At 37.4% G+C, this 57,747-nt stretch overlaps 2 protein-coding genes and 1 pseudogene across 2 annotated transcripts; all 3 read left to right on the forward strand.

The window, feature by feature from the left end:
- Positions 1–5,585: 5,585 nt before the first annotated feature.
- LOC103940543 lies at positions 5,586–12,756 on the forward strand. The gene is made up of 3 exons (XM_048576744.1): positions 5,586–5,862; positions 11,607–11,926; positions 12,007–12,756. Exons 2-3 carry the CDS (start codon positions 11,612–11,614, stop codon positions 12,517–12,519), a joined length of 828 nt encoding a protein of 275 aa, XP_048432701.1. The 5' UTR covers positions 5,586–5,862; positions 11,607–11,611; the 3' UTR covers positions 12,520–12,756.
- LOC125473644 (putative nuclease HARBI1) lies at positions 9,033–10,089 on the forward strand. Its single transcript, XM_048576756.1, has 2 exons — positions 9,033–9,122; positions 9,397–10,089. The coding sequence occupies exons 1-2, from the start codon at positions 9,033–9,035 to the stop codon at positions 10,087–10,089; spliced, it is 783 nt and encodes a 260-aa protein (XP_048432713.1).
- Positions 12,757–17,677: 4,921 nt separating the features above from the next.
- On the forward strand, positions 17,678–52,879 carry LOC125473645 (annotated as a pseudogene).
- Positions 52,880–57,747: the final 4,868 nt, after the last annotated feature.

Genomic DNA, 57,747 nt, shown 5'->3' on the forward strand with positions numbered 1-57,747 from the left:
TTAGGATTACAAATGCAATACGATCTTTCTCTAATACAATACTCTCGACCACATTGTTTGGTTTGATAGTTTATTCATGTCTACTATCCAATGTGAGTCTTGTGCTTATATGATTACCTTGAACGTGATTTGGAACACATTCCTAAATCTCATTCATACTTTGGCCAAAGATTCAAAATCATATCATAGAGTATTCTCCCTCAAACAGTTTGAAGGTTAGAGATCCCTTGTTGCGCATTCACTTGCCTCCATGGCTAAGTGGCTTAACCCCAACGATGCCATGGACACCCTCATGATGGAGTGACTTTGACATAATCAAAGATTAAGGACCTAACCACAAGACAACTGTGATGCCTCAGGTCAAAAGACTAATTTGCATTATCCCAACCATGAGTTCTCATGTGACATGAATATGAGAACTCTTCGTTGATCGTGTTCAGTGAACTCATTCTCTATTGAGCACCTACGTACTTGTCTTGATGTCACACACACCAATGACTCGAGACTAGTCACTCTCCCTGAGAGAAGACATAGCACGTACTGATCTTAACGGATTGTCAATGCCCAATTGACAATCCTATGATTAGGAACGTTTAGGATGTGTCAACGAAAGAATGGTCTCATGAATCTAACTTCTTTAAATCGCATTCTTCCAATCACATATTCCTTGGACTTATCGTTTAAGCATATAACATTTATATGAGACGGCTCAAACAATAATCTTTGCCCTTTACATTTACACTACATTAGTTTGAAATGTCCGTAAAGTATCATCATATGATTGGTTTTAGGGCACATTTCCAACAATCTCCCACTTGCACTTGAGCCAATCAGCTTAGTCATCATTGATGATACCTCTTCTGTAATTCATTTCATAAATGGTTGAGTAGTAGGCCTAAACAATGGATATCTATATGTTATCCATAGAAGCAACCTTGAGAATAATGACGTCACCATTATACATGATTCTCAATCATGTGGTTCAGTCTCTCATTTGAGTTCGGACCTTGATGAGACCTTGATTCCCTGGCTTGAGCTATCGCCCCATTAGTGTTATACACTTTCTGGTTGGAACCGAATGGAGAGTTCATGAATGAACTTTCCCATCCAAACAACAATGTTGTAAGCTTCTATATGGCAATATATTTTGCATACATGATGGAATACATTAAAGTCATTTACTTTTAACGTTTCCACCCAAATATCTCTTTAGTCATAATAAAGAGATATCTCATTATCACTTCATTCATAATGAAGAGATATTCTATGATGGATTAGATTCATAATCTAATACATTTATGCTTCCATTGCGTTACTCTAATTCTTCCTCATTCTTGAGGAATCCATCCTTAGTATTTCTTAAATACCTAAGGATTCACTTGACAGTTGCCATGGTTCTGATCCTAGGCTTGCACTGATATCATCTTGTACCGTTCTAGGTACAACTTATATCAATGTTTTCATACAATATGAAATACATAAATCACCTTTCTGTGTATGCATAAAGGATTCTATTTACGCATTATTTCTTTGGGAGTCAAAGGGTACATTCCCTTTGAGAAGAACAACTTCCTAGTCTCACTAGAATTGTCATTCTAATTGAAGTTTATCATCATATGAGAAACTTCCTAGCATCTCTTGTCTATTTTAGGGATTGATATAATCCAATTATATCTTGAAATCTATCATTATAGATTTCCATCCCATGTATATAGACTATGTCTCCCATATACATTCTATCATTATAGAATGTTTAAAGTCATAACTTTAACGATGAAGAATTTCTTTCATTTTCAAAATTAATATATATCATGTATATATATTCAAATTTAGGAATATGATCAACTCCCACTAATCTTTTGTAAACCTAGTAAACAAAAGATTCATTTACATCTTTATGAGAAATCAAACAATTGATCTTTTCTCATAAGACGCTTATAGCTCCCACTAGCTTGCTAAGATCCATGATGGATGGATCTCTACAACTAACCTGTCTTGTGATTTATAGTTTTAGACATATATTATCAAGACTATCTTAATAATGGTTTCGGAAACCCATATTATGTCCAAACCATTCAACTGAGACGGTTTATAAATCCTTCTGGACTACCTTGGAGCTTGTGGTATAGGAACTAGGTTATCTTAGAAATATATATCATATATATATTGGTAATTGATAATGTCCAACGAACTAAATCTTATTCATGTTCATTCTTCTCCTAATGGAGAAATTCATTATCTTACGATGCTACTTTCCTTGATATTTTTCAAGGAAACTAATCTAAAGTGTTACTTTTTCCTTGGATCAAATCTAAGGAGGTAAATACTTTAGATGTCTTACTCATCTACTTACATTTCTTGAATTCTTTGAAACCTTTTGCAAAGTATTCGGACTTGTGTTTATTCAAAATAAACTATAGTCCAACCAAGAGTGATCTTCGGTGAATGTCATACAACATGAGTGGTATTATGTTGTGGACAAGTGCCACTAACATCTAAGTGAATTAACCTCAACAACTTTGTGATTCTTTCTTCTTTCCAAAAGAATAAAGATTCGAACATTTCGCCTCTATACAATTTTAACAAGAAGGTATTGGATCCGGATCTAACGATCCAAAGCATCCATCTATGACCAACTCGTAACTTATGTTTTAGAGGTATCACAACTCAGTTGGGATTAGTCACTACCTTGCAACCTTTTGGGTTTTAAGCATCGTTATATTCTTAAACAGTTAACACTACCACATCATCTCTACTATAGAGACAATTAATTAGATTACCATAATCTAATCATTCATTAATAAAGAACAATGTTTTGTCAAACAAAACATTCATCCATCTCTACAACTGTGACGGAATTATGTTCCTTTAAAATTGGGACGTAAAGACAATCTTTGGTTTTTCCAATTTCTTTGGTAGTTCATATGAGGAAGTAAGTACAATCCGCTTTCGCAGAGATCTATATTCGATTCACGTTTGGAATGTGAAGTACTTTCTCTTCTCTCATTAATCTTCTACTTCTTATTAGCACACTTTTACAACAATTGTAAAACATAGTTACTAATACAGAATCATGCATTCAAGTAGAAGAACCAACTGTTATGAACTTTTCAAGAACATTTTACAACACCTTCAAAAGGTGTGTTCTTGACACTTGCAAGACATTTCTTGCAAATACCCCTTCCAATGTCCATCCTTTCATAAAGAAAGTTTGTTCCCTTGGAGTTATTTTTGCTTTCTTCATTTGACTTCCCTTTTGACTACAATAGTCATGGTCCCTAAACTCCCACTATCTCTCTTGAAACTTATTTCAAATGTGTTATACACATCAAACGATTTGAAGAGCGTGCGGTTATTGTTCACTATATAGTTTACAATAAACTTAGTGAACCATTAGGATAGGGACACAAATGTGAAGTCCTTGCCTAGTTTCCGTCTCGTTAAGTGTTTTAACACTTCAACACTCAATGATTCAAAATCATCATAAGTCCATATAAATGGACTATTTTTGTCAACCAACCATTATGTTCTAAACATAATAAAAAACTTTCAAGAGTTGTTCAAGGCAACTCTCATTTCTTCATACAACAATTTGTAAGTGAAGAATCATGGCACATAAAGTGTCCATGCCCTTGTGCTTACTTCTCAAGTTCCTTGTTTATGTAACAAAGAAACAAGCACTAAAGTTAGTGTTGATTAAGGGTTGTTCAAAGCAACTCTTATTTCTTCATACAACAATTTGTATTTGAAGAATTATGACATTAAAAGTGTTGTCCTTCTCATGTTAGACTTATCTAACATATTCTTCCAATGATACATTATCAATAGGAAGATTGTGAGGATGAGACTACTTAGTTACATCTACAAGCCATTAAAGACAATCTATGGGATTGTAGAACTAAGTCCGAAAATTAAAGCATTCGGTTTTTCTTTGTCAAGTTTTGGATAGCGTTTGCAAATATATTGGTAAACAGATACATAACGAATATAAATTGATTGATTTTAAGCCATTTGATTCGGGTTTTTAAATCAAATAGCACCACCCACTATTTTTGTCAAATTCCATATCCCTCATCGGAATTCGAGAGTTTTGTTGAACTCTTAGCAGGGTATGGGAGACTCACCATTACCAAGCCCACCTCAGAATTATATCATTTTGGTTAGCAAAAATAATGATGAGAGAATAACACTTTAGTCATTTACAACTCTTGTAATTACCCATCTAGTTTGGCCTCTAGAGAATGAATGCCTCAAAATTATATCATGTTGGTATCATGTTGGTCATACTCGTTGTCTACACTCACCTCATCATATGTTTATGGACTCCTCTGGATGTAAGCACATACTTTGTACTTCCCCATTATAGGGTGAAGCCGGTGCATAAGTCACAAACGATTGGAGCCCACCACGGTGGAAGGCCTACGAAGAGATATTCAAAGCATCTCTTGCTTATCAACTTAATAATGGTTTGTTGAGGGTTTTAGGTCTCATCACATATAAACATACATTTTAATCCAATTAAAACATTTTGGTCCTATTACAACTATTGGTCCATATGATTGATTTAGTAGTATATAATACTCCCACTATGCTTTTAAAACGGTTTTTAAAGCAAGACTATATGGTACTACTAACATAAGATTTGCATTCATTGATGGACTTTATAGTTGCCTTAGGGCCTTAGGATGACTATGAACCTTTGATTCGATTCAACACGAGCCTAGTGTTGAATCTCGGTCTAGGGATGAAGATTGATTTTAGTTACGCGTTTAATCACATTAAGGCGTGTTGTCTTATTGGGCGTTGGACCCAACTACTCCAATTTCATGCATATCGAATAAAACAAGAAAGAAGTACTTCAAAGTAAATAAGAGCTTATGCTCTTTTACAACAATTGATCAAATCAAATTACTTTAAAGTAAAGAAGAGCTTATGCTCTTTTACAACAATTGATCAAATCAAATTACTTTAAAGTAAAGAAGAGCTTATGCTCTTTTACAACAATTGATCATATCAAATTACAACCAAAATTTAATCTACACATTCCCATGGTTCAAACAAATTTGAAACGGCCTTTCACATAGCTCAATTATCGTAGGCTAAGGTTCATAATCACCCTTTCTTTAATTAATTAACGCTTTAACTAATTAAACTTGAATGCAACATTTTCATTTGGTTTTTGTATCCATAGAAATGATTTAAATGGAGCTAAATGAAATGAAAATCCAATTCTCATTTAAAGAGATAAAACAATTTTGTTCTCTACCTAATTTGGGCCATAGTGCAATTAACCTCAACTTTTGGGCTATTTTGCAAAAACTTAAACTTTTGGGGTCACTTTGTAAAAACACAAAAGTCCACTACTTCATGTAATTACAACTAGAACCCAAAAATTTCCACAAAAGCTAAAACTTCATTAAAGGAGCAAAACAATTTGTCCTTTTGGTTGCGTTTGGTACGCGGGACAGGACGGAACAGAGTGAGACGAGGCGTTCCGTCCCGCGTTTGGTGCGCCTAAAATGAGTGGAACGGGGTGTTCCATGGAACAGATTTTGGATGATTTTCTGTTCCACACCCCCACCCTGGAACGGGTTGTTCCATGCCTGTGGGACAGAAATTTCCAAATTTTTAAGACAAAAATGCCCCTTGTCTTTTTCAAAATTTACATCAAAAATCATATAACAAACCCTAAAAACTATCCCTCTTCTTCTCAGCCGTCGTGTTCCTCCCTCTGCATCTTCCCTTTCCTCCTCATCTTCTTCCCTGTAGCCTCTTCACCTCTGCATCTTCCGTGTAGCAGCTCTGCGAACCTTCCTCCTCATCCTCTTCCGTAGCATCTTCAGCTCTGCATCTCGGTTCCAGGTTCGATCTGTTTTCGTGTAGCTCTCGGTCTCTCTTTCTTCGATTGTTCAAATGTTTTTTATTTGTTCTCTGTTTATGTATTTGTTCTCTGTTTGTGTTTGATATTTTGTATCAACTAGAGTGCAGCAAAATACTATTTTTTTTTGGCGATTCTCATCTGGGTCTGGTACATTTTTTTCTTGGGTTTCTGTTTCCGCTTTCAATCTGTCTTTCTGTTCTCAAATTCAATTTAGGAAATTAGGCATCTTGCAAAATCTCAAACTTTTTGGGGAATGTCATAAAAACAATGATATTGGAAAAATACAGAGGCTGCTTTGTGCTCCTGTGATTCCGAGTCGACCAAATACATTGGGGAGCCTGCACCCCGAAATCTACGCACCTCTGTCAAAGTTTCAAATGTGAGTTTACTGATTCATTTTGTTTTTGTGAATGAATGTTTTCATTCATATCTTCTTTTCTCAGCTTTAGTTATGATACTTAATCAATTAGGAAATATAACACTAAATAAATTGGACTTCCATAATTTTGGTTTTAACTATGCAATTGAGGGTTCTCCTGTTTAGGGTTTGTTGTCAAATAGTCGTCTGGTATGTTAGGTCGTGATACTGTTAGTTTGGACCATTCTTTCCAACAAGAATTAATTGGATCAAAGGTTCAAAATTGATAGCCTAGAAAGATAGCCTGCTGGTGAACACTTTCCTGTAATCCAGGTATGTATTACTCTGCCAAGTAATCCTAGACTATCTTGCGAAGCATGAAAACAATGTGCAAAGAGGCTAGTATCCAAGAAAGGATGGACTTGAATAGGTGATTACTTAAATCGGTCCTTTTATAGTTTCTAGCTGTAATGTCTGCTATAACATTGAGTATTATCAAATTAAGCTGTGCCATGTAATCAAGACAAGGTGGGAAATGGCAACCATATATGTGAATGGTTGGTTGATAAATTTCTCTGTGACTGAAATTTGGGTGAATTTCTTGGATCAGTTACTAGAACTTCAGTCAATGAACGGTCAGTTTGGTCAATTTGGTGTTTCTTGGATGCCTTTGTGTTCTTGATTGTTGAGTTGTATGGTTCTGATTTTGTTTCTTGAGTAAATACATATCAATCTGTAATTTGTATTTTGTGAAATGGGAAAAAATGTGGACTGCATCCACTCTTCTGCCTTAGCCTGCACCAACAACATAAAACATATGGCATTGTATCACATATACAGCATGAGTACGATGATCATCTAATAAATTACGTTCTGCAGCTTAAAGGTGCTCTTGCACCCACGCACTTGAACATATATGTACATAAGTAACGAACATGAATTAATAATAGTAGATTAACATGACAGAGCCAAGATCTCTACCTTGAACTGATCCAGGTCAAATACAAAGAGATCATTGTGATACTGCGCAACAAAGTATTATGTCAACTCCACATTAGCACCCCAACTCCGATTATCATGCAACAATACATTATGGCTTGGGGCAGTTAATATGTCAAGAAAACTTATGAAGGAACAGAGTTACAATAAAACCAACTTCGCAACTAAAAATGTAGTGGTTTGCATCTGACCTGGACATAGAAAATCAATGGACTAATCCATGTGTTGACTGTGTTGAAGGGCACAAATTTTTTTGACATGTTTGGGTTTGATCTCATGTGGATTATTCGAAAAACAAAATGGTATTGCTCTGACAGATTGTTGGTTGCTTACAGGTCTGAAGACTAATATTACGAATCGTGATTCTAAATCAGCCCAAGATCGTTATTTATCTGTGAGTTTTGCATGTTTATCAGCTTATATGGTTTGGATCTTTTTTTTTTGTTGGATCGTTATTGTGCGTGTCTGATGCATTTTGTTTTCCAGATTCGGGAAACCGTCCCTTTCAGATTTTTGGATTTTCGATTCTGATTCTTGGAACTCTCTGTGCTAAAGGTATACAAATGTATTATTTGTTTTCTTTGCAGCTAAATTTTACTTTTTTTTTTTGTTTTGTTTTGGTGATTTGGGACTTTTTTGTGCATGTTTGGGTTGTTAATTGGTAATGCATGTTTTCTTGCTGATTTTTGTGCTAGCAATTTTATTTAAATCCACAGCATTCAGTGAATCTATAAAATAAGTTCTCATTAGTGAAAACCTTGAAAGCCTGCATGTCAGAGAGGAGTTGAGAACATCCAGCACCAACGCTGACCATAAAGATAAGGCAAATTGTCAAAAAATATACCTAGATTAATAAGGATAATAGCATGCAAGTTTATGGCGATTAATATGTATACGTACAGTTCTTCTAAAAATAAAAAAATGTATATGTACAGAGAACTAGGAAAATAAACAAGTCACTTTAAGCAAAATGCCAAAAGGTAATGCATGTTTGGTTTTGTTTTATGTATATGTACAGAGAACTAGGAAAAAACTGTATTATTTGTTTTCTTTGCAGCTAAATTTTACTCTTTTTTTTGTTTTGTTTTGGTGATTTGGGACCTTTTTTGTGCATGTTTGGGTTGTTAATTGGTAATGCATGTTTTATTGCTGATTTTTGTGCTAGCAATTTTATTTAAATCCACAGCTACTTTTTTTCATTTGACTTGCTGTGATGGTTATGCTTGATTCATAAGATTTGAGGTAGTTGTGATAAAATTAGAAGAGTGATATCTATGTTATTTTGGATTTGTGAGAGTGATATCTATGATCATATGGCTCAATGGTTTTAGGCTAAGAAAGCAACGTCCATAAACATTATATATTATTACTTCCTTTTAATTTCAATGACTTACTTCATTAGTCTAAACCAAACCCTCCAAGTGAACTATTTTGCGTTGTATAGTTTGTTGGGCCTTGCTTTTTATTATACATTATATTATCATTATTACCAAGTCCGAGTATCTAAAATGAATTTAGCGTATGTTGATACTCCACTCATTCATGTGTTGTTTTTTTGCATGTGAAGGTATGGATGAATATGAGACTCAATTCTTTGTTCTTTTGAACGTTTGGATTATAATGGCACAAGTCTTTACTATGAATGCACAATTGTTGAGGTATAGACAACAACAAAGGAGACAACGGGAAATAGCTAGTTTAGAGCAGAGGACATTTGTTAGACTTCATGTTAGGAGAGAGGAAATAAATCGTATCACGCGATTGAGTGATACTAACTGTTTGTGGGAGCTACGAATGGATAGGAATGCATTTGCAGTTTTATGTGATTTACTACAAACTCGTGGTGGATTGGTAGATGATGGTCATGTTACAATAGAGGAGCAAGTAGCTACTTTTGTTAACATATTAGCCCACCACAATAAAAATAGGTCAATGCAAGTTAGATTTTTTAGGTCTGGTGAAACTATTAGTCGATATGTCCGTAGAGTATTGCGTGCATTACTCAGTTTGCAAGATGTGTTGTTTGCAAAACCAACCCCTATCCCAGAGGATTGCACGGAATCAAGATGGAAATGCTTTAAGGTAATAATCATAGTAAAATCATTAATAACATAATTATTTGTAATTGCTAATTAATATAAGTTTTTCTTTTGTCTAGGGTTGCTTAGGAGCGCTAGATGGAACTTACATAGGGGTCACTGTGCCTGATGCCGATAGACCAAGATATAGAACAAGGAAGGGTCATATAGCAACTAATGTGTTAGGTGTATGCACACACGACCTCAAATTCGTATATGTGTTATCCGGTTGGGAGGGATCAGCTACTGATTCGAGAGTTCTTGGTGACGCTGTTACTAGAGCTAATGGCCTCAAGGTCCCAACTGGTACATATTATTTGGTTGATTCCGGATATACGAATGGTGAAGGTTTTCTGGCACCGTATAGAGGCACTAGATACCATTTGCAAGAGTGGGAAAACAATTCACGGGCACCTAGGAATCATGAAGAATATTTTAATATGAAACACTCACGTGCCAGGAATGTCATTGAGAGATGTTTTGGCCTCCTCAAACGACGTTGGGCTATCTTACGAAGTCCTTCCCACTATCCAATCAAGATTCAGGGACGAATGATCACCGCATGTAGTTTACTTCATAATTTTATCAGAATGTATATGGCAGTTGATCCTGAAGAAAATGCAAGGCTTGCATTTGATGAATTACCTATAGGGGAAGATTTACCAGAAGTATTAGCCTACATTGAAACCGTTGAGTCAAGCCAAATATGGACTCAATGGAGGGATGATCTTGCAAGAGAAATATATGATGAGTGGAGAGGAAGAAGGGCTTGAAAATTGGTTAACATGGTAGTTGTTGTAATTGTCTTTTAGAAGGGGACTCAATTTAGTTGTTGTAATTGGCTTGAAAATTCGTAACATCAAGACTATTGAGATGTTTGTTATTGTAGTATGGTAATTTGGAGTTATCTAGATGTTATGGCTTATTTGATATGTTTATTTGTGTTACTAAATTTTAATAAATTTTAAAATTAGGGTGTAGTCATTGTCATTTGATTTGGCTTATTTGATTTGGTAATTAAACTATTGATTTGGCTTATTTTAAAATTAGGTTGTCTATTGTTTCAAGTGCATTAGGAAGTAGCGTTTTTTTTAGATTCCTCTGGTGCTTTTGGTATTGGATTTTCTGTTTGTGCTTGTCCATCCATATGCAACTTTTCTATTTATTTAATTGTTTACTCTCGAGTACAACTATCCAACAAGTAAGCAATTACAGATTTGAATATAACAAGTAAATTTCAGATACTATCAAATAGAAAAAGCCAACAGACAAACAGAAAAGAAAACAAAGTGCTTGATACAACAAACTAACCAAAAAAAGCGACAAATGCAATAATCCTAATGGGAGAGAAACAAGGAAATACCTGAACCAGTATAATATTGAGTTTGCTGACATAAAGTCTTTCCATTCGAAAAGAGGCCTCATTACTTGATAGCTTCACAAAAAAGGAACCAAAGGTAAGAAAGGAAATTTACTATATGACTATCTAAACGAGCAAAACTTGCAATCCTCATATATTTACTGCATGATTCATACCTGTACAATGACATAAGAGATAATTTTTCATTCCGTCTCTCTGTTCAACAGGCAATGCATTCCACCTATACTTGATAACCCCTTCTAGGACCTGAATGTAGATGCAAAGAAAACCCTCATAATATCAGCACCTTAAATTACAAAGAGAAAGATTTATACAAGTCGTAATGAAAAGCTGCATAGAATTTTTTCCAAAGCACCAAACCATGAGAAAGCCAATGAATATGCAACAAGATTAGATGGTATAAGCATTCTGTAGACTTTATCTGATGCCTTGTTTAACAAAGAACAAAATCTACACCTAAGCAGTCAACTTGATTATTATTGTTGTTGTTGTACCCACATAAAGGCATTCTATTTTTGGCTTGCTTCAGCCTTGCTGCCCAACTGCAAGGACCATCTGGGCATCTGACAGTGGCCTTGTTAGACAAAAAGTAAATGCACTGGTCATAGATTGGAGCCACATATCAGGATTGTTTTGCAAGTCCCTCAATATCTGGTCTGCAGCTGTCCTCTGTATTGTCAACACATGGAGCAAAATTACTCTTAGAACATAAAATACTTAGAGAACTAAACTAATATAAATTTAGTCATTGTCATTTGATTTGGCTTATTTGATTTGGTAATTGATTAGTACAACTAATATAAATTTAGTCATTGTCATTTGATTTGGCTTATTTGATTTGGTAATTGATTAGTACAACTAATATAAATTTATTTGTGTTACTTGTGTAATATATGGCTTATTTGATAGATTATATGGCCACCTCACGTAATTGGATTGATCATGAGGAGGATGTACTACTTACCATCCTCGAGGAGATGGTTGCTGATGGTGTTAGGTGTGAGACCGGCAATTTTAAGGCTGGTACTTTTGTAACGGTTGCCTCCAAGATGAGGGAACAGATTCTTGGCATTAATATAGAGCCGAAGCATATACAAAACAAATTGAAGCGTCTGAAAGAAAAGTATTCGTCTGCATATGACATGATGAATACATCTGGATTTGGTTGGGATGATGAGAAAAAATGTATTGTTGTGGATAGTGACGAAATACTACAGGAGTGGGTGAAGGTAAATTTTTTTTTTCTTATTCTTTATCAATTAGTTGTTTTGAAAGTCTTAACCTTGATTTCTTTGGGTTCTTATTGTAGAAACATCCCAATGCATCTTGCAAACCAAATAAGCCATTCCCGTTGTATCCACGGCTATGTACGGTGTTTGGGAGAGACCGAGCCACGGGTAGCATTGCTGAATCAGCGGCAGATGCAATTGAAAATATGGGTTTGGAAAGTGAGGATTGTGAGACTTCTGAGATACCTCCGCTTTCACCTACCCCATCTCCTTCTGTTGCTACATCTAGTGCTTCTCAACCTGTTAGGAAGAGGAAGAGGAGCAGGAATGATGGTGATGCAAATATTGTATCTGTTATCAGTGAAGGTTGGAATAAAGCTGTTACTGAAATGAAGAAATTAGGTGAAAGTTTTACTTTTAGAGAAGCAAAAGCTAGACTACCTTCTGAGCTTCAGGCCATGGGTCTCTTATACGATCAGGTGTTAAGAATTTCAATGAAGTTAGTGAAAGATACCGATCTTATGGGTATTTGGAGCACCTTGGATGACTCACAGAAGCCAGATTTCATTAAAGTGTTTATGGAGAGCCTTTGAGGTTTTAGTATTTGTGGTTTTAGTATGGGGAACTTTATCAACTTCTAAGTGTTTTCATTATTACTTTAGCAAGACATTATTTGTTTTTTAAGTCAGGACGAATGTTTGATTTCGAATATTTCATGTTTAAGTTATGCATATTTCATTTTCTTTGTTTAAGTTCTAAATGTTTAAACTCTAAAATGTTTACGATATGCATGATCATTAAACTTATATATTTTTCAACATTTGTCATGTGCTCTTATGTGGTTTGCCTTGTTCCTGCAATGGGGAATATTTAGAGGGGTGTCCTTCTAAACAAGGCCAATTCTAATGTTTGTAGAACCTATTAAGGTGCTTGGGGCTTGTTCCCCCACTCGAGAAATCCTGAACTAGGCCATTGATCTATTCCGAGATAATATCCAAAAAAGAATGGGAAAAATCTCTTTCAAAACCGTCAAGGCCTAGAGCCTTTAAACACCCTATTGGGAACAAATCATCCTTGATCTCGTCATTGCTAATTGGCTTTGTATAATCATTGTTCACCTTCTCTAATATTATTAGGATAACATAGTCAAGGATAGCCCCCCAATCTTGCTAACCCCCAGACATGAACAAGTTGATGAAATGCTCTTCCACTGTCTACCATGTAACATTCGCCTCCTCTATCCATACCCCTTGAATGTTTTGCAATTTTTCAACTGTATTAAATCATCTATTCTATATGGTGGTCTAGTGAAAGAACTTTGAGTTAGAATCCCAACCTGCATCCATTTGATTCGAGACCTAGTTAAAACTTCTTTTCTCTTTCTTTCAATTTGTTAATACACTCTATCAAGGCCTTAATCTGCTCACCATGTTCCTCCCAATTATCATGGAGGCAACCCAAATAATGCATTAGATGATCAATTTCCTCCCTTCCTTTGTTAAATTTTCTTCTACTCCATTTCATCAAATTTTCACTAGAAGAGTTTAATTCTCGTTGCCATTTCTCCAACCATCCACACCTACTTTGAATACTCCAGCTCTCTTCAACAATTTGTTAACTTTTGTGTATATATTCTTGTATTCTTGGGATTCGTAGTTTATTATGATTTTATGTAAATTATTTATTTCCTTAGTGATAGGATTGTAACATCTTATAAATCCATCCTTAACAACAACAACCCACAATTGAAAGGACCAAAATTAGGGACTAAAAATTGAATTGGGGTGTGGGTTTTGCAATTTGCACAATAAAATTTGATGGGTTTGTGGTGAAAATTCGAATGGAGGTGTAGAAAACGGGAAAAATTACAAATTTTAAAGGGGTTTGCATGTGAAACACAACATATATCTATTAAAATTTGGACCAAGAAAAACAAATAATGGATAATAGTGTTCAAATTTGAACAACTTTAAAAAAAAAAAAAAAAAAAAAAAAAAAAAAAGAGTCATGTCCCGTTCCGCCCATAAAATTGTACCAAACAACACTGGAACATGGGTATTTTAGTCATTTTAATCTTTTGGTTCCGTTCCGTCCATGTGCTACCAAACGCAGGACGGAACAACCTTCTTGTTCCGTCCTGCGCATACCAAACATAACACAGAACATCTGTTCCGTCCCGTCCCGTCCCGTCCCGTCTGCGTACCAAACGCTACCTTTAGTGATTTTGGACCTTTACGTAAAAAACGTAAACTTTTGGGTCAAAATGCAAATACACAAAAGTATCAAAACTTTATATAATTGCACAAAAGCCCCACAAGGACCCTAATTGAGTAGGGTGGCTGGTTTTGAAGCAAAGTAATAAAAAAAATTTCAAAGTTTTTGTAAGTGGGGTGTGTGTAATGGAATAAATCATTACACACCTACCCACTAAAATTTCTTTAATTTTTCAAAACAAATATCTAAGATATTTAAACATAAGAAATATTTCAAAACAAAAAACTTTATGAAATAAATCAAAACTTTGAATCAAAACACCAAACCTTTTGTTCTTGGCAAGAACATATCAAGAACAATGAAGAACATTCATGAAAACCCATAAGAGCTCCATGAACATTCTTCACCCAAAACCATCCCAAAACCACTCAAACTTAAGGGAAATAACATACAACCATACTAGGGTACATAGGGGTTCCAAAAGTCACTTTAAAACACTTTTAACAAGTCAAACAAGAACCCAAAAATCCACCCTTTGGATTTGGCCGAATTTCCCCAAAAACATGGCACCAAATTTTAGCTCCAAAATTCATGCTCATATGAACTACATCTACAACATTTGAGATGGCAAATTTTCTAACAAAATTTACATTCAAAGAAGCAAGAATAAAGCTTGTAACAATTACAACATTCAAATCACAAACTATGAACTACAAAACCCAAAAGGATTCACCAACTACTAGACTTAGGCTCTTGATACCACTTGAAGGAAGATTTGTGAAAAACATGTTCATTTAAGCAACATCAATAGCATGCAATTAACAATTAAAGGCGGAATCATGCTTGTATGCACTTAAAAACAAAACATTTACCCATAAAATTCAAAGCCTAGTAGATAGGTGAACCAAGACTCAACTCAAAACAAAGTGAGTTGAGAAATCAATACCTTTGTAGATTCCTCTTTGCATAAGCAAAGGCTAATCACCCAAAGAGAGGGCCTTCATTCCTTGCATCTTAGATCCATGGATTTGGATGGATGAAAAGGTTTCTCCAAGTTCCCAAAATTGAGAACCTCTAAGTCTCCACACCAAGGTAAGATTGAAGAAGAAATGAGTGACCTTGAGGAAGTAAGATTGCTAGATGTTTTCCTCAAGGGTGGCCGAAATTTTAGAGAGAAAGGAGAGCTTGTGTTCTCATCCTTTCCCCAAAAATAACCCTTAATGAATTTTGGCTATTAAGTCACACTTATACCTTAATTCATTTGAGTGGCAAACTTGTAAATAAGTCCAAAACCCACTCCTTCTCTAACATGGCCGGCCTTAGGGATTTATTGGGCTATTTGGGCCTTTGTGAATCATTATTCATTAAGTTGTCATACAACTTAAGTCAATGGACTTGACGTTCGAAGCCCATTGGGCCTTAAGGTCCAAAACTATCCCGAGGTCTTTTAACGAACTTATTCGTTTGATTAATAATCATATTAATTAATCCTTGCCATAAATAATTAAACCATTTAATTATTCTTACTCATCTCCGTTGAATCTTCAATCTCTACCTTACACGGTGTACGATCCATTAGGTTCCTTTTAGCGAGGCAGTGGGCGATTCAAACTCTTTCAAATCGATTGTGAATTGAAACTTACTTTCAATTCTCCCGTTAGTGATAATACACTTTTAGGGCTTCCACAAACTATGGTTGACACCTAGCAGCATGTCATGGTTACCCAAGCTAATCAGAAGAGGTGGAGAATCTATTCAGTTTTAGGATTACAAATGCAATACAGTCTTTCTCTAATACAATACTCTCGACCACATTGTTTGGTTTGATAGTTTATTCATGTCTACTATCCAATGTGAGTCTTGTGCTTATATGATTACCTTGAACGTGATTTGGAACACATTCCTAAATCTCATTCATACTTTGGCCAAAGATTCAAAATCATATCATAGAGTATTCTCCCTCAAACAGTTTGAAGGTTAGAGATCCCTTGTTGCGCATTCACTTGCCTCCATGGCTAAGTGGCTTAACCCTAATGATGCCATGGACACCCTCATGATGGAGTGACTTTGACATAATCAAAGATTAAGGACCTAACCACAAGACAACTGTGATGCCTCAGGTCAAAAGACTAATTTGCATTATCCCAACCATGAGTTCTCATGTGACATGAATATGAGAACTCTTCGTTGATCGTGTTCAGTGAACTCATTCTCTATTGAGCACCTACGTACTTGTCTTGATGTCACACACACCAATGACTCGAGACTAGTCACTCTCCCTGAGAGAAGACATAACACGTACTGATCTTAACGGACTGTCAATGCCCAATTGACAATCCTATGATCAGGAATGTTTAGGATGTGTCAACGAAAGAATGGTCTCATGAATCTAACTTCTTTAGATCGCATTCTTCCAATCACATATTCCTTGGACTTATCGTTTAAGCATATAACATTTATATGAGACGGCTCAAACAATAATCTTTGCCCTTTACATTTAAACTACATTAGTTTGAAATGTCCGTAAAGTATCATCATATGATTGGTTTTAGGGCACATTTCCAACAATGTTCACCTCCCGCACCACACGCTCAGCTTGGATCCAAGTTAGGTGCACAGTCCTGTCGTACATACCACATTAGGTGGTTCCGACTCGTAGGTGACGCGATTATTCGCACAGCCTTCACGTGATCGTAGCACTAGAGCGTATATATATATATATATATATATATATATATATATGTTACACCCAGGCCTGTCGTACAGACCACTTTAGGTGGTTCCGACTCGTGGGCAGGTTCAGTTATTGAGTTTGAGTTTTGAGCTCTATATTTATGTATGCAGCCGTACAGGTCACGTTAGGTGACTCCGGCCGCCAGATTATATGTTGTTGTTATGATTTATACCTGAGCACTTGCATTTCATTATGAGGTTTTGTCATGGCATATTCTTGAGTATGATTGGTATACCCATACCTACGTATATACGTTTATTTTCTGGGAAGTATACAGGTTTTACGGCGAAGGGTTAGAATGTATTTTACTAAATGGTTTTCAAAGAGCTTTGTTTTTGCCCACTCACGCTTTTGTTTTGCGCCATTCCAGGTTCTAGTTGCTTAGCAGGTTCGGTGGTTTCCCAGAGGGCTTCCCGACATTTCTGACAGACACTCACCAATGTAGGGTCACCTTCGGGTGCACTGTTGTCGCATCATTTTAATTTGGACTGCTGTAGACTTATTGCTCTGAACTTAGCGTCTCATTTACGCTAGCACTTGTTTTTACTACTTTGTATGCTAGTCTTTTTTAATTATTCGTACTTTTATATTACTTTTTATTAGCTTCTGCACGTGCACATGGTTACGTCACCTCTGCGTGGCGGCCAGCATGCCCTGACCTCAGTCGGGGTGTGTCAACAAAAGTGGGCAATGTTAAACCTAATATGTATCCTAATGAACAAGTCATGGAAATCTTAAATGACGCTTTTCCATTTACGTCGACAAATACCAATCAGGAAGTGGAAGATGATGTGCCTACACCAATGGATAATGCAGAATTTGAACAATATCAAAAACTATTTAAAAATGTCAACCAAGAGTTATACCCGGGTATGAGGGCTTTTCGGTTCTCACAGCTATTGTGGAACTAATGCATGGCAAAATAAAGTATCGTATGTCGAACCAATGTTTTGATTACTTTTTGGAAGTTTTCAAGAGAAAGCTACCAAAGGATAATTGTTTGTTGAAAGACCATAGAAACGCTTAAAAGATGTTGAATGGCCTTGGATTGGGTTATGAAAAAATTCACGCTTGCAAAAATAATTGTATATTGTTTTATAAGGAGAATAAAGCGTTGGATAAATGCCCTGTATGCAATGAGTCGAGGTTCAAAATGACATCTTAGAATAGATCGACGAAGATCCCATAAAAAGTCATGCATTATTTGCCTTTGAAGCCTAGGTTGTAGCAGTTGTATATGTCAACGCATATTACCACCGACATGAAATGACATAGGGAAAAACGGGTAGCTGACGATGTGATGAGGCGCTTCAAGAGAAGATAGATGTTTAGAGGTATGGAAAGATGCCTTGAGGCACTTCAAAACCTTTGACAAGGAAGGATCATCAAATAAAGCAAAACTTGCTATAAAGTGGAGTTACAATCGACTGAAGGGTGATGAGCTTAGGCCATTATTCTTGCTATACGGAGTTATTGCCGGGGGTACCTGTCAAATTCTTCTCAGTGACTTGTTCAAGTATAGTATGGGTTTAGGTTTGATAAAAAATGTTGATACGGTGGAAAATGCATGGAATTCGTTGCATGCACTGGCTGCAAAACTAAAACATTATTGCCTATTGCTAGATAGTTATGACGACGAAACTATTAGAATGCACGAGCTTGTTCGAGATGCTGCTATCTGGATTGCATTTGATGATCAAAAGGCCTTTCTAAAAGCAGATGAAGATGAAGTAAAGAATGGCCCTCTGGGGATTTATTTAAAAAGTACACTACGATCTCCTTAAAATCTTGCAAAATCCCCAGACTTCCTAAACTACCTTGGGAATGCCCAGAATTAAATTTGTTGCATTTGAAGAATGAAAATATTGGCGTCTCCCAGGAAATTCCAAGCAATTTTTTTGACGGAATGAAAGAAGTCAAAGTGTTGGATGTAATGAAAATCTATAATCCTTCACTACCTCCATCTCTTCAATCTCTAAAGCATCTACACACTTGTGTTTAGATCATTGCAAGTTGGAAGACATAACTCTTGTTGGACAGCTAACAAACTTGAAAGTCCTTAGCCTGCTACAGTCAATGGTTAAAGAGTTACCTAAAGAAATAGGGCAATTAACTAGCCTACAATTATTGGATTTGACCTGTTGCCTTGAACTTGTTCTGATCTCACATGATGTTATATCAAGCTTGACAAGACTAGAAGACTTGAGGATGAGAATAAAAAGCTTTAAACAGTGGGAGGGTGAAGGTTTGGTCGATGATAGAAGATCTAATGCTGGCATCTCATAGCTGAAGCACTTGTCTCAACTAACTGCATTAGACATACACGTTCCAGATGCTAACCTTCTCCTAACCAACTTGTTATCCAATAAGTTAGAAAGATACACCATACTTATCGGTGATTGTTGGGAATATCCTGACATCCTTGCAACCTCCTCTAACATACTAAAACTCAAGCTCACTAAGGGGAATCAATTCGACCAAGGTATATAGTTACTGGTAAAGAGATGTGAGCATTTGTACAACGACAAAGTTACATATGTCATTAACTCCATCAGTTGGAGTTATTCTAATAATGCCTTCCCTAACCTAGAATCTCTATGTTTTTGCAACCTTGTGAGTTTGGAAAGCGTATGTTGTGGGCAACTTATAGGCGGGCCTTTCCAAAAGTTAAAATCTTTAACACTACAGGATTTACCAAAGCTTATTGGTTTCTCTTCCAAGGGTATTGGAAGAAGATCTAGTCTAGTCATTTGTCATTTACCCTAGCTGGCAGGTAGCATGGGTGTATGCATGGGGTGCTGTCTAACAACTTGAGTATGGCTATCATTCTCACTAATTCAAGGGATTGCTGATCTTGCTTTAGTTGTTAGCCTAGTTGATGTCCTTGCTTTAGTTGTTAGGTGATTAGGCGTAAATCAAGGAAGGAAGATTGTTTTTTGTTCCTTGTTTTTCTCTTCTTCCCACGCTCATATATATGAGCTATCTTTGTACTTTGTTTCTTCATAATAGAAAATACACCTTCAAATCTCAATATGATATCAGAGCAGTGATCCTAATCGACCTGTTTCTGAGTAGTTTCTTAAGAGATATGTGAGCTTTTCCTGATTCTCTGTCATGGCTGAAAAGAGTTCAATGCATGGCGAAGACGTTAGCTTGCATGTTGCTCCATCTTCATTTCATTTAGATGTTGACGTCAACCCAAATCAATGTCTTAGTTCTATCTTACTAAATAAGTTCAATTATCTTCCCTGGGAGAGAGCAGTCACTCTTGCCTTGGGAGGACGATCAAAACTTGGTTATGTTAATGGTGTTATTCTAGCGCTTGATGTGTCCTCATCAAATTACAATGATTAATTGTGCAAGGACCAGTTGATCTTGTCATGGCTACTCAATTCTATAGATCGAAAGATTGTAGAAATTTTCAGCTATGCTGAATCCTCCTGCATCATTTGGAAAAATCTCAAAGAAATGTATGGGAATCAAAATAATGCAGCTCGAGTGTTCCAGTTAAAAAAGGATATTGCTGGCTACAATAGGAAGGAAACTCATTTGTGCAGCACCTTGGGAAGTTAACCACCATGTGGAACGAGTTGAATGTCTATCGGCCACACACCATTGGCGTTGTCGTGCTGACCAGGAGAGCTGAGGAAGACAAAATATTTCAACTTCTTTCGAGTTTAAGTCCTAAATATGAAGATCTCAGGAGTCATGTCCTCATGAATCCTGATCTTCCCTCCTTCTCAAGTGTGTGTGCCACGATTCAAAGGGAAGAAACTAGTAGAAAAATCATGACTGTGGAATTAAAGGCAAATATACCAGAAGCTAGGGTATATCTTTCTAACCACAGAACTAGTGAAGATATGGGCTACAAAGGAAAGAAATCTATTGTAAAATGTAGCTACTATGATACTGGTGGACATACACGAGAACATTGTTGGATTCTACACTTTGAACTAAGGCCCAAGTTTTCTGGGGACAACAACAAAGGTTTCCCTAAAGGTTCACACAACTCATCCTACAAGGCAAATCATACTACCACCACTCATTCCGAAGGAGTATAGAAGTTCACCTCTAATCCAGCCACCCTGATCAATGAATTTGCTACCTTCCTCCACAAGAAACAAGGTCATGGAGACAATGAAGGATTAACTAGTCAAGGTGACAACAAACAATCTGCTCTACTTGGGCAGTTTGCTGGTTTTTTAGCTGAAAAATAAGGTGTGACACAACAAGATATTCCAGGTATCTTACAATCCTTCTCAACTGCTCTCAAAGTAGGTAATGTGCATGATTATTGGATTATAGATTCAGGAGCTACTGATCATATGACTAACAAGTCTACAAATCTACATAATTTTGAAAAACTCTTATGTCCATCTCAAGTGTCAATTACTAATGGCAAGGATGCTATGGTTGTAGGGAAAAGGAAAACACATTTAATTTCTAGTAATGTCGAGTCTAAGGCTTTTTATGTTCCCTCATTCCCTTTTCAACTCTTATCGATTGGAAAAAGCATAAACTTACTGAACTGTCTTGCTATTTTCTCCCCAAAAACTATGGTTTTTCAGGATATCACCACCAAGAAGACGATTGGTGAAGGTTTTTTTCTTAAATGGCCACTACTACCTTTCCAAGCATGTCCAAATTCCCAAGGTTTTCCAAGTCACTTCAAGCCTGGTTCAAGAACAACAATGTTGGCATCAACGACTTGCACATCCTTATGATAAAGTTCTGTCTTTTTTGTTTCCAAACCTGTGCAAAGTTACAAGTTCCTGTGATGTTTGTCACTTCTCTAAGTCAACTAGATTACCTTTCACTTCCTCCTTGTCTAGGGCTAGTAAACCTTTTGAAATCGTGCATTTTGATGTTTGGGGACCAGTCCTAGAGTCCTTTGACGGATACAAATATTTTGCAACTTTTGTGGATGATTTCACAAGGATCACTTTGTTGTATATTTTGAAATTTAAAAGTGAAGTGCTGGAAGTTTTTCAAGATTTTCATAGACTTGTAAACATACAATTTGCTTCAAACATTCATGTCTTACGATCAGATAATGGCTCCGAATATATGTCCCATAACATGTCTCACTATCTAAGCACACATGGTATATTACATCAAACTAGTTGTGTTGGAACACCTCAACAAAAAAGGGTAGCAGAAAAGAAGAATAGAGATCTACTTGAAAAAACTAGAGCTCTTATATTTCACTCGAATGTGCCTAAAATTTTTTGGTCCCAAGGTGTTCCTACTGCTGCTTATCTCATCAATAGATTTCCTAGTAAGATATTGAACTTTAAATCACCTTATGAGGTCTTGAAAAATAGACAAATCAATCTATCCTATTTGAGAGTTTTTGGATGTACATGCTTCATTCACATTCAAGCACCAAATCGTGTCAAACTAGATCCAAGGGCTGCCAAATGTGTTTTCCTAGGCTATTCATCCACTCAAAAGGGTTACAAATGCTACAATCCAACAACTAGGAAAATAGTTGTTTCAAGAGATGTGAAATTTGAAGAAACCATGTCTTACTTCACTCAACCTCTGGACTATTCTAGAGAGGGAGATAATTTGCTTGATATGTTCCCAATACCATATCCAAGTGAAGAGGATACAACAGATACTTCAAGGGACCAGGTATTGAATGTGGTTGATTCACACAACCTGCAGAATTCTCCACATGTGGTCCCTGAAGAACCTATCTCATCAAAACCCTCAAGTAGTCCTTCCAACCAAGAAACTGCTCAATTGCCAGCAACTCAATCTCCCACAGTTCGTCGAAAACCTCCCCATGAGAGGAAACTTTCATCCAAGTTACATGATTATGTAACTTACAATGCCAGGTATCCCTTGACTTCTACTATTAATTGCAACAAACTTTCATCCTCCTTTACTGCATTTCTCAGTGCAATTACTGAAACCTATGAACCACAAAGCTTTCAAGAAGCTAATCTACATAGTGAGTGGAGAGCTGCTATGGCAAAAGAGCTTCAAGCTCTTCATGAAAACAACACCTAAACTATAGTGAAACTTCCCAAAGGAAAGAAGGTTATGGGAAGTCGTTGGGTATACAAGACCAAGTTCCATTTAGATGGCACGATTGAAAGGAACAAGGCTCGTTTGGTTGCTCGAGGATTTACTCAAACCTCTAGAGTGGATTATAAGGAGACATTTGCTCTCATGGCAAAGATGAACACTGTGAGGGTGCTGTTATCTCTTGCCATTAACAATGCATGGCCTCTTTTTCAAATGGATGTTAAAAATGTTTTTCTGCATGGTAAGCTTGAAGAAGAAGTTTTCATGAAACTGCTCCAGGTCATCCTCAATCAAACAATCCAGAAATGGTGTGCAAACTTCATAAATCCATTTATGGTCTCAAGCAAAGTCCACGTGCATGGTATACCAAGCTCAGTCATGTTCTAGAAAGAGTTGGTTTTTGTTGGAGCAATGTTGATTCTTCCTTATTTGTGTGATCAAGCACATCGGGTAAACTTGTGGTGCTTATTTACGTTGATGATCTCATTATGACAGGTGATAATATGTCAGAGATTAATGCTCTTAAATAATATCTCAATCACAAGTTTGCTATCAAAGATCTCGACATTCTTAAATATTTTCTAGGGATCGAGATGGCACAATTTCACAAGGGTTTTCTAAATCAGCGCAAGTATGTTATTGATCTTCTTCATAAGGCCAACATGACAAATTGTAAACCTGCTCGCACACCTTTGAATAGTAACTTGAAGCTGCAATCTCACGGTGATCTCATTCCCAATATAGAGTACTATCAGAGATTGGTCGGCAAACTCATTTATTTAACTATCACTCATCCTGATATAGCATATGCCATGAGTCTTGTTAGCCAGTTTATGCATGCTCCAAGCATGGATCACATGAAGATTGTTCATCGTGTGCTTCGATATTTGAAGGGCTCCATTGGTAAAGGGATTCTCATGCGCAACAATAATCACACTCATATCTCAGGATATACAGATGCAGATTGGGCGGGGAACGCTCTCGATCGCAAGTCTATCACTGGTTTCTGCACCTTCGTAGGTGGTAACCTAGTCACCTGGAAAAGCAAGAAACAAAGCGTGGTTGCACACTCTAGTGCAGAAGTAGAATACCGTGCTATGACTTCGACTGCTTGTGAACTTATTTGGCTCAAAAATCTGTTATTGGACTTGGGGTTTCCTCATCACCAACCTATATCTCTCTACTGTGATAATCAAGTTGCGATGCACATAGCATTAAATCATGTCATCCATGAGCGAACTAAACACATTGAAGTTGACTGCCACTATGTTCGAAATCAAGTGCAGTCCAAGATGATTGATACACACTTCATTCGTAGTTATGATCAACTTGCAAATATCTTCACCAAAGTATTACCATTTGCTACTTTCCATCACCTCTTGTCCAAGCTTGGATCAATCGACCCGTTTGATCCAACTTGAAGAGGAGTATTGGAAGAAGATCTAGTCTAGTCATCTGTCATTTACCCTAGCTGGTAGGTAGCATGGGTGTATGCATGGGGTGCTATCTAACAACTTGAGTATGGTTGTCATTCTCACTAATTCAAGGGATTGCTAATCTTACTTTACTTGTTAGCCTAGTTGTTGCCCTTGCTTTAGTTGTTAGGTGATTAGGCGTAAATCAAGGAAGGAAGACTGTTTTTTGTTCCTTGTTTGTCTCTTCTTCCCACGCTCATATATATGAGCTATCTTTGTACTTTGTTTCTTCATAATAGAAAATACACCTTCAAATCTCAATAAAAGGCAAGCAAACAATTGATACTAAAGCCGACAAAATCATTTCGGAGGATGAAGTTGGTGGACCACCGAAATTGTTCAGTAATGGCGAGGTACGTTCTTTGTTTTTTTTTTTCCATTTTGCATGATTGTTTCAAGATATAGTTTTCTTCTTTGAGTTTCGACCATATAATTTGTTTTTTCCAATAAGAAAATAATACATATGTTTAAGATTTTTTTGACATGTCTTCCCGCCAAAAATCTTTCACGGACCAGCACCAATTATTGATATTAAGATTTATTTTTTCAATAAGCCAAAACCATACAATTATTGATATTAAGATTTTTTTTTTTTTTTCGATTCCCCTTCCTTCCCAACCCACCAATCACCATCCTCCCTTCCTCACGAGAGACGGAACGCGGAGTGGTACACCATGTATTTTTATACAACTAGTGAGATTCTTGTGTTAAAAAATTAATAACATAAAAATAAAATTTTCCCCACTCATATAATAACATGTGGTGTAACAATTGTGTTACCGACACAAGAAAATATTTCTCCTCTAAAAAAATTTTTTATTATGACTGGAACACAGGTGGTACACCACATATTTTTATATAAATGGTGAGAAATTTTATTTTTTAAGTTATTAACTTTTTAACACACATATCTCATAATTTGTACAGTGATACGTGGTATACCACTCCATGTTCCAGTCACACTAAAAAATCGAGAGAGAGAGACAAGGAGGGGAGGGACTTCTTTTTTCTTACTTTTGTTTTTTTTTTATTTAATTTTATTGGCAGTTGACAGGGTTATGTTAGGGTTTGAAAAGGTTATGTTAGGGTAAGTCTGTGGACGGGTGTCAAGTAATGGGACATGTTATAGAAAGGCCACACATACTTTAAATGTAGAAAATTTGAACTAGACCCTAACTAGGGGTGGTTCGGTATGGGATCCCATACCGAAACCCTTGTCCCGATTCCCAAACCGAAATTTTTGGGAATCCCAAATTCAATACCAATCCCAAACCAAATTTTCGGGAATCCCAATTTTCGGGAATCCCGAAATAATTTCGGGATTTCGGGACAAATCGGGAATCCCGAAATGTTTTTGGGCTTTTGGACTAAAATTTGACATATTATGTTTTTGGGCTAAAATTTGACATATTATGTTTTTGGGCTAAAATTTGACATATTATGTTTTTGGGCTAAAATTAAATTTCAAGCTACCCACTACCCATTTGTGCACAAAGTTTCAATAATAACAAAGTTTCAATTTGCCCACTACACATGCATCATGCATGCAATAAAAATAAATTATGTACCAAACCCAAAACCAAAAATAATAGTTACAAGTCAAGGTTTTAAAATAAATAAAGTAACAAACTCAAAAGCAAAAATAATAGTTACAAGCCAAGGTTTTAAAATAAATAAAGTAACAAACCCAAAAGCTAAAAAGCAAAACTTAAAGTCTATAAATATTGTTGGCCTCTTCGGCCCCTTCGTCCCCTTGATCTTGTTGATGCTTGTGGTTGCTCCCTTCTTGTTGGTACTTGCACTCTTCCCCTTGATGTTGATGGTTGAGCCCTTCCTCTTGCAATGGGTGGTCGTGGAGGTAGTGATTGATTTTGACGTTGTTGAACTTCAACTTGGAGTGGTCGAGGAGGTGGAGGTGGCATTTCATTTTCTTGTGTTGTATTCTCCTCACCTCCCAAATTAGCCGTGCCTAAAACAATAAACCACAAATCATTTACATTGAATTATAGTCTAATAGATAATAAATACTAAGAAAATAAAGGAGGAAATTAAATTGTTTACTTACTTCTTTCTAAGCGTTCAAGCTCCTTGTAGAAATGGAATTCGTCAAGTGTAGGCTCCTTATAGAAACAAAATTCTTTTCCTCTAAGCCAATCACTAGTACACACTAAAGCCTCAACCGTTTTAGGTGTTAAGGAAGTTCTAAAAGGATCAACAACTCTCCCACCAAGACTAAAGGCATTCTCACTAGCAACGGTGCTACTAGGAAGGGCCAAAACATCCTTAGCAACTTTACTAAGAGTTGGATATTGAGCACAATTTCCTTTCCACCAATCCAAAAGATTGAAACCCTCATATGTTAGGCTTTGATGTGGATCATTGAAATACATATCCACTTCATTGGCTATCTCATTTTGTTGTGCCTCCGCTCTCTTTCGTTGGATCTTCTTTGTCATCCTTGAAGCAACATCAATATCTACAATCACACCCCCCACATCATCTAGTACAACACTTGATCTTTGCTCCACATTTGAGGTAGCACTACTACTAGTACTACTAGTACTACTACTACTAAGGACCACTCCCTCCTTGTATGCATTATACAACTCGGTTACATAGCCTTTAACCCTTACTTTCTCCTCCCTTATTTTGTCCCATCCATAGCCGAGCTCTTCTAAATTTGTCTCCAACATATCAAATTTGTACCTAGGGTCGAGTACTTGGGCTACAAAGAGAATAGGATTCACCTTTTCAATGTGACCCCAATATTTGTCAAACTTGAGCTTCATTGAGGTAGCCACACTTTGCAAAGTGGCATTAGAGGCGTTTAAAATTTGTTCTTGTATCTCCACTTGCAAGGCAATCACTGTGCTAAGTATTAAGTGTGACGTTGGAGTAAGGGTTGCACTCAATGTCAAGGTGGCATCATAAAACTTTTTAAGAAAGTGAGCAAAACTCATCGACCTTTCCCAATCATCCACCTCCGGAGGACCCACCCGCTTGGTCTTTCTTGTCACCCCATCAACCTCTTTCGAGACCTCCTCTTTAAAGTAAGCAATAAAAGAGTCACACTCAAAGGCCATCTTAGAGAACACTTCTTTAAACTTGAAAGCACTATTAAGCATCTCATATGTGGCATTCCACCTTGTGACAACATCAAAAGGGATACTTGACATCCTATCAAATCTCAACAAGACACAATATTCCCTAAAAGACTCCAACCTTGCCGGGGATGAGTGTATAAACTTCACACAATTTCTTATGGCATCAATTTCACAACTAAGCTCCGTCATTCCATCCTTAACTATCAAATTGAGGATGTGACAAGCGCACCTCATGTGCAAGTGAGCCCCGTCAAGTAAAAGAGTACCATTTGACTTGAGTCTTCTTTTCATGTATGCAATGGCGGTGTCATTTGCACTAGCATTGTCAACGGTAATGCTAAACACCTTGTCAATGCCCCAATCATTCAAGCAAACCTCTAGACATCTTCCAATATCATCACCCTTATGAGAAGTAACTTGGACAAAGTTTAGGATCCTCTTATGCAACCCCCAATTAGTGTCCAAAAAATGGGCCGTGATGACCATGTAGTTTATCATTTGAATTGAGGTCCAAGTGTCGGTTGTAATGCTCACTCTCAACCCCTCAATCACACTTTTTATTTTAGCCTTCTCTTCAACATACAACTCCAAAACCGCCGCCGCCACCTTATGCCTATTAGGAAGTTTGTATTTTGGATTCAAATCACGAATAAAATCTCGAAAGTCTTCTTGATCAACCACCCTAAAAGGCATCTCCGCTATTATAATCCACCTCACACATCTCCTATCAAGTCTTTTTTGATTGAAAGTGTGAGTGACAACCGGACCTCCCATCCTCGCTTGTGTCAATGTAGGTTGCTTCGGATCCACATTCTCAAAGAGACTAGAACCCGGGCATTTCCTCAAATGCTTAAGAATTCCCGTCGTCCCATGAATTATAGGGTGTGCCGGTACTAAGAGTTTGCAATGCTTGCATTCGGCCATGAAAGATTTCTCCCCATTATTATCGGTGATCGTTACCCTCTTAGCATCATTCCACGCCGGACTTGGACCCTTTCTCCTATTGCCCTTTTTCCGAGGAGGACTCTCCCATTGTCTCACTACTTCTTCTTCTTCTACTTCCTCTTCCCCCTCTTCCCCCTCTTCCCCCTCTTCTTCTATTTGTTCTAATGCAATATCCTCCTCCATATCCGGATCATCATCCCAACAATCTTCATAATAATCATTATGCAAATAATCTTGAGGTGAGGGAGTGCCTAGTTGAAGGGTACCACTAGGTTGGGTTTGTTTTCGTTTTCCTAATACCGAGACCATAGGTGTACTAGATTGGCTACTAGACCCGTCCATCCTAAGTCCTAACAAATAAAATAACAATGCACATTAATATATCACAACCACAGTTCAGCATATATCCAAATTCCAATCAATAAATAAAATAAATGGTTCAAAAATCTGAGCATTCAACATAGAAAATTGACATAGTTAATCTAAAACTATACTTAATTAATTTCCCCACATTTCCTCAGTCATGTAATTTTCTCTAGATGAAAATATATAAATTTTACGTTCATTTACTTAAAAACATCAATTGCCGAAAGAATTCCCCTGTATATAAAAAGAAAAATGGAAAAAATAAAAAAAAGGACACATTTGTCGAAAATAATAGGAGGAAAATATATTGGTTCAGTTACACAGCATCAAAACACTTACTAAGACAATTGGAGGAGCTATCACCACAAGTAAATAATATTAAATGCAAGAAACAAGAAACAAAAAAGAATGTAAGAACTTACGTCAAATGAGATGGGATTAAAGACAATTGGAGGAGCTGCCACACGAAAATACAAAATCCAATGTGGAGCTGCCACACGAAAACTTATTAAAATCAGATAGGTAAGTCAAGCATAATAAGTCAAATAGATACAGTATCAGTACATACCATATAGAACATGAAAAACCAACCAAACTTCTGGGCACTATCTGTCCTGCAAGTTGGAAAAAATACACCTCAACACAGTCAGCAGTGCATGATATTACCGGGTTCAGTTTAACAAATAAAAACAACACATTACATTTCCATCCACATAGATAACAGTGACATCATACAACTGATTATCTACCTATTTGTACAACAAATGAGATGGGACAAGGTCCCATAGATCATAAACTTCTTCATAAACTATAAAGATGCATAAATGCAGCAGTATATTTTTGAAAATAATTTGTGTTTGCTTTTCCTTATAAAAGAACATTTTTTGCATCTAAAACTTGTATTTGTTTTTCATTTTTTAGATCTTTTTTGTGGCGTTTGATGAGTAAAAGCTTTTAGGTTGATTATTAATGTGTGCATACCTATTGCAGTTGACTGAGAGTTGCAAAGTGGTTCCTTCAAGTACTTGCCTAGTTGCAGAAGCGTGAGAGCTGATTTATGTGAAGAACCTTGTGACGAGTCTGAGGTCGACGCTGCTGCACAGATTAAATCTATTTCAGATTCAGAAATGTATAAGTTATTAACTCCAAATGTATAATTGATCCAAAAGAATATAAACTCCAAATGGATAGATTCATCATCCATGTAAAAAGTTACAACAGACAATCCACAAATTGACACAAGGTAAAAGTTACAATAACAACAAATAACCCACAAAAGTTGTGGAAACGGTCTTACTATTTATGTTTGACCCATTATGATATCAATGAAATATACCTTCCACTCGTGCTGGTATTTGGAGATTAAAAAGCACAAGAATTTTTGTTTATTAGTGATTGGTAATCAAGTGAACCACTTATTAGTCACTGAAACAAGGTATACCATGCACAGTAGAAACAGAAACAAGACCACAGGCTGGACAAGTGATGTACCACAAGAAATATAGTAGTTCGTAGATATAAGTTGATCCAAAGAAATGTAATCTCCAAAGGACGGATTCATCATCCCATACAAACAATAAATACAAGAATATTTATACGAACAGTCTTGTTTCGTAATTATTCTACTCTGACAACAAGCCAAAAGCCCTCAAACGGTCAAACCATAATTTATCTGCTACCCTAGGCTCTCTAATTATTCCTTTCAAAATCTAACATCTTAGTAGAAAGCACCTTATGTCTAAAACTTTTACGGATTTTCCCCTTGGTATAATCTGGATTTTTCAGTTTTTTAGTTTTCAGGTTGGACTGGTTGGTCTCTGCACTTTGTGGGGATTTCTAGGTTGTAGTTATATCTGCTGTTTTTTACCTTTGTTTGTCTCACTTCGTAGTTGTTTTGGCGGACCTCTAGTCAATCGTGTCCCCTCCAGTAATGCTTATCATTTTCTTTGATAAATTATATTTCCTATAAAACATGGAAAAACAAAAACTGGCATAAAAAAGCGCCTTAAAAATCTTAAAAATCGGGAAGTCACTGGAAAACTTTGAAGGGTCAGTAAAACTAGAGAGAGAGTGAAACTCAGACTCAGTGCTAACGGCATAAATTAATTACCTAATTTGGGTGAGAGTGAGACTCAGACTCAGTGCTAGATTGAGAGTTCTTTCTGTGAGGGAAAATTGCCCGAGAGAGAGAGAGATCGCAACTCGCAAGTGTCGCCGTGTCGGAGACGATTCGTGAAGGAATCGTGAAGGAAGGCTGGAGAGTTCTGTCCGGCGATTCGTGTCGGAGACGATTCGTGAATGATGCTTTGGCGTGGCGCCGGTGGCTGGGTGTTGATTTGTGAAGCTGGGTGGTGGTGATTCACTGATTTCTGGTGAAGGAAAGCTGGTGGCTCATGGCTGCGTTTCAAGTTTCAACTTCAAGCTACGGAAGAAATGGGATCTAACCTAAAAACAAATGAACGGCACAGATTAAATCTAAAACAATGAACGGTTGAAATAATTTTCTTATAATTAAAAAATAATATATTTATATATATAATATTTATTTCTATTCGGTATGGGAATACCGAAAAAATGGAGATGTAATACCGAATCCCATACCGAAAATTTCGGTTTGGTTCGGGATGACCTACCGAAATTTTCGGGAATTTTGGTTTGGGATTTTTTTGGTTTGGGATCGGGATTTTTTCGGTTTGGTTTGGGATTTTTGGGATTTTTTTCCAGCCCTAACCCTAACCACTAAAAAAATTCATCACTTGTGATAGGAGCATATTTAGGCGACTTACTTAGCTTGTTTTCGTGCATCTATGTTGTTAATTCATAGTTGTTTTAGTAGTTTAAGCCATTTTCGTGTGTTTTTAGGTTCATATGGCTAAGGAAGCAAAAAGATGCATTTTGGAGCATTTTGGAGCAAAATTGGGCTTGGAATGGATAGCATATTTTTGGAGCCAAAGTGTTGGACGAATTTGAAAGCCTTGTATGCACTTTGGACATAAAACAAAGGGCCTAGCCCAATCAAACAATCCTTTGAGCCATGCAAAACCTCTAGCCCAATCAACAAGCCTTAGCCACATGCATTCACATGCATCACAACCCCAAAACCATCAAGAAACACCCATTCACACACACATGCACTCACATGCATTCACATGCATTTCCACCTTCCTACTTCATCATTTCACCACATTCTCCCTTTTTAACTCACATGCACCCAAACAAAGCCAACCTAGCTAAACCTACATGCATTATTTATTCACTCTTCATCATTGCATTCATCACCAAAGAACTCCCCATCATTGCCATGCATTCCCCCTAATTCCATCCATCTTCCACACCTTTCCAACCTAGCCACATCCTTTAATCATCCCCCCCTTTAAGTTATGATTTTATTTCCTAACCCTACATGCATTATTTATTAACTTTTCATCATGCATCCACATTCATTCCAACACAAAACACACACATGCACTTATTCTTTCATCATTGCACCACCAATTCACCCACATGCATTTCCAACCATTCACACCCCTTTAATCATTCTCCTAGCTATCATTCACATGCTCTCCCATCCATTCTCTCCCTATATGTTCCTTCCACTACTCCTATAAATACCCTTGCATTCATTCATTCATATATCATCTCATTCACAACACAACAACACACCACAAACACATTCCTCTCTCCCTTAGAATCCAAAAACCATCTTCCATTTCCACCAATCCTCATCCATTTTCATAATTCCCCAACACTTCCATCCCCCCAACCAACCTATCCTTAAACCTTGTGCTACAACAACGAGGAAGAGAAGAGTGCCTAAACGTTCATACAATTCAAGTTTTGAGTTGTTGGAATGTTTAGGTGTTTCTTTGATTTCAAAGTTTCATTTTAATTCTCTTTGTTTTGTACGTATGAGAAATGGAAGAAAAGAGTGCTTAAACGTTCATACAATTCAAAGTTTTGAGTTGTTGGAATGTTTAGGTGTTTCTTTGATTTCAAAGTTATGAGGAACTAAACCCCCCTTAGCTAGGGGGTGATTCGAAATATATGTTTATGCTTGCAATATGATTTGATTACTTTTAATTACGTTTCATAAGTTGTGAATTCAATTTGTTTAACTGTTTGATTGATATCCTATTTATGTATGTTTATTAAGAATGAACGCTTAATTTTCATGCATGAATTTGACGCTAGAATATAAGTAAGTTTCACGTAATAGTTATGAACTTATATTCACAAGTAGTGGAGGTTGCTTATAAACAATCGCGTTAAACAAATTCTTGGCATAAGTTTCATGCAATCATAGTAACGAATGCCTCGTCAACACTTATAGTTTTCATGATGCTTAATGATTCTTGCTTGTATCTCTATTATGCAATTCATGTAGGGAACTTGTGAGGAATGCTTTGGGTTGTCGTATGCAATCATCCAATTCATTAACTTAAGGAAAACTTGACGGTTAATTTAAGCGGACCTAATTAACCCGGGGCGTTGAGAATTCATGGTTTAGAGAAAAGCAATTAGAAATCGTTTTGTATGCAAGTATAACATGTGTGGAGATGAACCCCTTGGCTAGCATCCATTCATTCCATTTCATCAATTTCATATTTACATTCTGTCTAGTTTATTAACTTGTTTCGTTATTTCAATTTTCGTCAAACCTCAATCCCCCTTTTTGCTTTAATGTTCAATTTAGTTAGAAATCAATTTAGTTTGTGTTTTTAAAGCATTTTGAGTCTTTTGGTTTGTCTTAGTGTTTTAACGTTTAGTTTCACATTCTTTGAGTTTAGTTTAGTGTTTTATATTGTTTTTACGTTTTTGAGTCAGTTTCCAAGAGATTAACAATCCCTCCTAATCCCCGGTCCAGAACGATCCCTACTTACGTACTTACTACAATTAACAAAAAGAGGGTTTAATTTGAGTGTCAAGTAATTCTCACATAAAATTTTGGCGCCGTTGCCGGGGATTAGCAACTTTGCTAATCCCTTGGATTGTTTTATTTTCGTTTGTTTTTATTTTTCCAGATTCTTAAATTTGTTTTGTTTCTTGTTTTAGGTACTAGTTCATGACTCGGAGCTCTCATCCGATTCGTGAACATATCCTGGAGTGATTGGGTTCTTCGTCCGGCTGCAAGACGTAAAAGAAAGCGCTACTTGGGAGGCAACCCAATACAGTAAATAAAACTTTTGCTTGTTCATTGATTTTTTTCGATAAATTACAATTGTATCTAAACATGGCAGAAAGATGGAGCCTTTACATAGGTTGAGTACGTGAGGCCCCACTACGTGGCAACACTCTCGGAGCAAGAGGCATCGGAGCAGGAGGCATCGGAACAGGAGGTCTCGGAGCAGAAGGCATTGGAGCAAGAGGCATCGGAGCGGAAGGCATAGGAGCGGGAGGCACCGAAGATAGATCATTCAAGGCCCCAAACCTTGGTGGAACGCTGGATGACCCAGGAAAGAGGTGCCTCTGGAATAAAGCTGCAAGCCTTTGACGGTCATCAAGCTCGTCAAGTTTCCTCTTCATGCCTAACGAATAATTGTTGGCAAGCACGTGCAAACTTCGGTTCTCGTACTTAAGCTGGTTGATCTCTTGCTTAAGACTCTCCACCTCCGCCATCAAGGATTCAACCTGACGGGAGCGAGCAAGAAGGCGTTGGCCCATGTTGGACACAGAGCCAGCGCACTGAACACTCAGAGCCAGGGATTCTTGAACGGCCAACTCATCGGACCGTCCTGAAAGCAGCTGACTGTCTTTAGGAGTGAGGAGGTTCCGAGCCACTATCGTAGCCGTTGTGGGATCCGTCATCACAGAGTCCTCATCTGTAAGAGGGCCATGGGAAGATAAGAAAGACGGGCACCATACCTTACCCTGACGAGGCGCGACCGGGTCACTGCTTAGACTCAAATCTAAGCAAATGTTCGATGGGTTGGATGAGCTAGCCATTGTTCAAGAAGTTAAAAGAAAAGGGTTGGATGGAGGAAAATCTCGACGGGCCGAATATGATTTTTGGGAAGTCTTCAAAGTGTGCAGATAGAGGTGATCGATCACCTCTATTAAAGGATAGGCGACACAATCACCAATTCAGCATTGAAGAGACACCGCTCTTCAAAAACCGGATTTTCTGGCGTAAAGATCGCCAGCTCTTCAGACGCAATCCAAGCTTTTCAGAAAGCGTGTGCAAATTTGTCAAAAGCTCCCAGCTTTTCAGAAGACGCGTGGAAGGTGAGAAATCAGCTGCACACTTTAGCCGACAAACGTGGGTGACAAAGCCGAAAGCTTCCGGCTTTCCAGAAAACGAGTGCAACTTTGTCAAAAGCTCCCGGCTTTTCAGAAGACGCGTGCCACTTTGTCAAAAGCTCCCAGCTTTTCAGAAGACGCGTGGAGGACATTGCCGCATCCGCACTGCCATTTGCCATTACAATTCCTATATACATCAACCTTCATGGCAAGGCATACACCCATAAATGCATAATTTTCCTTCTCAGCCGAAAATGTAAGCTGCAACCAACCCTCTCAAACATGCTCAGATTTCTCCTTCTCTTGAGATCACACTTTCAAACATGGATGTATCCCCCAAAAAAGATACCAAATGCCTGCAGTACGAATGAGGAAGAGGAAACGGTGGATCGAAACATGTGGATTCATTCGCTGCCTCTTCGAAAGCAAAGGTATCTCATATCATCAAGGGCGAAAGCAAAGGTATCTCATATCATGCTCTTTCCCTGTCTTTTCCTTTGTCCTTGATATTACTTGCATGGCAAAGTGAAAGAAGCAATCAGCCGGCACTTGGAGTCTATCTGGACTCTATTCCCTGGTTGCTTACCTAGCTTTGCTGAGCTATCCTCTAACCCTCTTCAATACGAATTGAAGAGATTGAACAAAGAAACAGATAAGAGGAGGAAGCTCAGACCTTCGGGGGAGACCAAAGGAAGCCTGCTGCCCAGTTCAAGAGTAGCACAAAGGAAAATCAACGATGGGAGCAGCGCAGTTCAAGAGTAAGCCTGTGAAAACTCAAGATGAAGCCTCACTGCAATCACCAAGGAGAAGATGGAACGAAAACTCCATAACCAGATTTGCATCTCTAAACTCTTCTCTTTGTTAGATACATTCTGCCATGTTTAGTATGTTTAATTGCTGTTTATATGTTTGTTTGTGTTTAGTGTGGTTTTTAACATTGAGGACAATGTTTGTTTTAAGTGTGGGGGAGTTACTAAAGTGTTTTGATGCAAATTCGTAGGGTTTTATCCACCATAACTTCAAATGTTGTTTCTTGCTGTTTTTAAGTGTGTTTAGTGTGTTTTGACTTAAAAATTCGAAAATCACATAAAAAAAATTTGAAAAACATGTTTTGAAAAGCCTAAAAAGAGTGTTTTGAGTCGTTTTTGTGTCGTAGGTCACCTTCCAACACAATGATAAGGATTTGGTTTCTAATTGCATGAATGTTAAAAAGAGTTATAAACATAGAGAAAAGTTTGATTTACTCTTGGTATATGCTTGGTTATGGTTATAATGTATGACTTCACATGCAATCATAAAAGAAAAATTTGTTTTTGTAACATGCCTGAAGGAAGGAACTCAAACAAACGCTACAGCCCTGAAAGACTTGAGCCTATAACGTTCTTTGGAGAGTTAAAATCTGTGCATTATTGTTTTCCAAAGTCGTTGCATGATCTCATTATTCTTTGCTTGGTTACTACTTAGAAAGCGTTTCATCATATAGTTCCAAATGCTAGAACTCATGCCCATTTCATTCAAAGCATGTTATTGATTTGCATAACACATATTCAAGAAGAAGTTGTGTAGTGACCACCACCAAAGCCAAATTGCCATATTTCCCAATTTTATTTGTTTTGTAGGATTTAACCCCGTTGAGCATTGTGTAGCCTATTTTCTTTGTTAACCCGCAATTATCCTCACCTAGCCTAGAATATGACCATCCTTACCCTTGTTCTTGAAGCATAATAAGCAATGATTTCCTTTTGATTAAGGTATTGCAGAAAATAAGTGTGGGGGAAAGAGTGTTTATGTGAGTTGATGTGCCATAGGCACGGCCAAAAAGAAAAAAGAAAAAAGAAAAAAAAAAAAAAAAAGAGTTGAAAAGTATTGTTTGTTGAAGTAAGGGCCCAAAACAATAAATTAGGCCCTAAGAGTTGTTGAATCTCCCCCTTATGTCTAAAAGTTGATTTCTGCATACCAAGTGAATTCTAAGCCTTAATTTCATTACTTTGCTTGCTATTGTTTTAAGAACCTTTGTTTTCCATATCCCTTCTTTGTTATCCACACGCCCCAAGCCCCATTACAACCCGTGACTTCAATCTTGAGTGTTATGTATTTCAATTGTGGAGTTTGAATTTGGTATGAGCATATGGTGTCACTGGTTCTCGCGTCTAAGTAGTAGCATTCCATTCATGAGATCATATCTAAACATGCTTATTAACTCCAGAAATTGCGTTCTTTGTGATACATATATGTGAGTGTTCGTTTTCATGTTTACATCAATCTTCTCACATATGACTAGATTAGGGTGTGTAGTTAGAAATTCTGAGTGAAAATCGAGTGCATATCTTGTAAGGAATTGAGCAAATTCTCTAAGGCATGTTACTACATTCAAAACATGGTTTTAAATGCTTAAATGTGAACTAGTATATGGTGACTATGATTAAGAATGTACTTAAGTGTGAAGATGACTAAAATCTGTGAGAATGATGATTTCTAACATGTCATGTGCATTGGAAATCCCTAAGACGGGTGTTGGAAGGTTTAGGTTGTGTTTTAAGTGTTTAGTGTCGTTTTGTTTATTTGTTTTTATTCTGTTTTGCTCGAGGACTAGCAAAAGTTAAGTGTGGGGGAGTTTGATAGGAGCATATTTAGGCGACTTACTTAGCTTGTTTTCGTGCATCTATGTTGGTAATTCATAGTTATTTTAGTCCTTTATGCTTCTTTTGTGTGTTTTCAGGTTCTAAGGGCTTAGGGAGCAAGAAAGTGCATTTTGAGGCTATTTGGGGCACTTTTGGGCATGGATTGGATAGCTTAATCATGGAGCAAAGAGGATGGACGAAATTGAAGCCTTGTATGCTCTTTGGGGACATCAAACAAAGGGCCTAGCCCATTCAAACAAATCCTTTGAGCCATGGAAAACCTCTAGCCCAATCAAACATATTATGCCATGCAAACCAACCTATTTTAGGCCCATTCTATGTACTTAAACCCTAGCCCTTTAAACTAGTTCATTTATCACTTATTGATAGGAGCATATTCATGCGACTTAAATGGCTTGTTCTCGTGCATTTACGTTATGTTTCTCTAGTTATTTTAGTCCTTTATGCTTCTTTTGTGTGTTTTCAGGTTCTAAGGGCTTAAGGAAGAAAAAAGATGCATTTTGGAGCATTTTGGAGCAAAATTGGGCTTGGAATGGATGGCATATGATTGGAGCCAAAATGTTGGACGAATTTGAAGGCCTTGTATTCACTTTGGACATAAAACAAAGGGCCTAGCCCATTCTCTCTTAAACCAAGCCCTTTGCCATGCATTTCCTTCCAATTCCAAAGCCCACAATCAATTCAAATGCCATGCAAATCCATATTCAACACCCTAAACTACAAGCATGCATCATCTCACCAAGCAATCAAACAAGCCACATGCATGTCCCTTTAATCATTCAACCACATTCCCACTTTCCTAGCTAACCCTACATGCATTCTTTATTCACTCTTCATCATTGCACCACAAATCATTCACCCACATGCACTCATATTCCCATTTCCTTTCCAACATCTCACATGCATTTCCACCTTCCTACTTCATCATTTCACCACATTCTCCCTCTTTAATTCCACATGCATTCACTTCATCATTACACCACCACTCATTCTTTAATTCCACATGCAATTCTTCATCATTCCTTCACACAAATGCTTAAACAAACATCCATATGTTCCCTCCACTCCTCCTATAAATACCCTTGCATTCCCATTCATTCGAATCATCTCATTCACAACACAACAACACACCACAAACACATTCCTTTCTCCCTTAGAATCCAAAAAACCATCTTCCATTTCCACCACTCCTCATCCATTTCCATAATTTCCCAACACTTCCATCCCCCCAACCAACCTATCCTTAAACCTTGTGCTACAACAACGAGGAAGAGAAGAGTGCCTAAACGTTCATACAATTCAAGTTTTGAGTTGTTGGAATGTTTAGGTGTTTCTTTGATTTCAAAGTTTCATTTTAATTCTCTTTGTTTTGTACGTATGAGAAATGGAAGAAAAGAGTGCTTAAACGTTCATACAATTCAAAGTTTTGAGTTGTTGGAATGTTTAGGTGTTTCTTTGATTTCAAAGTTATGAGGATATAAACCCCCTTTAGCTAGGGGGTGATTCGAAACTATGTTTATGTTTGTAATATGATTTGATTACTTTTAATTACGTTTCATAAGTTGTGAATTCAATTTGTTTAACTGTTTAATTGATAACCTATTTATGTATGTTTATTAAGAATGAATGCTTAATTTTCATGCATGAATTTGACGCTAGAATATAAGTGAGTTTCACGTAATAGTTATGAACTTATATTCACAAGTAGTGGAGGTTGCTTATAAACAATCGTGTTAAACATATTCTTGGCATAAGTTTCATGCAATCATAGTAACGAATGCCTCGTCAACACTTATAGTTTTCATGATGCTTAATGATTCTTGCTTGTATCTCTATTATGCAATTCATGTAGGGAACTTGTGAGGAATGCTTTGGATTGTCGTATGCAATCATCCAATTCATTAACTTAAGGAAAACTTGACGGTTAATTTAAGCGGACCTAATTAACCCGGGGCGTTGAGAATTCATGGTTTATTGAAAAGCAATTAGACATCGTTTTGTATGCAAGTATAACATATGTGGAGATGAACCCCTTAGCTAGCTTCCCATCCATTCATTTCCGTCAAATCCATATTTACAATTTGTTTTGTTTCCAAGTTTCCATTTTTAGTTTAAAGTCGTCCAAATCCAATCCCCCTTTACTTTATTGTTCAATTTAGTTAGAAATCAATTTAGTTTGTGTTTTTAAAGCATTTTGAGTCTTTTGGTTTGTCTTAGTGTTTTAACGTTTAGTTTCACATTCTTTGAGTCTAGTTTAGTGTTTTATCTTGTTTTTACGTTTTTGAAGTCAAATCCAAGTGGTTAACAATCCCTCCTAATCCCCGGTCCAGAACGATCCCTACTTACATCCATACTACAATTGTCAAAAAGAGGGTTTAATTTGTGCGCGTATAATTCTCGCATCAAATTTTGGCGCCGTTGCCGGGGATTAGCAACTTTGCTAATCCCTTGGATTGTTTTATTTTCGTTTGTGTGTATATATTTTTAGTTTTATTTTGTTGATTTTAGAAGCACAACATGGCATTTGATAATGCTTATCTTTTGTCACAGCTCATGGAAAGGTCCCAAATGCAAAACGTTGATATAGTTGATCTTCAATCAAGGAATAACGTGTTTTCCAATACTTACAATTCGGATTGGAGTGATCAATCAACTTCTATGTGGTGGGAACCTCAAAATGTTCAACAAGAAAGATATTGGGAGCCACCTCATATTCAATATGCCCAACCAAACTCAAATTCGTCAATAGATTATAATCAAATTCTTAATGAATTAAACTCTTTGGTGCAGGGTTCACAAAATCAAGCTAAGGAGACTCACCAAGAAACATATTGGCAACCATATGAGGATTCATATGCACCATCACAGCCTTCCCCTCAATCTTCACATCCAAATTCAGGTATATCAAATTATTATAATGAAGTTATTCAACAACTGAATTCTGTGGAGCAGGGCAGGGAAGCTCAACCATTTCAACAAGACGTATTTTGGCGACCAATTGAGGATTTCTATCAAGCAAAAAAGTTGGCTGAGTGGAACAGTCAATTTAGGCAGAATGCAGAATGCATGGAACAAATTCAAGAACAAATGGTTGAAGATGAGCCCATGGATGAATTGCTACTGCTCGAAGAGGAGGAGGATGCACAAGGCACGGCAAGGGAAGAACAACCCTTGCCGCAACCTCCCAATATTCCTACACCACCCCATTCAAGTAAGGTTGTTCCAAATTTAATTATTTCTAACTTTGTTCCCCCAAATGCACCCTTCCCTGGCAGGTTCATGCAATCCATGAAAGATGAGGGGAAGAAAGACATCTTGGACACCTTTCCAACAATTCACGAGGAAAAAGTGGTTGAGGAGCATCTTGAATTCATCAAGGAGGAAATTGGAGTGGATCACACAGCCACAACCTTCAAAATGTCCAATCTGAATGAAAACATCCCTTGTGCATTTGTTGAATGTGCTGCGACTTTAGAGCCAATATTGCAGCCCATAGGTAAGCCACCAATTCAAAATCCAAAGTCGTTTTTGACTAATATGTTGTTGATGTCAATGATTAGGGCACCCACTCTTGAAATTCAACCATTGCCGGAACATTTCAAGTATCATCATCCATTCAATGATCAACTCCATGCCGTGGGTTCCATTAAGGCATGATTGTGTTCTTCGTCCGGCTACAAGACGTTAAAGAAAGCGCTATTTGGGAGGCAACCCAATACAGTAAATAAAACTTTTGCTTGTTCATTGATTTTTTTCGATAAATTACAATTGTATCTAAACATGGCAGAAAGATGGAGCCTTTACAAAGGTTGTGTACGTGAGGCCCCACTACGTGGCAACACTCTCGGAGCAAGAGGTCTCGGAGCAGGAGGCATCGGAGCAGGAGGCATAGGAGCAGGAGGCATCGGAGCAGGAAGCATGGGAGCGGGAGGCACCGAGGATAGATCATTCAAGGCCCCAAACCTTGGTGGAACGCTGGATGACCCAGGAAAGAGGTGCCTCTGGAAGAAAGCTGCAAACCGTTGACGGTCATCAAGCTCATCAAGCTTCCTCTTCATGCCTGATGAATAATTATTTGCAAGCACGTGCAAAGTTCTATTCTCGTGCTTAAGTTGTTTTATCTCTTGCTTCAGGTTCTCCACCTCCGCCATCAATGATTCAACCTGACGGGAGCGAGCAAGGAGGCGTTGGCCCATGTTTGACACAGAACCAGCGCACTGAACGCTGAGAGCCAGGGACTCTTGAACGGCCAACTCATCGGACCGTCCTGAAAGCAGCTGACTATCTCTGGGAGTGAGGAGGTTCCGAGCTACTATCGTAGCTGTTGTGGCGTCCTGCATCACGGAATCTTCACCTGTAAGAGGACCGTTAGAAGATAAGAAAGAAGGGCGCCATACGTTACCTTGAAGCGGCACGCCCGTATCACTGCGGAGACTCAATTCTAAGCTAAGGTTTGATGGGTTTGCCATTTTTTTAAAAAAAGTGTTCAAAGATAAGGGGTGGACGGAGTAAATTTTCAAAGGGCCGGAAACGAGTTTCAAGAATGGGAAATCTTCAGAGTGTGTAAGTTGGCGGTGATCGATAGCTCTATAAAAAGCCAAGGCAACGCGTCCACCGATTCAAAAAGCCGGAATTTGAGGCGTAAAGTTCGGCGACGCTCCCTCAGCTTTTCAGAAAACGCGTTCAACACGTGGAGGCCATCATCGCAGCTACACGTCTTTAGCCGACAAGCGCAAAGTTCGGCGACGCTTTCTCTGCTTTTCAGAAAGCGCCTGCTCAGAAATCGAAGAGGCGTCTTCAAATATCGAAGAGTCGTCACTATTTCAAAAGGCCGGATTTGCGGGATCAAAACGTTTGTCGACAAGGGTAAGAGAACAGTACCACCACTTGCTATCCCTATATTTGTCGACTTTCATCTTTTATGGCAAGGCAAACCTGAAGAAAATGCCCAACTCTTTCTCACCTCTGAGGGCGCACTCCCAGCAAAGCCTTTCGAAACACTCACTTCTTTCTTCTTCCCCAAAGATGATACCAGATGCCTGGAGTACAGATGACCCAGGAGGAAGCAGCACAACAAATACATGTGCTGATTCATTCACCGCTTCTTCAAAAGCAAAGGTATCTCATATCATCAAGGTCAAAAGCAAAAGTATCCCATATCATGCTCTTTCCCTGTCTTTTCCTTTGTCTTTGTTATTAATCGCATAGCAAAGTGAAAGAAGCAATCAGCCAGCACTTGGAGTCTATCTAGACTCTATTCCCTGGTTGCTTACCTAGCTTTGCTGAGCTATCCTCTAACCCTCTTCAATACGAATTGGAGAGATTGAACAAAGAAACAGATAAGAGAAGGAAGCTCAGACCTTCGGGGGAGACCAAAGGAAGCCTGCTGCCCAGTTCAAGAGTAGCACAAAGGAAAATCAACGATGGGAGCAGCGCAGTTCAAGAGTAAGCCTGTGGAATCACAAAGATCCAAGCCTCACTGCAATCACCAAGGAGAAGATGGAACGAAAACTCCATAACCAGATTTGCATCTCTAAACTCTTCTCTTTGTTAGATACATTCTGCCATGTTTAGTATGTTTAATTGCTGTTTATATGTTTGTTTGTGTTTAGTGTGGTTTTTAACATTGAGGACAATGTTTGATTTAAGTGTGGGGGAGATACTCAAGTGTTTTGATGCAAATTCGTAGGGTTTTATCCACCATAACTTCAAATGTTGTTTCTTGCTGTTTTTAAGTGTGTTTAGTGTGTTTTGACTTAAAAATTCGAAAATCACATAAAAATTTGAAAAACATGTTTTGAAAAGCCTAAAAAGAGTGTTTTGAGTCGTTTTTGTGTCGTAGGTACCTTCCAACACAATGATAAGGATTTGGTTTGTAAGTGCATGACTGTTAAAAAGAGTTATAAACATAGAGAAAAGTTTGATTTACTCTTGGTATATGCTTGGTTATGGTTATAATGTATGACTTCACATGCAATCATAAAAGAAAAATTCGTTTTTGTAACATGCTTGAAGGAAGGAACTCAAACAAACGCTACAACCCTGAGAGACTTGAGCCTATAACGTTCTTTGGAGAGTATAATCTGTGATTTCTTGTTTTCTAAAGTCGTTGCATGATCTCATTATTCTTTGCTTGGTTACTACTTAGAAGGCGTTTCATCATATAGTTCCAAATGCTAGAACTCATGCCCATTTCATTCAAAGCATATTATTGATTTGCATAACACATATTCAAGATGAAGTTGTGTAGTGACCACCATCAAAGCCAAAAAGCCATGTGCCCTTAACTCATTTTGTGTTTAAGTTTAACCCCATTGAGCCGTGTTAGCCCATGTTCTTTGTTAACCCACTTTATCCTCACCTAACCTAGAATATGACCGTCCTTACCCTTGTTCTTGAAGCATAGTAAGCAATGAATTCCTTTTGATTAAGGTATTGCAAGAAAATAAGTGTGGGGGAAGGAATGCTTGTTCTTACGTTTATATGTATGTTTTGAGATTCAAAAAAAAAAAAAAAAAAAAAAAAAAAAAAGTGAAAATAAGTAAGAATGAACTCACGAGCGTTGATGGTTGAAGAAAGGGTCCAAAAAGTGAATATGGCCCTAAAGTTTTGTGTGACTTTCCCTTGGGTGTTCAAAGTTGACTTCTGCGTTCTTAAGGGAATTCTAAGTGCCTGATTCAATACTTTGCTCACTATTGCTTTAAGAATGTTTGTTTACCCTTCACCTTTCATTGTTAGCCAATACCCTAGCCCCGTTACAACCCTTTGACTTCTATCTTGAGTGTTATGTATTTCAATTGTGGAGTTTGAATTTGGTATGAGCATATGGTGTCACTGGTTCTCGCGTCTAAGTAGTAGCATTCCATTCATGAGATCATATCTAAACATGCTTATTAACTCCAGAAATTGCGTTCTTTGTGATACATATATGTGAGTGTCGTTTTCATGTTTACATCAATCTTCTCACATATGACTAGATTAGGGTGTGTAGTTAGAAATTCTGAGTGAAAATCGAGTGCATATCTTGTAAGGAATTGAGCAAATTCTCTAAGGCATGTTACTACATTCAAAACATGGTTTTAAATGCTTAATTGTGAACTAGTATATGGTGACTATGATTAAGAATGTACTTAAGTGTGAAGATGACTAAAATCTGTGGGAATGATGATTTTTAACTTGTCATGTGCATTGGAAATCCCTAAGACGGTTGTTGGAAGGTTTAGGTGTGTTTTACTTGTTTTGTTTCGTTTCGTTTTGTTTTGTTTTTCTTTCTGTTTTGCTCGAGGACTAGCAAAAGATAAGTGTGGGGGAGTTTGATAGGAGCATATTCATGCGACTTAAATGGCTTGTTCTCGTGCATTTACGTTATGTTTCTCTAGTTATTTTAGTCCTTTATGCTTCTTTTGTGTGTTTTCAGGTTCTAAGGGCTTAAGGAAGAAAAAAGATGCATTTTGGAGCATTTTGGAGCAAAATTGGGCTTGGAATGGATGGCATATGATTGGAGCCAAAATGTTGGACGAATTTGAAGGCCTTGTATTCACTTTGGACATAAAACAAAGGGCCTAGCCCATTCTCTCTTAAACCAAGCCCTTTGCCATGCATTTCCTTCCAATTCCAAAGCCCACAATCAATTCAAATGCCATGCAAATCCATATTCAACACCCTAAACTACAAGCATGCATCATCTCACCAAGCAATCAAACAAGCCACATGCATGTCCCTTTAATCATTCAACCACATTCCCACTTTCCTAGCTAACCCTACATGCATTCTTTATTCACTCTTCATCATTGCACCACAAATCATTCACCCACATGCACTCATATTCCCATTTCCTTTCCAACATCTCACATGCATTTCCACCTTCCTACTTCATCATTTCACCACATTCTCCCTCTTTAATTCCACATGCATTCACTTCATCATTACACCACCACTCATTCTTTAATTCCACATGCAATTCTTCATCATTCCTTCACACAAATGCTTAAACAAACATCCATATGTTCCCTCCACTCCTCCTATAAATACCCTTGCATTCCCATTCATTCGAATCATCTCATTCACAACACAACAACACACCACAAACACATTCCTTTCTCCCTTAGAATCCAAAAAACCATCTTCCATTTCCACCACTCCTCATCCATTTCCATAATTTCCCAACACTTCCATCCCCCCAACCAACCTATCCTTAAACCTTGTGCTACAACAACGAGGAAGAGAAGAGTGCCTAAACGTTCATACAATTCAAGTTTTGAGTTGTTGGAATGTTTAGGTGTTTCTTTGATTTCAAAGTTTCATTTTAATTCTCTTTGTTTTGTACGTATGAGAAATGGAAGAAAAGAGTGCTTAAACGTTCATACAATTCAAAGTTTTGAGTTGTTGGAATGTTTAGGTGTTTCTTTGATTTCAAAGTTATGAGGATATAAACCCCCTTTAGCTAGGGGGTGATTCGAAACTATGTTTATGTTTGTAATATGATTTGATTACTTTTAATTACGTTTCATAAGTTGTGAATTCAATTTGTTTAACTGTTTAATTGATAACCTATTTATGTATGTTTATTAAGAATGAATGCTTAATTTTCATGCATGAATTTGACGCTAGAATATAAGTGAGTTTCACGTAATAGTTATGAACTTATATTCACAAGTAGTGGAGGTTGCTTATAAACAATCGTGTTAAACATATTCTTGGCATAAGTTTCATGCAATCATAGTAACGAATGCCTCGTCAACACTTATAGTTTTCATGATGCTTAATGATTCTTGCTTGTATCTCTATTATGCAATTCATGTAGGGAACTTGTGAGGAATGCTTTGGATTGTCGTATGCAATCATCCAATTCATTAACTTAAGGAAAACTTGACGGTTAATTTAAGCGGACCTAATTAACCCGGGGCGTTGAGAATTCATGGTTTATTGAAAAGCAATTAGACATCGTTTTGTATGCAAGTATAACATATGTGGAGATGAACCCCTTAGCTAGCTTCCCATCCATTCATTTCCGTCAAATCCATATTTACAATTTGTTTTGTTTCCAAGTTTCCATTTTTAGTTTAAAGTCGTCCAAATCCAATCCCCCTTTACTTTATTGTTCAATTTAGTTAGAAATCAATTTAGTTTGTGTTTTTAAAGCATTTTGAGTCTTTTGGTTTGTCTTAGTGTTTTAACGTTTAGTTTCACATTCTTTGAGTCTAGTTTAGTGTTTTATCTTGTTTTTACGTTTTTGAAGTCAAATCCAAGTGGTTAACAATCCCTCCTAATCCCCGGTCCAGAACGATCCCTACTTACATCCATACTACAATTGTCAAAAAGAGGGTTTAATTTGTGCGCGTATAATTCTCGCATCACTTATCACTTCCATTCACTTATCACTCACCACATATCATTCATTTATCACTTATCAAACCTTTCACTTATCACTTCCATTCACTTATCACTTATCATTTCCATTCACTTATCACTCACCACATATCATTCCTTTATCACTTATCATACTCATAATCATCTACACATTTCAAACATATGCATTTCATCTCACATGCACACCCACCTCTTTCCAAACTAATTCACATGCATACCTATTCTTTAAATCAACACATGCATTCACACACATGCACATCATTCACTCACATTTCCACCATTCATTCTTTATTCCACAAACAAGTCACATGCATTTCCACCTTCCTACTTCATCATTTCACCACATTCTCCCTCTTTAACTCATTTCATTATTCATTCACTTTGCATTCATTCAATTCCACCCCACATGCACCCTTTATTCTTCATCATTGCAACCATGGCACATTTACACCAACAAAACAACTCCCATGCCATGGCCTACTCATATTCCCATTTCCTTTCCAACATCTCACATGCATTTCCACCTTCCTACTTCATCATTTCACCACATTTTCCCTTTTATTTCCACATGCAATTCTTCATCATTGCAACCACAAACACCTTAAACAAATAGCCATATACATCTCCACTCCTCCTATAAATACCCTTGCATTCATTCATTCAAAAATCATCTCATTCACAACACAACAACACACCACAAACACATTCCTTTCTCCCTTAGAATCCAAAAACCATCTTCCATTTCCACCAATCCTCATCCATTTCCATAATTCCCCAACACTTCCATCCCCCCAACCAACCTATCCTTAAACCTTGTGCTACAACAACGAGGAAGAGAAGAGTGCCTAAACGTTCATACAATTCAAGTTTTGAGTTGTTGGAATGTTTAGGTGTTTCTTTGATTTCAAAGTTTCATTTTAATTCTCTTTGTTTTGTACGTATGAGAAATGGAAGAAAAGAGTGCTTAAACGTTCATACAATTCAAGTTTTGAGTTGTTGGAATGTTTAGGTGTTTCTTTGATTTCAAAGTTATGAGGAACTAAACCCCCTTTAGCTAGGGGGTGATTCGAAACTATGTTTATGTTTGTAATATGATTTGATTACTTTTAATTACGTTTCATAAGTTATGAATTCAATTTGTTTAACTGTTTGATTGATAACCTATTTATGTATGTTTATTAAGAATGAACACTTAATTTTCATGCATGAATTTGACGCTAGAATATAAGTGAGTTTCACGTAATAGTTATGAACTTATATTCACAAGTAGTGGAGGTTGCTTATAAACAATCGCGTTAAACATATTCTTGGCATAAGTTTCATGCAATCATAGTAACGAATGCCTCGTCAACACTTATAGTTTTCATGATGCTTAATGATTCTTGCTTGTATCTCTATTATGCAATTCATGTAGGGAACTTGTGAGGAATGCTTTGGATTGTCGTATGCAATCATCCAATTCATTAACTTAAGGAAAACTTGACGGTTAATTTAAGCGGACCTAATTAACCCGGGGCGTTGAGAATTCATGGTTTATTGAAAAGCAATTAGAAATCGGTTTGTATGCAAGTATAACATGTGTGGAGATGAACCCCTTAGCTAGCTTTCCCATCCATTCATTTCCGTCAATTTCGTATTTACAATTTGTTTTCTTTGCAATCTATCCACTTTAGTTTAATCTTGTCCAAACCTAAATCCCCCCCCCCCCATATTTTGTTTAAGTTTTAGTCTTAATCTTTCTTACTTTTAGTTTTGCATTCTTCGAGTTTAGTATAGTGTTTTAAACTTGTTTTTACGTTTTTGAAGTCAAATCCAAGTGATTAACAATCCCTCCTAATCCCCGGTCCAGAACGATCCCTACTTACGTACTTACTACAATTGATAAAAAGAGGGTTTAATTTGTGTGCGCATAAAACTCGCATCAACTTGCCACTAAAGTTTCACAACAATGTGTTTTGGTATCAATTAAAATAGTTTAAATTTGGAATTAAGTTGGCATAATTTTGGCCCTATATTTCTCTTTTCAGGTAGTTTTTTACTCCAATTTGTTTTTTGCTAATTAAGGAAAGTACAAAGACATACGGTTGTCTAGTAGCCCAGTTGCGTACTTTTTTAATATATGACCTTTAATTTCTATCTACATATTTTAAGCATATATTGCTAACAACAATTGTAATTTCCTAAAATAAACATGAATTTTGCTTTGTACCATGCAGGTTTCGATGCCCAACTTAACAACCTTGATTGAGCATCAATGTGATAGTTTAAGATTCTTGGCTTCAAATTCCATAGCAAAATGTCTCAGACAACTCACAAATCTCAAGATATTTAATTGTCAATCCCTGAAAGAGGTAGTGGGAAAAAATGAGGAAAATACAAATGACATGTTATGTAAGCTAAACCGTCTAGAACTACAGCACCTTCCAAACCTCGCTAGATTCAACTCAAGAAGTTACATTAAATTTCCGTCTTTGGATTATTTGGATCTAGACGATTGTCCTAAATTGAAGACATTCATCTTTAATGCGAAGAGTGAAAATATTGCAATCAACAAAGAAAAACGAGAGATTGAGTCGGAGGAGAATTTTGAGCTCTTTGATGAAAAGGTGAATTATACCTTCACTTCTTTTCTTTATCCTTTTATTTCCAATTTATGCATGAGTCCCACTTTTGTGTCCTAAAATGAATATACGACAGGTAGGATTTCCTAGCTTGGAGCAATTGTTCGTATGGGACTTACCTAAGTTGAAGAAAATATTCCACAACCAACTTGATCCACACTCTTTTGTCAGGCTTAGAGAAATTGGTGTTCGTAGATGCCTGAGTCTAATTAATATCTTTGGGCCAAGTATCATGGGAAGCTTGAAAGCTCTAGAGTCCTTAAAAATAGATCAGTCACTCACTACAAATGGTATATGAATGCACCTAAACCATGGTACCTATATGAATGCACCTCATTCATAGTACCTATATGAATGCACCTAAATCATTTAGGTACTGTCAATTAGGTCATATCCATTTGGTACGGTCGGTTAGGTATATATAATGTATGTCTGATTAATTCGGTATGATCAATTAGGTTGTGATTTCGTATTCTATTTTCTCTATTTGTATTTTTTTTTCTTTTATTTATCTATGGATTCACCGTCAATTTGGTATCTAAAAGCCCATTTTTCTTCTTTCTTTCGAATACAACGAGATTTTTGGTTTCTAAGTTTTCTGGCTTTTTTTGTTTGATCATGGTTTCTGAGTTTTCTGGATTCTTTGATTGGAATAACACATGGAGGTTTATGGTAATGTTATTGTTATAACGAACATGTTAATTATGGATCTAGTTAATTAAGCATTCTTGAAAAATTAATTATATATTTGTTTCTCTAATTGGTTTTAAGTGAGTAATAAGGGTAAATAGGGAAACTAAAAATGCAATAAATTTATTAAAAAATGATTAAATATGACATGGAATACTATAATCTGACATGGAGGACTATTTTTAGTTTTTAATCTTACATACGGTATTATTGAAAAAGCAATCTTATTTAAGGATTGAAATGAAGTTTTCTATTTATTTTTTGTTTTCAAATTTTCAAGGCATCACATGAACTTGCAACATATATTTATTACTCAAATTTAGGAATATGTCTACAACTCAAGTCAAACAACCGTCTTGAGCGATGAACCACAAGGACGCACAAGTTGGAGCTTCGTGCATAGTTTGGGACGCAGGGTGGTGAGTTGGCTACTCAGAATTGCTTCGAAGAGTTTATCCTTGTGTCTCCGCCTCCACCTTCGCTCCTAGATTCACAAATGCGTACTTCCATATTCCCCACTGAAACGTTAATACATTAGGGTGGTGAGTTAGGCATTCAATATAAGAATAGATAAACAGGTCAGTCACTTCTGGTCCAATACAACTCGGAAATCAACTCAATTGAAGTGTCACGCAAAGCGTGGTGTACGTGAAAACAATGTCATGTAAACTAAGACGTCAACTAAAGCGAGACAAGCCCTCAAAGATCCAATATCACCTATCATAATATAGAGCACATAACTCCACTTAAAAAATTGCACGAAAACTAATATGCAAATCATACATGTTTGCATGTTTCTAAGCTCAATACCTTTTTGGATTATAAAAATTGTTTTCCAAACGTTGTTCGTCATCTTTTTAGTCTGCGTTGTTTGATGATCAAGAAACATCCGCTTGACCTTCGTAGCAGGACAGCTATTGTGCTGTTGTTAATTTTCACTTAGTTTAAATTTAACCTCTTGGTGTCGATACCATAGTTTCCACTTTGCAAGTGCGGTATAACCCGACTTTTGCTTCAACTATGCAGTTGTGTCCAGAAGAAGCTTAGTAAAAAAAAGCAAAAAAGAGTTGCATACCTCTCTGTTTTCCTTCAGTTCCTCGTGGTCCCTCCATAGATCCTGCGGAAGGCACCAACACCAAGACCACCACTCTAGTAGATTTTCCTTGCCATGCATGCAGATCTAATGTACTACCAATCACGCTCATATGTTGCAAGCTCCTTGAATGTGGCAGTCTTCACAATGTCGGTCTAGTCAGGAAGCTCAATTCGGCCGGAGCGCTTCAGAAATTTCAAATTAGACTTTTATGTGAAATTATTCAAAGCTCCCATCTTTACTAATAACTCAACTGAGCCTCTAAATTCCTAAAAAGTTAGGAATTATGTGAAATTAGAGACTGGGCATTAGTTGAAATCCTAAAATTCCCCCCCCCCCCAAAAAAAAAAAAAAAAGGAAAAATCTATCAACTAAAAACCCATCAACATTGATTCCTAAATCTAAAATCACATCAGAATTCAGAAACAATCTCATAAATTAATTTACAAGAAAAAAGAAAAGAAGAAAAAGAAGTGAATAAGGACTTATAGTTGCCGGAGGAAGGACGGAAGGCAGGTGGAGGGCGGAGCCGGGATGACGGCAGCGTAGACTAGAGGAAGGAACTGCCGAGTTGTACTGAGACTGGTGCAGCCGAGAGAAACCAACGACTGAACAAAATATAACCAAATGTTCATTGATTGCAGCCGAGAGAACCTTGAAACGCTCTGTGTGCTTTCAGCTCCTTGGAAAGAATTAGGATTTGTGGCTCATCGATTTGCCAAAGCTGATGCATATATATAAAGAATTTAGAGAATCCACGACCACCAAGGAAGTAGTAGCGGGAAAATACATCCTCCCACATGTAAACGATTTGTGGCTCATCGATATGCCGGAGCTAATGCATCTAGGAAAGGAAAACTCCGAACCAGGGGGCCTGTTTTTCCAAACTTTGAAGTTCTAAACCTGAACAACCGTGGCAGATTAGAGAATCTAACTTCAGCTTTAATATCCTTTTGGAATCTAACCACTTTGACCATACTGGATTGTCGCGGACTGCAATACTTTATAACTTATTTTGTGGCTAAGAATTTGCAGCAACTCAAGAATTTGAAGTTAAGTCGTGTGAAATAATGGTAGAAATAGTGGCAAGCAACGGAGATGATTCAGAAACTGAGATTACTTTTAGTTGCTTGCAACATCTTGAACGTTCTGATCTTCCAACTCTGCAAGCCTTTTGCACAAGAAATTGCGTTGTCAAAGTCTCGTCTTTAACTTTGATTGTCGAGGACTGCCATCCTATCAAGTCAAAGATTTCTTCTGATGGGTTACTCCGAAGTGGTCCAAGACCAGAAAGACTGCAAATAGAAGAGACATTGGGGAAAGAGCAAGAGGAAGATGATGATAAAAACGATGCATGATTAAGGTGGCAATCAACTTGTTTGATATAAGCCTGCAAGCTGTGGCCTCAATGGAAAAGCTATTCCATAAACTTGTGTGATTTGGGCAGCACTAATCCATATTCCAGGTCATGTTATGCTTGTGTTGACTTGTTAGTGTTTCTTCGTAGAAGTGTGATTTGGTGAATTCATATTGGGGGCCACTGCCTACTTGGTCACATGCTTGGTTAATCCACATTTGAGGTACCATACACATTCTAAAGATGGATTCCGTTGAGTGGTCTGGAATCCCTATCCCTATTTGGTTCTGTCGAGTGGTCAAGAACCCTAGATTATTGTGCATAGAAGTTGCTCAAGTTTATGTTTATGTTTGTGTTTGTAACTTAGGGTTACAATGCTATTGCTTTGGTTTCAAGTTAGGAAATACGGCAAACCTTATAGAGGTTGTCTTTATGAAAATTAGTGAAGTCATATCTAATCTTGTTAGTTGATCAACATAGTTCAATGTTAATAGTGTGCATCTTTGATTCATGGAATCAATTATTTGTTATGAATGTGGAATTGTGGTTGGAAAACATTGTGACATATGAAAGGGAAAATGGCAGTCCTAGTTATTATATTGTTTGTTAAGTAGTTTGGAATCTAGTGAGTCATGCTCGTAGATTCCATTGAGTGATTTTGGAACCCTAGTTTTTCTGCTAGAAATATTATGAAAATTGTCAGAGTTTAACAAAAGGATGAATTACGAATCGTTTGATCCTGTCTTGAGGTACGTAAGCAGGCTAACACAAAGGTTAGATGCAGTCATGATATAAAAGAAAAAGTTAATGCTCTGTTGACCGCTGTTTTGCTTTTGGTCATGTCTCGGAGGCGAGGCATGATAGATGAATAGGTAAATGGTGACGTCATGTGTCGATCCTGAACGTATCTCGAGGTCAGGGCGTGATGAGCACCGCTGCCAGTTTTACCTGATACAACTAAAATGTTCACCCTGTGCCAACTTCATAACCAACTCAAAACAGTAATATGATGTGGCCGCATGAAGTTTTGAAATGTTAGACGCTTTTTATAAATATATGCTCGATGAACCATTAAGCACATTTTGAAAAATCATTTGCGGCGTTTTTAAAACTAGATGTGTTAACTTTGCAGGGAGATGAACTTTTGGTTTGCTGTGGCCAAAGTTGTTTGTTTTAGAATGTATGTGTGTCGTAGTACTACTGAATTTTATGATACACTAACTGTGACTCATGATGAATGTATATAAATACTTGTGACAACTCACGAAAGTTTATGAAAATAACATCTGTATCACTTAATAAGCCTTGAAATTAGACACTGATTTTATAGAAAAGCAGACAATATGTGATACCAAACGTAGCCATAATTTTTTATATTTAATTGTGGTATTTATTTAAGGTTGAAAATAATTCAAAATTCAAAATAATTCATTTAAAAGTGCAAAAAATATGATGTCAGTTCGTAGGTAATCGAGAATGCGATATATTGGACATGAACTTCTCGTTCATATATGCGCTAATTAAGTAGTGGCATGTATATGACACACATATGTGAATAAGGAATGATATAAATGTTAGTGTGAGTCAACCATTTAATTTAGGAATTCTTATAATGTATTCCTTGTTTCCTGTTATGTGGGATATGATACAATTATATATTTACTTTCTAGAGAGAAGAATAAGCATACAATTCAAACCCTAAACACTTTTATCTTGATATCAAAACAGGTTTCGGCCTATCTCTTTCACTATACCCTATTCCCATTCACTGCCGACTTAGTACTTCTCAGTTGGCTGCTTAACAGTCGTTTGGAACCAACCCCAGAAGTCTCGAAACAAGAGACCTCTGTTAAAATCCCAAACCTAGGTCTCCAAAACAAGAGACCAGACATCTATTAAAATTCAAACCCAATAAAAGCCTAAGCTTCAACCTACTGCTGCTATGGCAGACGATAGACTTACATCACAAGCAAAGGTCGTTGAGGCAACACATGGGGTAGTGGCCCTGACTTCCAGCATAGAAAGACTTGGGCCTGCCAAGTCTGGAGCCCACAATCAACTCGAGAAAGGCGATGATGTTGGTGCTGCCATAAAGGCTTTCACGGACCCAGTTGGTCCACCATCGAAATGGAAACATGAATTGGAGCACGATTCCCAAGCCCACACAGTTGGACAGCATGCAAATCATGATGGTGGCAGCAGACTAGGCAAAGGCCTACTTAGCCCACCAACGAAAAACCACCAGGAACTAGTAATCTGGGCTCGCAGCTTTCATTATTGAATTTGATTTCGTACCAAGAACAATTCGATGATCCAAGTAAAATTAGCATTGCATTCACAACATCCACTAAACTAGATTCTGGTTGGATAATTGACTCCAGGGCTATAATTCATATGACATATGATGAATTCATGTTTCACCATTTAATTGTGCCACCCAAGGGAATGTTATCACAGCAAATGGTGAAATTGCTCCAGTTATAAGAGCGGTTTCCATCGCACTTACTCCCTCTCTATCTCTACATAACACTATTCTTGTTCCTTCATTATCGAATTATTTACTTTCTGTTGGTCAAGTTACGGAACAATTAGATTGTGTTGTACTCATATTTCCCACTTTTTGCCTACTACAGGATATCCAGACACGGACGATCATTGGGTGTGGTACTAAGAGGAGAGGGTTATATTATGTGGATGATGTGGTATCGGGCCGAGTCAACCAAGTGAGCAGTGGTCACAACAACAAGGTTAAGAGAATCTGGTTATGGCATCGTCGACTTAGACATACATCTTTTGGTTATTTACGAAAATTACTTCCGTCTTTATTTAATGGCGTTTCAGACTCTGATTTTCAGTGTCAGGATTGCATTCTTGCAAATAGTTATCGTACTTCTTACCACTTAAGTCTCAATAAAAGATCAATGCCCTTTGAGTTAATTCACTCCAATGTATAGGGTCCCTTACCAACAGCAACGCGCCACGGTATTCGGTGGTTTGTTACCTTTGTAGATGATTGAACCATAATGACTTGACTCTATACCATGAAACAGAAGAGTGACGTTAGGCAAATTTCCAATAGTTTTATTGGATGATTGGAAATCAATTTTCTCTTCCTATCAAAGTCCTAAGATCCGATAATGGGGGAGAATATTTTAATTCTGAACTATCACAATTTTTCACAGAGCACGACATACTTCATGAGACTACTTATCCTCAAACTCCTCAACAAAATGGTGTGGTAGAACGTAAGAACAGACATATCTTAGAAACTACACGGGCTCTTCTAATTGGGGCTCATGCTCCTTATGCCTATTGGGCGGATGCAGTTACGTATTCCGTTTATCTTCTTAATCGAATGCCCTCTCGAGTTCACAACTTCTGAACTCCCATAGAAGTCTTGACAGATTATGTCACTCCACCAACCTCTCTTCAATTATCACCTCGCATATTTGGATGTGTGGCTTATGTGCATCTTCACAAGAATGAAGTAAATTGGATCCGTGTGTTGTTCGTTGTGTATTTCTGGAATTTAATAGCCAACAAAAGGGATATTAATGTTACCATCCACCTACTAAGCATTTCTATGTCACCATGGATGTCACGTTTTCCGAAACCGAGATGTTTTTCATCTCTAATCAAACCCACGGTACTCTTCAGAGGGAGTTGAATAGTAAAGGCAAAGACTACAGTTGGCTTGATGTTCCACATGAATAAGACAGTTGGCATAGTCCTAGTAGCACAAGCGAGATCAAGACTGAAGACTTAAGTGTTATAAGCAATTCACCTGGTCGTGCCTTATCAGAGGGTCGCAACACAATAAGCCAAAGTCTAATGAATCTTGATCATGAAACCCCTGACCGAGAGATAACTCATGCAGCGTCGAATAGTAAGCCTACACCATTTATGGATTCAGTAGAAGGTAATGGGTCCACGAGTGATACTGAGACTGTGCAAACAGAAAATAACCCTCATTCTCCTCCACTAGTACACGCTCATGTCCCCGTGGATATCCAAGAGGTACGTTCGCATACTCCAGATATTGTTGAAAATTCCTATATCTTACCTCCTAAGCAAAATCGTGGGAAACCACCTGACAGGTTTTCTCCGGAAGGAAAAGTGAGATATGCAATTGCACAGTATATGTCCACTCATCGACTATCACCCAAGTACCAAGCCGTGGTGAATCAAATGGCTGGGATTAAAATTCCAACAAAAGTGGAAGAGGCCTTGCGAGATCCCTATTGGGTAGAAGCCATAGGAGTAGAAATGGAAGCCTTACAAAGAAACAGAACATGGAATGTAGTGTCACTACCACAACGGAAGAGACCAGTGGGATGTAAATGGGTGTTCACCATAAAGCACAAGGCGGATGGATCCATTGACAGGTACAAGGCAAGATTGGTAGCTAAAGGGTACACACAGACATTTGGAGTTGACTACCAAGAAACATTTGCTCCGATCACAAAAATGAATACTATTCGAGTCCTTTTATCTTTAGCAGCTAACCTAGACTGGCACTTGAAACAGTTCGATGTGAATGCTTTCTTACATGGAGATCTGGAAGAAGAAGTATAAATGGATCTTCCACCAGGATATGAAACACCGAATGAAGCAGGGAAAGTATGTAGACTTCGAAAGGCTCTCTACGGACTTAAACAATCACCTAGCATGGTTTGGAAGGTTCACTAAAGCAATGAAAAAGTACTGTTATAAACAGGGAAATGCAGACCATACCCTGTTCATCAAACACATGGAAGGTAAAGTTACTTTGTTAATTATCTATGTGGATGATATGGTATTTACTGGTGATGACACAGAAGAGATAAAAAGGTTGCAGAGGTATCTTTCATCAGAATTTGAGATGAAGGATCTAGAAGGCTTAAAATACTTCTTGGGCATTGAAGTTGCTCGTTCTTGTGATGGTATTTACTTGTCTCA

This window comes from the organism of the source record quoted next, unplaced genomic scaffold (genome assembly GCF_019419815.1).
Source record: "Pyrus x bretschneideri cultivar Hongxiangsu unplaced genomic scaffold, Pyrus_bretschneideri_v1 Contig90, whole genome shotgun sequence".
Taxonomy (NCBI): domain Eukaryota; kingdom Viridiplantae; phylum Streptophyta; class Magnoliopsida; order Rosales; family Rosaceae; genus Pyrus; species Pyrus x bretschneideri.

What these genes read in the sequence shown, in the direction of transcription:
- LOC103940543 (XM_048576744.1), top strand. Translation starts at nt 11,612, where the DNA reads ATGGCCACCTCACGTAATTGGATTGATCATGAGGAGGATGTACTACTT. An exon ending in TACTACAGGAGTGGGTGAAG is followed by an intron (nt 11,927 to 12,006) that starts GTAAATTTTTTT and finishes TTCTTATTGTAG; the next exon opens with AAACATCCCAATGCATCTTG.
- LOC125473644 (XM_048576756.1), top strand. Translation starts at nt 9,033, where the DNA reads ATGGATAGGAATGCATTTGCAGTTTTATGTGATTTACTACAAACTCGT. An exon ending in ATGTTACAATAGAGGAGCAA is followed by an intron (nt 9,123 to 9,396) that starts GTAGCTACTTTT and finishes TCTTTTGTCTAG; the next exon opens with GGTTGCTTAGGAGCGCTAGA.